This window comes from Ambystoma mexicanum, chromosome 3p (assembly GCF_040938575.1).
Source record: "Ambystoma mexicanum isolate Mex_15411 chromosome 3p, UKY_AmexF1_1, whole genome shotgun sequence".
NCBI classification, from domain to species: domain Eukaryota; kingdom Metazoa; phylum Chordata; class Amphibia; order Caudata; family Ambystomatidae; genus Ambystoma; species Ambystoma mexicanum.
In genome coordinates this window covers 198963368-199035456 of record NC_090925.1, presented here as the reverse complement: position 1 = coordinate 199035456, position 72089 = coordinate 198963368, and the positions used below count along the sequence as shown (strand labels likewise).

The window sequence follows — 72089 nt, the reverse complement described above, 5'->3', positions numbered from 1 at the left end:
CAAGAATCGCCATTTTGTTTTCTAACCATTGCTCATTGCTTTCTGTTCCTATTGCTTCGCAGTATATTTTCCGCTTACACAGCTCGTCTGTGAAACATTGTTGTCTGTATGTGAAAAGGACAAGGCCGCAGGGCCGTGAGGATAACAAGAGTTCGCTGAAACACAAATGTAGGCAGCGCCAGGAAGAATACCCAGCTCCCTCCCGAATGTAGCCTTGAAGCAGAGCTGCAGGGCATTTAATCATTTCACAGCTGCCAGCCAGTCTCGTTATATGGTAGAATATGTTAGAATAATACCGCTAAAGGCTTGAATTATGCTTTTCTTACGGCCCCCCTTTGCTGAGCCCGCTAGAGCATGTCGGCTCCCAGGACGCGAATAGCACCTGATAGATAGCAAGGTCCGGAACGCAACTCCCCCCGTATGTGGTTCGCTTCCAAGAACAGAAGCGCCGTGTTCTATTCAACAACTGAAAGATGCCTTCGCACTCACAAATTGCAAATTGTTACTAGAATAGATGTTTGAAGGTGTCATAGTGGTCGGAGATGTCCATCATCACACCAAGTTCAAAGAAACCCAAAAAAGGGGGGTGTTAAACATGTCATAGCTGATTGTTTGATATGCATTTTGTATATATGTAACTGATGTACGTAATTGATGGCTCTTGCGTCCCTCGAGGTCCAGAGATACAAGTCGCAGGGCGTGAGACTGAGTTGGCCAACTGAGACTTTTGCTTAGCAATAAAACCCTAGCTTTGGGAATTCAACCTCGTGTCTGGCGTATCTATCGCCTTGTTTCCATAGACATCAGGGTCCCCTAGGGGCCCCTTTCAAGATGGCACCCGAATAGGGACCTTCCCCCACTGGTTCCATCGTGTAACGTTGTAATTGAGGAAGGCAGAGAACGGCGAGGACGGGACGATCGAGCCTGGATCAAGAGGTGTTCGGGGCGCTCTGTAAAAGTGATGAGAGACTCCTTTGCAGATCTGCACACATCTGATCCCTGATCGACGTGCCTGGCTAGAGAACAAGGAGGCGAGGGTCCCAAAACGAGGCGGAAGCCAAGAAATGCAGACACAACGTCCTTTGGTGCGTCAGTATACAGACGACTTGATTTATCAGGTGAGTCATTCCCTGATTCAAAGTATCCTGATATTGGTTGAGAGTTGACTTTGCAAAATCAAACGCCCTAGGCAGGGTTGATTAACCAGGGGGAAGGTTGAAACATGCCTGGGGTATTGTCCACCCTAGCAGGGTTTTTCCGCTGTGGTAGACAATCTTTGGAAGATGGCCAAATTGTACCACCTGGGGGAACGCCGGCGTATGAGATGTATGTGAAGTATGGAGTGGGTGCGATAATATTCTGTGAGACTTGGCATAGGCAAACCAGAAAGCAACAAGACCATCAGTGGCCGATTAATGGTAGTTTTGAGATAGCGAGGATAGATAACCTGGAAAGGGTTTTGATAAGAAAGAAAGCGCGTCCTGCAGCATTTGAGACTATTAAAGACTGGAGAATGGAAGCAATGCTCCGATTTAAAAGCAGAGCTAAGCGTGCGCGCAGGCATAAATCGAAAGGTGAAGTAGCAGAAGAAAAAGAAGAGGAGGAGTGGACTGAGAGTCTAAGAAGGGCACGTAGGCGTGACCAGTTGAATATAGAAAAGATATACCCACAACGAGAATTACACATAGCAGATGAATTGTTAGAAAATATATTGACCAATACAAAAGAAGGCCCAAGATCAGAAGTAAGACCAGACACGTCAGTAGCTATTGCCCAGACCCCGCCCATAGCTCAAGCTCCCCCTCCGGTAGCTCAAGCCCTCCCACAGCCACAGACCGCGCGCGTAACACTTCCTATTAGCCAACCAGGCCTACAACAAACACTCCCTGTTCCCATTGTCCCATCCGCACCTCCCGCCTCAGGCACAGACTCGGTACCATCCGTTCCTCCCGGGGTTGAAGTTGAAACCGCGGGGGCGAGAGGCGGGACTGACCAATGGGGGTGCACGAGGGTAACCCGCAGCGCAATCATCAAAGAAAGGAAGGTGGAATTGCAGCAACAGGCAGAGATGTATATAGACGGGGATGATGGGACGGCAGCAGTGGCTTCGATATATGACTTCCGTAGAAGCAACGAAAGACAGGTAGTGTTGGAATGCATGGGTGAATATTTGGTGGAAAAATGGAAACAGCTAATTGGGAAATTACCACCGCAGCGATTGTTAGATTTGAATGCATTAGAACGCTGTAGGGAGAGGGATGAAGAAGTGAGAGAACATGTATATAGACATTTTGAGCTTAGAGATGAATTACATAATTATTATGTCAAAATGTTTACTGCACCTGTCAAAGTGTTTACTACACCTGCGTACAGGAGTAGGGCTATCGGGAGACCTGGGAAGGGGGAAAAGGGGTCGCATAATGAACGGCAGCAATTACCATCGCCGGGGCAGAAGGAGATGGTGAACGAATTATCGTTGCTAAAACAGGTGGGGGCAGACTTGAAAGAATGTCTAATAAGAACACAGGTACTATTGCAGCAAGTAGTAGGACATAATAGAGGGCGAGGGAACGCACAAGGAAGGAGTAATTTGAATATGCATGGGGGAACAGTGGGACCGAATCAGTGTGCATATTGTAAAGAGGAAGGACATTGGTGAGCGCAATGTCCGCATCTACAGAATAGAAATGGGTCTGGTCAGAGGAGACAGCATAGAGGACACCCAGGAGCAAATGGACCAAATAGGAATAGTATGCAGCAGCATCATAATAACGGAGGTAATCAAAACGAAGGCCAAAACCAAAATGCCCCATACCAGACAGCAAAATCAACAATATGGAAATCAGAGTGGGGGAAATAGAGGGAAGAGTGGAAATGTTTTCGGTACACAGCCAAACACGTATTATAGTAATAGTAATGATTACACATCGGACGATGTGTTATTTCCCCAATAGGACAGCCCAGGACAGGGGTCGGAACCAGTGTCTATTCCCGTGAATCAGAGAGGACCCTACGGAGAAATGAGAGTCAGGAATGAGGAGCACCGTTTTCTTGTAGATACAGGAGCACAGAAGTGTTCAATAGACCATCACTTGGTTCCCAATATACCACTGTCAGGGCGAAAGAATATTTCCGTAGGGTTCGCAGGTACACCAGTCATAAACCCAGTGTCCAAACCAGTCCCAGTTACCATAGGACCATTTACTGAACCTTGTCCTTTCCTTCTAACAGAAAATTGTGGAGAAAATTTGTTGGGATTAAACTTGTTGAAAAAACTAGGTTCTGTTATACATTGCACGGCAGACGGAGTGTTTCTAATGATATGGCCACATGATGCCCCTGTGTCAGAATTCATGTCCGAAGCGTTACCAGGGGAACTAAGTAAAGTACCAACCTGTATATGGGCAATGCATGACAACGATGTAGGATGTTTAAAGATAGAGCCAGTAAAGATTATTTTGAAAGAAGGTGTTACCCTACCGCGAATACCCCAATACAAAATTTCGGTTGAAGGTGAGAAAGGATTGAAGGAGGTAATGAGGTACCATACCGTTTCATAATTGATATACGCGCATTGAATAAGGTAGTAGATCCGCAGTTTCCTCTAGTGCCAGACGTCACTACAATGTTGACATTGATACCTGTTTCAGCAGAATATTTTAGTGTAGTAGATTTGAAAAACGCATTCTTTAGTATTCCAGTGTACAAGGACAGTAGATATTTGTTCGCGTTCACATTAGGAGGACGATCATTTACATTTACGCGGATTCCGCAAGGTTACACGGAAAGTATTTACAGTAGAGCATTAAAAGAACAGCTAGACATGCTGGAATTACCCGTGGGTAGTGTACTCTTGCAATACATAGACTATCTATTGCTATCTGCAGACACAGAGTAGATTTGTAAAGAAAGCACTGTATTACTACTGTCACACCTAGCGGCACATGGCCATAAAGCTAGTTTGAGGAAATTTCAGTATAATCGAAAAGAGGTGGCTTATTTGGGCTACCTACTTTCGAAAGGAGGGAGAAGACTAACGCCAGAACGCATAGAAAGTATGTATTGTATGCCTATTCCAAAGACACAAAAAGGAGTCAGAGCCATAATAGGCATGGCTTCATATTGCCGACAATGGATTGGAAATGTTGAGTTAATTGTGAAACCATTAGTGAATTTAACTAGAAAGGATGCAGTTATGCCTTTGCAGTGGAATGAGGAATGTCAGAAAGCATTTGATGGATTGAAAACTGCATTATGCTCGGCTCCAGTTTTGGGTACGCCAAACTATGAGAACATTTTTAGACTATTTGTGTGTGAAAGTGAAGGATGTGCATTGGTGGTTTTGACACAGGAACAAGGTGGAAGAAATATGCCATGCGGCTATTTTTCTTCTGCGCTGGACCCTGTAGCGCGAGCACTACCACGATGTTTGCGATTTGTCGCGGCGGCTGCTGCGTCAGTGAAACAAACGGAAGGAATGGTATTGGGGCACACTTTAATTCTGATGGTGCCACATGCCATAGACGTTCTATTAAATAGGACACAGACGCAACACCTCACCTCTGCTAGATTGACAAGATATGAGATTATCTTGTTCGCTCCCAATATCCAAATTATGAGGTGTAGCGCTTTGAATCCTGCAGAATTAATGCCACTAACCATAAAAGAAATTGGGAAGAATGAATCACCCCCCCCACGATTGCTTAATGGTCACTGAGGAAGAAACCAAGGGAAGAGTTGATTTAAGTGATATTCCACAGAAAGAGCCGGATGGAGAGTTATTTTGTGACGGCTCATGTTTTAAATTACCAGATGGCACGACAACTGCCGCATACGCTATCACTACCCTAGAGAGTGTTGTAGAAAGTAAAAGAATCCCCTATAATTCAGCACAAGCCGCGGAAATAATAGCATTGACCAGAGCCTGCGATATTTCTGAAAATTTGAATGTGAATATATATACTGATAGTCAGTATGCTTTTGGAGTGGTTCATAATTTTGGTCGACTCTGGGCTGAGAGAGGGTTTCTGACATCACATGGCGCCAGAATTCAACATGGCCCTTTGATTGTACGATTGCTGTCTGCACTCCCGTTTCCAAAGCGCCTAGCAATAGTGAAATGCGAGGCACATAAATACGTAACATGTAAAGTAGGAGAGGGAAACGCGTTTGCAGACAGAATTGCGAAACAAACTGCCACTGATTTGAATACCAAAATGATGACAGTTCAGACAGAGGAAGTACCCTGTATGATAGAAAATGGAGTTGCCACTGTCAAAGAAATGCAGGCCGAGGCTACGGCCGATGAAATACAGGGATGGGCAGAGGGATCTGCTGAGTTGGATCTGGAGGGTTGTTGGGTGGACAAGGGAACTAGAAACTGGATGTTGCCAAATTCGTACATGACTGCAATGGTCACAATGACCCAAAGCCCTAGGCACATCTGTGCGAAAAAAATAATACAGCACCTTTCTACAGTTTGGCAGAATGTAAACATAAAAAAGAATGCAGAAAGGTTGGTGCAGAACTGTATCACGTGTTTGCAACACAATGTAGGAAAGGGAACAGTGACTCCAACAGGCAGTTTTGGCCCTCCCTCCATGCCATTTGAGGTAATTAATTTTGAGTTAATAGAGATGGAGAGGTGCCAAAACTTGAAATACGTCTTGGTGGTGATCTGTGCATTCAGTAAGTGGGTGGAGGCATATCCTTTGAAAGATTGCACAGCAATGAGTACGGCAAAAGTAATGTTGAAGGAGTACTTTTCCAGATTTGGCTTGCCCCGAGTCCTATGGTCTGATAATGGACCGCATTTTGTGGGTGCAGTGGTATTACAGATATGTGCTGGTCTCCAGATTGATAAGAGATTCCATAGTTCAAGGCATCCGAGTTCTGCCAGTCTTGTGGAGAGGCACAACAGGATTCTTAAATCAAAGATTAGCAAGATTTGTGCGGGAAGCAAGTTGAGTTGGGTGGATTCATTACCAATAGCACTATTATGCATGCGTATGTCTGTACAGGCTAAAACTGGGCTCTCCCCATACAAGATCGTAATGGGGAGGCTGGCAAATGTTTGGTGCGCACCTCAGCCAAAGCAACTAAGTGAGATAAAACATTCTGTGCTTAGTACTTATTGTGGCCTTTTAATGCACAAATTGCGTTTGATTCATCAGCAGGAGCAGGAGGCATTACCAGTGAGGTACACCGGTCCGGGGCACGCGCTGGAGCCAGGAGACTGGGTGCTGCTAAAGAACTTTGAAAGAAAGTCATCATTAGCACCCAGGTGGCGCGGGCCCCATCAAGTACTTTTGGCAATGCAGACGGCAATACGGGTGGATGGAAGGAAGTTGTGGATCCATGCCACCCATGCCAAGAAGATTCCAACTGCACTGAAAGACTTGCCTGACACTGATGACTGGAAAGAGACAGCGGTCCCAGAAACGAAAGAAACTTTTGCCAGTAAGCAGCCACCTAATCTGCCAAAATGAGAAGCGAAACTCGAAACAAAGCCTGAGACGATTGCCAAAGAGGGGGAAAGGCAAAGAGTGCCCCAACGTTGCCCAGCAGAATCGACATCACTGCTGACCGACGCAAAATCTGCCTTGCAGATACCAGCAAAACTAAATCGTGCACCCCTTTGGCGCCCACCAGCACTTGCCAAAACACCAAAAAATGGATCTGCATCATTGGCGCGGCACACACCAGCACCTGCAGTAGCCCACAGGCTGACTTCAAGCCTGAATCTGAAAGTGCACCGGCACTGTTAACGGATCATACGATACCAGGAGCAAGGCGATACAACCTGCGGCCTCGGAAGGCAAAGTGATCCGCAGTTCTTTTTGGTGTTTATGTCAACCTCTGGTTCAGCTCATGGACGGAGAAGGAACCGGAGGTGTAGAGGAGAGAAGCGTGAGAATTGTGCAAGTCGGACAATTCAAGACTCGCGGCTCCTCAGTGCGATCATTAAAAGTACATGTGTCCTAAACCAGAACGGACAAGCTGGGCGCACATGGTACTATGGCAAGTGAGATAACTGATTAACAGTACATGTGTCCTGAACCAGAGCGGACAAGCTGGGCGCACACGATACTAAGGCGATAAGATAACTGATCAAAGGTCCTCTGAGCAGTATAAGAAGGGACAAGTGATCTCGCCTAAAAACAAATAATCGAATCCAGGCTAAAAAGGACAGGCAGAACTGAACTGTGACAATTCCATTGAACTTATTAACATCAGAGCAAGTGCGACGAAGAGAGATATCCACAACGAACTGTGATAAAAAAGAAGAAGGACGACGAGAAACATGCCGGGACCGGTTCCAGCCTCCTCCTGCACCACCACCGCTGAGAATGAGTCAATTATAAAGACTATAAGCTTAAGAAAAACGCATGGTAAAACAAATTCTATGCTGGTACTAACGATAATAATGTGCTTTATGAGCATGGTAGCACCAATATCGACAGCCCTAATATTATGGTGGGTAGAAACAATACACCCATTAGAAATGTTTTTACCAATAATTAATATATCCACTACTGAAAGCCCGGTTCAGGTGATCACTTATACCCTACCCCCAATGGAAGAAAAACACCGGGAAGGTTTTGGAAATAACACCTTACTGCTGATAATGAACATGACACATGCAATCCTGAAGAAAACAAACTGCTGGGTATGTGCCCATTTACCACAGCATGCCGGGAAAGGAATAGGGTGGTATGTGCAGCCATTACCATTAAGTTCTGCATGTAGTGCATCTTTAGGTGCAATGTTCTATGGGAAATGGAATGAGAGTAATACGGGTCAATTAGACAGAACCAACATGAATGAGTTTGAGGAGATAATAATGAAGCCTGTGGGTTGTTCCATTTTTCATAAAGCACAAGTAATAGCCCCAGAGCCTACGAGGAAAAGTAGACGAAAGATAACACAACAAAATAGACGAGATAGATTATCTGTAATGACATTTCGTGTAAGAACAGAAGGGAACAAAGATGCAATTCCCCATCTTACACGGTGAATTATAGCCCAAGAACTGTCCCTTTGTGTCTAAAATAAAAGGCTCTTTTTTAGAGCGGAACATATGCTGGTTGTATGAAAACAGTAATACTAAAATGCAAAATAGAACCAGTATACGTAGGTGATCCAGTTTATTTTATATGTGGAGAGAAAGCATACCCTTGGTTGCCCAGAAACTGGGGAGGTACATGTTATTTAGGGCTACTGTTCCCAGGAGTATTCCTCTTAGAAACAGCAGCCATGGCCAGATTATCCAGAACTAGAGTCAAAAGGACTGACAAAGGTGTTTTAATAGCAACTGATGTAGCAAAATCATTAATTCCATTCTTAGGGCAGATAGTGAACTCCTCTAATATAAGGCAACTGTCCAGAATCCTAAAGAATACAATAAACACAACAACAGATATATTATTTAACATGACGTTGGAAGAAAGAGGAATCAGGTTAATGACGCTGCAAAATAGAATGGCTCTCGATGTGATCCTGGTTGATCGTGGGGGAATTTGCAAAATAGTGGGATCAGCATGTTGCGTTTATGTCGATGACTATTCCCCCACATCTTTGAAGCAATAAAGAAAATGCACGTTCTAAGCTCTGAACTCCCTACTGAAGAAGGGAGCTGGGGAATAGGATCTTGGTTTTAGGGAATACTACGATCTTGGGGATGGAAGTTGATCTCAATATTAGTAGTGGTGTTCGGAATATTCCTAACGTGCTGTTGTTGTATACATTGTTTACCCATAGTTTGCGCTGAGGGATGTACGGAAGGATGCATGCATATGATAACAAAGAAAAAACAACCTCATGATCGAACTAGCCCAGGCCCAAATGAGATGAGAGCAGCAAAAGAGTTGATGGCAATAGATATTTATGAAGACAATGATGTCCATGATAGCATGCAAGACTCAGACATAAGTACTTCAGATTCATCATCACTAGAGTAGGTTTCAATAAATAGATGAGACGTTTGGCATAGGGCCAAAGGAGGGTTTGTCAGTCTAGAAATACAAATACCTCTACTTTGAAACCGCAACCGCATTTTGGTGGCCGTGGGCCAACCGTCTCATGCACGATATGACAAAATATAGGTTTTCGAGTTTGCTAATGAACGGCCATTTTGATGTAACAAGAATCGCCATTTTGTTTTCTAACCATTGCTCATTGCTTTCTGTCCCTATTGCTTCACAGTATATTTTCCGCTTACACTGCTCGACTGTGAAACATTGTTGGCTGTATGTGAAAAGGGCAACGTCATAGCTGATTGTTTGATATGCATTTTGTATATATGTAACTGATGTACGTAATTGATGGCTCTTGCGTCCCTCGAGGTCTAGAGATACACGTTGCGGGGCGTGAGACCGAGTTGGCCAACTGAGACTTTTGCTTTGCAATAAAACCCTAGCTTTGGGAATACAACCTCGTGTCTGGCGTATCTATTGTGTGTGGTGACTCGCCTTGTTTCCATAGACGTCAGGGTCCCCTAGGGGCCCCTTTCAAGAGAAGGTCAAAAACAGGGGCACAGAGGTTAGTGGAACAGCCAGTGTTTTTTTTAGGGCTTTGCGGAATGCAATGTCAGAGGGTTCCTTTCTGAGGGTAAGTAGCAGGGAATTCCATTGTCTGGCAGCAATGAAAGGGAAGCTAGCACCACCTGCTTTGGCACGTTTGACTCTGGGGATAATGAGTCGGTGGGAATATGGTGTTCTAGTGGGTCTGGGAGAGCCCGCTCTAACTACTTTTGAGGAAAGGTAGAGGGGGCTGTGTGAGTGATACACTTGTGTGTGATGGCGAGAGTTTTAAATCCGATGCATTCTTTGATGGGCAGCCAGTGGGCTTTGCGTCTGGCTCCAGAGATGTGTTCTCTTTTGGGAATATTGAGAGCAGGATTATTTGGAGTTTCATTAGGTTTTTTGAGCAGGTGCCAGCAAAGAGGTTGTTGCAGTAGTCCAATCATTAGCCTATTATTGCTCTGGCAATCGAGAGGCAGTTCTCAGTGGATAAAAATGGTTTGGCTGCGTTAATCAGCTTGGTGTAGTAGGCCGCTGAGGAAGCGATGGCGCTGACTTGGCGTGACATGGAGGGGGTGGCATCAAGGTAGACTCCTGAGGTCTTGACCGAGGAGGAGACAGGGAGCTGAATGTTGTCAATCGTGAAAGTGGTGTATTGGCTGGTAATGTTTTTTAGGGTTTCTGGGGGACCTTCTAGGAGGAGTTTCATCTTTTTGCCATTGAGGCAGAGACAGTTGGCTGCCATCCAGGCCTGAATAGTGGAGTAGGCTGTGTTGAGGGCCTTGGTATCCGCTTCGTAGTTGCCGGACAGTGGGAGAAGGACTTGAGTGTCATCGGCATAGTTGGTGTATGCTAAGCCCATGGAGTCTAAGATGGCAACTAGAGGCTTAGTTAAAATGTAGAGAATAGGAGAGATTCAGTGACGTCCTTGATGGAGAAGAGGGGAAGTCCCAGGCGGAGGGGTTGCTGGTGAGTGTAGCTGCAGGGGTGATCAGTGGGTTCTTATCGGTTAGGATTCTGCTATGCAGCAGGTCAAGTTTATTAAGCATGGCAGTTTGGATGTTAGAGCACCATGATTCGTCTTTGGAGATGACCTGCATGGTAGAAGCTGGTGATTCTAGTTCCCTGAACGTGGCGAACATCTCTTTAGATCCAGATTTTGCATTGGCAATCCTAGTGTTAAAGGAGGCGGTTTTGGCTAGGATGTTTGCCTTTTTGTATTGGGCAGCTATCTTGTTAAATTCCAGTTTTGTGGATTCAAGTGGGTTGGTTTGCCAAGTGGAGAGGGAGGTGCGTTTCATGGAACTGAGTTTCAGTAGCTGAGGGGTGAACCAGGAGTTTGCATGCCTAACTGTTTTTGCTTTCCTGGCTGACAGTAGGGCTATGGCATTGACTGCATTCTTTAGTGCAGAATTGTATAGTTCAGCTAGAGCTGTAGCATCATTGGAGAAGGGAGGACTGAAGGCAGGAGTTTCTAGATAAGACAGTAGCCTCTCTTCGGTTAGTTTACGTGAGCTCTGAGCTGTAGCTGGTGGAAGGGGAGTGGTGAGGGTTTTTTGTTTTGATGGGATAGAAATGGAGAAGCGGATGATGTGGTGGTCAGTCCAGGGGCGGGGCGCGTTGGAGCTGATGGATGGGGAGCAGTTGTGGTCGGCTATACAATCCAGGATGCAGCCTTTAGAGTGGGTGGGGTTTGTGATAGATTGTCTGAACTACCAGAGTGTCTAGGGCTTTGGCGCAAGATTTGGCTTGAGAATCCTCTGGATCGTTAAATCCAAGGTTCAGGTCTCCCAGTGGGATGGATTTCGATTAGATTTTTAGATTGTCGGATAGTAGTTGGAGGAGGTTCTCGTGGAAGTCAACCATGGGGCCGGAGGGGTGGTACACGATGTGTATAGTGATGGTGCAGTTAGGGGAAGTGGTAAGCCTGAGGGACAAGACGTCACTGTTACCTTAGAAAGAGTTGGGGAACTGTCTTAGCGGAAGGGATTCCTTGGCTATGAAGGCAACTCCACCCCTTTTAGAGTGTGGGTGGTCCTGACGGTAGAGGTTGTAGTCTTGTGTTAGGGTTAAGGAGATGGCAGGGCCAGAGGCTTCGTGCAGCCAGGTTTCTGAGATGTCTAATAGGTCCAGATTGTTAGCAGCCAGCAGGTTGCAGATTTCCAGGGCGTGTGCTCAGAGGGAGCGGGCATTAATAAGGGCACATTGAAATGAGGCCAGCGGTTTGAGGGAGTTCCTGGGGAGGTGGCTGCTAGTAGTATCAAGAGTGGTAGTGGATGGGAGGCAGGATGTGTGAGCTATACTTAGCTTGGATCCAGAGTGGGTGGATGTAGTGGTGCCTGGGATTAGCCTAGCAGGTGTAGGGTTCGTAACAGCATTTGAGTGCAGGGAATTTACAAGCTTGACCTTCATGAAAGTTGGGGCAGCATTTCGATTCGTCATGTAGGGCATCAGGTAAGAGGCAGTGTGATTGTGATCAGCGGAATTCTGAGTAGTTATATCAGGATTGACGTGTACAGTTCCATTAGTGCATGGATGGCAAGCGAGAGAGGCAATCGGATACAATAGTGCTACATCCTGCGTTGGTGCTCCAGTGTTGTGGTCGGAGGAGGTGGTAGTTTGATGGATGGATTTGATGAGGCTCATGACTTTTTTAGGTGGTCTGGGGGAGGTAGCTTTAGCAGGTGCAACACAAGATAGTTAGTTGGAGATGCCAGCCAATGAGAATATGGGGGTACCTGGGTTCATATGTGTGGTGAGCCTGTGGTCTTTCCTTAATTTAGGCATGGAGACATTTCTTCATAGGTGAGTGAGGACGGAGGTGGTTGGGGCAGGGCAGCAACTAGGGTGGGAGGGAGTAGGAGGGGGTGGGTTCTCTGTGTACTGATGTCATGATGGGAGGTAGAGGCACAATGCATTGTTGGTGTGCAGTTAGAAGGGTTTCAGTTTTAACCTCAGGCACATGGAGATCCCAAGGGATGTGCCTTAGGGCTTGGCAGTCTAGAGGGTGAATGATGGATGGAGCTGTGGTGTGTTTGGGTGATGCCGGAATGTGAGAACTCATGGCATCTGTGTTTGGTCGGCATGTGGTCGGCATGGTGAAGCTGGTGTGGCTGTGTTTGATCGTTGAAACCTGGGTGCGCAAGCCAAGTAGGAGATTTCTGGAGGACGTGACTCTTGGCCAAGAAGGGCATTGAGTAGGTAATGTACAGGCACGCAGCATTGTTAGTCTCTGGTTGTGCAGGCAATACACATGTAGCACGTTTCATTTCACAAGTGCGAAAGACATGTAAAATCAATTTAAAGCACATCTAATGTCAAAATGCAAGACATATGTCAAATCAATTTAAAGCACATCTAATGTCGCTTTGAAGGCACACAAAGGCAAGATGCCAGACACATGTAAAATCTATTTAAAGCACATCTAATGTCAAAATGCAAGACACGTGTAAAATCAATTTAAAGCACATCTAATGTCGCTTTGAAGGCACACAAAGGCAAGATGCCAGACCCATGTAAAATCTATTTAAAGCACATCTAATGTCAAAATGCAAGACACGTGTAAAATCAATTTAATGCACTTCTAATGTTGCTTTGAAGGCACGGTAAAGCCTAGTTGCAAAGCATATTTAAAGGCAAAATGAAAGGCGCATTAGTAATCAGTTTGCATTGCAGGGCGCATCAATCTTAAATTGTAAACATAGAGAATAGCATTTGTGGTGTGCAGCAGGAATGACTTGTGAGGGCACATGGGGGTCGAAGTTGTGTGCATTACACGCAGCATAAGTGGGCAGGAGCTTTAAGCAGTCTGAGGATGTGGGTCGAGATCGTCAAGTTGTGGTGGGATGAAAGACAAAGGCTTACCCGTGTAGGAGGAATCAGCCTTTGCAAACGGTACACGTTAGAAATGGTCTGGTAGCAACGATGCTCAGTGATCGTCCACGCTCGGACAGACTCAGACAGGATCCTTGGGAATAGGGCTTTTGGAAGTGGGCCAGCTTAGCCTGCCGGCTATGCTATTGGCCAAATTATATGGAGTTAGGTCAATCAGATGCCTTTTTCATTCAGAGCACAAAGCACTCCAGGAGTGCTTGTGTTGCAGCCATTTGGAAACATATAGGGTTCACACACAGTACACGGAGAGTTGCTGTGGAAGCGAACACCCGTAGTGGGCCAGAGACGTAGTGATAGCAGAGTTCAAAAGAAGAAAAAAAAACGTGATGGTTTTTCACATGGCGAGATGATGCTCGATTTGTCATAGAGGATAATACACTTTTGGGCGAGGCTCGATAAGCGCATAAAAGAATTGTAGGTTGACGATGTGGGCGATGTGAGGAGCACTCTCTTTTTGATGGTGGTGAGCCGGAGAGCCTGTTGCAGGTTTTGTGGCGATTTGTTGTGTATTTGAGAGAGCTGATTGAACATTGATGGCAATTGAGAACATTTATAAACTGATAATGTGTTAACCTGTGTCAAAAATAAATATATCGATTTAATGTTCAGTAAGTATCGGCAAACCGAAAGGGATGTGTTGCAATGGGGGAAACACCCCTTAAGCACTTGTGCAAGTTTCTTCTGCAGTATCAAGATCAAATACTCAATTATAGAGCGGAATGGACTTGCGATACAGAGGGCAAAATGGCAAAGCCATGGCTCAGAGAGGGCAGTATCTCCAAATGTGTGCTGCAGCATATGTCCATGTATTTATATGCTGCATATAAAGGGAAGTAAATTGAGTAAACGGTTGGCCATACTAGAACTCTGGAAAATGTTTGAGGACAAGGAAGAGGACCCGCCCAAGAAAGAGTGGATGCTAAGCCAGCAGGATGCAGGGGGCAAAGAACCCACGGCTCCTCCTTCTCCTCAAATCACAGACGCTATAACTGAATGGGAAGGATTTTACCCCTTGAAGGAATTAAAAGAAGTGGCAAGGTATACTAATCCCGTTTACGCACCACCCGCGTATAGCAGCGAGGACACTCATAGTGGCACGAAACAAGCGAACAAGAAGATAGGCGTTATAGGTGATGAATGCAAGGAGCGCAGTGAATTACAAGCGAGTTTGAAAAAAATGACAAAGGGGCACCAGAACGCAGTAGGGATGATAAAGTGACCGTGTCATTGAATGAATGGATAGGGGGGCAAATATTGCTCAAACTAGACGAAAAGAATGTAGATGATCAAATCAGCGCAGAAGAGGAATTTCAGAGACACAAGAAGAAAAAAGAAGAAAGTAGGGATTGGGCAGAGATAATGGATGAAGTAGAAAGAAGAGAAAGGCAGACGACCATAGAGGGAGAGATGAGGAGAAGAGTGGAAGAAGAAAGAGAGAGGCAGTCACAGGTCAGTTAGAAGGCGAGAGGCTCATTAAGGAGCGTCGACGTAGAGAAGAAGAATAAAGGGACAGAAGACAGGAAAGGGAAAAGAGCAGAGAAAGATGCCTCAAAGATGTAGCAGATATTATTATAGGACCGACATGGTTAATTAACAAAGAGGAAGTGGGAATACGGAGGAGAATAGGGACACTGTATAGAAGCAGGAGAGATGGCGTCTCAGCTCTAAAACCAAGTAGGAGTGTGGTAGAGTCTCCATTGAGGGGGGAGAGCAATTAATTGGACAGAATGATGGGGAAGTGACACAAGACACACCTATTAAGGAGACTTAATTTCGAAGATGAGGGAAAAAACTATGATGATAGTGGGGGAAAACAATGGGTTCGGACGAAGAAGCTAAGGAAAGTGACCATGACATAGGGAGAAGGCCACGCCGCCGAGCCAGGGAAGTAAGCCCTGAGCGGGAGACATCATGGGGCGGAGAGGAAAACATTAGAATGAAAACACTCGGATCTGATGAGCACCTTGATTGGGCATTTGTGAGGTGTTAGCTGCTGACGTATGGAAACGGGCAGGGAATCCCGGGGAGACAGCACACAATACGGTGCACAATGGTGCACCGTTTAACAACTGCAGAGCAGCCATATGGCAGGCTCTGAGAATACAGTACCCAGACACATCTGACATAAGCGCGATGCAAAATGCATGAGAACGAAGACCCACTTCAGTATATTCAGGAGATAAGAGCATTGGCGTCTTGAGGCGAGAGCAATGTGGGATAAAACGGTGGGATTATTCTATCAAATATTAAGCCAGGGTCAAGCAGAACATGTGCAGAAACACTTGAAGAAATTGGTGGGAATGGAAGCAAAACCATGGTCAGAAATGAATTTGACTATAGTGCATTATTGTTGCTTAATGCAAGAAAACGCGTGAAAGAAACACGAGGAAAGGAAAAACAAAGAGGCAAAATGATTACACAATGTTGGACGTGCGGTAGAATGGGTCACACATCACGAATGTGCAGAAGCAGCGGGGGAGCACAACAGAATGGAGGGATGACGCACTAGCCAGCATATCAGGCAGAATGACCATACTATTATGCCCAAGATCACACACAGACACAGGCGTATGCACCGCAATTGGCACCAGTGCAACAGACATTAGGACAGTCACACCAGCCTATGGGACATATAGCACAGGTACAGGGATGCACACAGCCACCGCAGACAACCCCATAGGCACCAGTGCAGCAGAATGCCATAGCCACAAGACACACAGACTCTACAATACAGACGCCCATAAGGAAATTAGGGGGAGTGACAGTAGGAGGGAGCACTCCCTTCAGAGGGACAGGAATGACCATGTACCCACAATAGAACAGCCCACAGACAGGACTGATGTGTTCAATCCTATCTGTTACACCCGACCCAAACGGGGAACCACGTGTAGGGGTGACCCTAGGTGACAAAACATTTTCTTTTCTTGTGGATACGGGGGCGACTCAATCCTGTATTAGAGAGGCAAGATACACGATATCAGGCATTGCCATGAATGCGCAGGGATTTTCTGGAGCTACAGATTTGTTTCCCTTTACAGACGAGCGTACAATCTCTATAGGAGAACACAACCTTCGTATGCCATTATTGTATTCCTGCCAGACACCAGTCAACATAATGAGTAGGGACATGATAAGCCGACTCAACATGACAATCTGATTCACTGAACAAGGGATAGTATGCTCAACCCAAGGAATTTACTACATGAACGTGCAAGAATTTATTCAGGCATTTTGCATTCCAACTGTACAGAGGGGGGTGCCAGTGAATTGAGTTATTTCAATATGGGGTGGAAGTACTATTAGCATGGCTTCCAGGGATCCAAGATAAATTACTTTGCATAACTAATGGTTTCTATTCAGACCAGAGGTCTCCTTTCATGAAAAGGCGGGACAAGTGTTCCCACTAGAACTAGAAACGGTGATAGTGAGAGACGAGAGAGTAGTGCTACACAGGATCGATGACTCAGGACAGGCATGGAGAAGTGTAATCGCGGTCGGAGAAGGGCACAAACTGACTGACTTGACAGATGAAGAATTGTTCAGAGATGATTATTCAGACCTCCAGATGGTGTTCCATATGAGCATCAATTACTGGGTGAGTGTCCACTATAGGGAGGGACCTAAGAGAATGGTGCTGTTGAAGAAGGCGCCACCACCATTTCTTGAAGAAGATTTAAGGCGAGTGCCAAGCTTTTTATGGACCAACAACCCATATTATGTGGGCTTATTGAAGGGAGTGGAAGCTGTTAAGATCAGACTCAAGCAAGGGGCTGTTTTACCAAGGGCAAAACAATATCCCTTGTCCCGAGAGGCAGACAAAGGCATTTTTGAGACAATGGGTGTCATTCCGAGTTGGGCGGTGAGGGTTTACGTGCACCGGTAAGGAGGCCGGTGCCGGTAAACCCTTACCGCCCCATTCCGAGGTCCCTTAGCGGGTCCCAGCAGGAACAGGTGGTCTGACCACAGGTTCCCTGCGGTTCCTGTGAAGGGACCTTGGAGATAATAACGGTACCGCAATTTGCGGTACCGTTATTAGTGCCTTCCCCATTCCCATTGAGCCCTATGGCGGCTCAAATGGGAATGGGGAATGGTTTACTGAATGGGGACTTACCGGGTCCTCCAGGGTCGAAATGACCCGGAAAGTCCCCATTCAGCCAGACCGGACCCAGACCCAGTATTGGAGGCAGCCATGGTGCTGCCTCCAATCTCGGAATGACCCCCGATATCTGCGTTAGTACACCAAGGAATTTAGGTACCATCTGAATCACTCAGATTTACTCCACCATACAAGCATGGATGCCGACGAATAGTCTATGCCTCAATGGGGACAAGACTGAAATCCTCATTCTTGGGCAAAGGTCCACATTAGCCAATCTCGACTCGTCATACCTAAACGTCCGTATCGACGATAGTGTCATCCCTGTACTAACCTCTGTCAAAACTCTCGGTGTAGACTTTGATGCTACGCTATCCATGGATAAACAGGTCAGCGCTATTGCCTCAGCTTCCGCCCTGAGCACAAAGCTGACCGATGTGATAAAAGCATTCCTAACAATGAACAACCGCCTCTCCATTGCCAGAGCCACCATAGGAGCCAAGCTGGATTACTGCAATGCTCTCTTAGCCGGCACCTCCAAAAAAAACATAGCAAGACTCCAAACCACCCAAAACAACGCACTCAGTATACCTAAAAGAGACCACATCTCACAAGCAAGAAAGGATGCCCATTGGCTCCCAGTCAAAGACTGCATCACATTCAAAATCCTCACTACCACACACAAATGCATCAACCATTCAGCACCCACATACTTATCAGACATACTTACCATAGCTCAATCCACCAGGCCTACTAGACTACACTACTCTCACCAACTCACTGTACCACACATCAATATGGCCAAGGTTGGAGGTATTGGATTTCCCTACCTCGCCCCCAAACTCTGGAACGCACTCCCTACAGCCCTCAGAGCCAAAACATCTCACCATGCCTTTTGCAAAAATCTCAAAACGGCTCTCTTCAACTAACTCTCCTTCTCACTCATACTAACCTATCTCTACATGCCTATATTATAAGCAGTTATGCCCCTGTATAACTACTATGATGTCATTCGTCCGTTGTATGCCTCTTTGTATGTAACTAAGCTGTAAACCACCAATGTAACAAGCGCCACGATGCCCACGGGCTGTTTGAATGAATGAATAAATAAATAAATAAATAAATAAATAAACACAGTGCAACACAGCGGTGTACCCAGTGAAGAAGGCAACAGTGGGATCATGGCATTTTATTCAGGGTCTGCATCCTATGAATCATATTGTTGAGGCAGAATTTCTGCTGGTTCCCAACCCGGGGGCGACAATACAATGTGGCATTCTTCTGGAAGCTACCCATTTCACAGTGATAGATTTGAAGAATGCCTTCTTTTCTATTCCACCTCATGACGAGTCACAGGACTTGGCATCTTTTCTATATAAAAACACCAAGTGGAAACACACAAGACTCCCTCAAGGGTACTGCGAGTCACCCTACATCTTTAACAGGGTGCTCCAAATGGACCTAGGGAACATACATTTGGACAGCACGATTATTCAGTATGTACATGACACCTTGATTTGTAGCAAGCCCGAAGAGCAGTGCAGGGAGAATTCTATACACTTACTGACTGTGTTAGCAGAAAAGGGATACAAGGTGGATATGGCATAGCTACAATATTGCCAGAGGGAGGTTCTATACATCGGACTGTTGATATAGCACAAAGGTAGAAAGGTAACCCCAGAGAGAGAAGAGGAGATTTTCAGGACACAACCGCCGCAGACCGTAAGAGAGATGCAACAATTTTTGGGCCTCTGTAATTAATGCAGAGGATATACATGACCTTTTCTAAGCAGGCCCAGAAAGCTCAGAGAGGAGACAAAAACACAAGCAATGACTAAAACATTTGAGGAACTAAAAAGGGCAAAATGTACAGCCCTAGTGTTAGGGATTTCCGATTATCCCAACAAGTTCTATTTGTTCTCACACTCCAATGGAGCTGTGATAACTGTAGTGCCTCACACAAAAAATGACTTTAGGACACAAACCAATTGCATACTACAGTGGGCGATTAGACCCAGTAATGAGAGTCCACTACCCGTGCGAACAAGCATTGGCTGCCGCTTCATTTGCAATAGATAGTCACAATGGGCTGTAGCACCACTCTTGCGTGGAGCATGCCCTTTTTGCCATTCTCGAGAAACCCAAAAGCACATTGGCTACACAGAGAGCATCAGGGTACAAAGTAATTCTTTTTTAACCCAGAAATAAATGTAGTAGGGTGCAGATTGTAAATCTAGCGACATTTATAGCAGAAGCAGTAGAGGAGGGAGACTATGTACACGACTGTGCTACATATCCGGTACCCTATGACAACATCCCTATGGAAGGAGAAAAAAGGCCCAACGGAGAAGAGGTACTCTTTATTGACGGGTTGTCAACCATAGACCTGATGACAGCAGAAAGGCATTCTGGGGTGGCAGTGGTCAAAATAAAACCAAGTGGAACAGTAGACGTAGTGGCAAGCACAAGACTGCATTCACATTTTTCAGCGCAATCAGAAGAACTTGGAAGCGAACAAGGAGGAGGAGATTATTGTGCACTCTGACTCCGCCTATGTGACATCAACAGTACACTCAGGACTGTCATGTTGGAAAAGGAGCGAATATCAATGTGCTAACAGCACACCAGTGCAGCACACGCCCCTATTGGCCAGACTAATAAATGCACTACAACTCCCATCAGCCATAGCGGTTGTGAAGTGCCAGGCACACACGAGGGGGGAGGACACAATTTCCCTTGGCAACAAAGCCGCAGACACAGAAGCAAAGTGAGCAAAGTACTTTACAGAGATAGCATAATTTGACACTCCATCAAACACACTAATGCGCATGCGTAACCTAATACTGAAAGAAGGATATAGCTCATTGCCAGTTTTCCAAATAATAGAGTTCCAAGGGTGAGCAGGAATAGAAGACAATGAATTTTGGGTGAAGACCTGATGCTCAATATCCCCTACAGATACGCTGTGCAGACAGGAAAGCACAGGGAAACCAGTTCTTCCTGTGGCATTGTTGCAGATTGCGCTAACGCAGCTGCACTATCCCACTCACCTTAGCAAGGATGTCCTTGCTGCACACATTAGAGAAGACTGGTTCTGTCCCAACTTGGCAGGATTTGTCACCACATTTATGGATTCTTGCATTCTATGTCAGAAGTATACATTTTATTTATTTATTGCATTTATTATACGCTCAAACCTGGCGGTATCATCGCGTAGTTACAGACATCTTGCTTATATAGGGACAATAAAATTCATAGTACATTTCACAGAATTACATCATGATACAGGTTGCAGAACAATAGTTTGCTGGTGTTCGATTCTTTCAGGAAGGGTGCAGGGGTGTGTGCTGTTCATGGGGAAGCCTGGTGCTTCCTGTGGGCCACACTTTGCGTGTAGTTTGAGGACCAATACTACACCCTATTGGGTCTTTCCAACATCTTCACGTAGATTATGTGGATATGATCAAAGTTTGCCAAGGGTACCCCTACATGATTGCGGTTGCATGCCCTTTTTCTCACTGGATTGAAGCCGGTCCATGGTTACACCCGAGGCCCTGAGTATGTTAAAATTCCTCGTCAGTGAGGTGTTCCCACGACGGGGGGTGTGCAAAGTCTTGCATTCAGACAATGGACCTCACTTTGTAAATGCAATTTTTGTGCACCATACAACCCTGTGGGGGATGACACATAGGTTTTCCTGCGCTTATCATCCGCAATGTTCGCATTGTGCAATCAACCCGGATCCGACCACCATTGGACAACGCATGCAACTTCCAATTGCTCCTCCCACTAGAGCTCTGACAGATGCCATGGGTACATCTACTGTCCTAGGTGATGAAATGTGCGACTATGTTGTTTCAGTGATGGCGAGTGCTTCTTTTATCTCTCAACAGCTCCAGTCATCCCGGTGGGGGAGGTCAAAGTAGACTGAGGAAGATAATGCCCAAGTAACAGCTTCTTAAGTGCTTAAGCAACTATTACTCTATCTGTTACACTCACCTGGTTCCCACAGGGGCGTCGATTGGACCCGGACAGCTGCGGTTTCCACCAACATGATGCGTAGTGCCGAGATGACTGTCTGGACTGGCCCGCCAATCTCGTCTGCTTGATCCATAGAAGTATTCTCCTGCAAGTGGAGAAAGGGATTTAGCCACCCGTGGATTTTAGTGATGGCCCCTTGCCACTGTTCTCGTTCTCCCCACTTGTCACCTCCGATATCCCCTTTTAGTAACCTCACCTTATGTTTTTAAATGATGAGCTCTCCATCCTACATGGCACGCAGGGGCGCGTAGATACCAGTTACTTCACTGGTTTGAAGGTACTGGAGGAGTTCCAGAGGAATATTGACTTCGGGGTTTATAAAGTTCAAAGAGTTCAATATGTCCGATGTTCACTCTTGTTGCATTCCCTTGTTGAATTGCAGCTGGTTCCAAAGAATGTTGCCTGGAGGCAGCTGATGGCGTTCAGGTAAGAGTCTGTATTACCCAACACTGTCCGGTAAAAGTTGCATGAGTTTAACTTGTTGTTTTTCTCTCCCTTTATAGGTGCGGCATATGAAGATGAGGCGTATTAAAGGGTAATGCCTCCGGTGGTAAATCAGGAAAGCCTATGGTGGTAAGAGATTGTATTTGTCGGCTCTCTTGGCTCACCTTGTTGTTTCTTTTGTTTTCCCCCCACGTGCTGGAGTTCGACGAAGAAAAATGATGGAGGCAGCGCCGAGTCGAAAGATACTGTGGACTAGTGAGTATAACACGGCGCTGCTGCTGGCGATGCGACCCGTGCTGGAATAATGTCCTTTCCAGGCTCGGAGATGTGCTGGATCCGGAATCAGGTAAGGAATTAAAATAATTTCCGTGATCTAACCTTTTCTTCCTTTTTCCCCTTTTTCTAGGAGCTTCGTATTCGAGGCGGGCGTGGCAGAAGACTGGATGCTGACTTGCAGGCACGGTGAGCGTTACGCTGCAGGATGCAGAATAACGTGAAGCGTGTGTTGCTGGTCGGGCGTGGTTTAAATAGCCTCAAAAGTAGTCCCAAGTAAAAGGTCCCTAGAACCACACCCGAGTAAAAAATAGTCCCTGTAGTAAAATAGTCCCCTCCAGGCTTCATGATGGCCAGGATTCATTTGCAGCATGGTCTGCCTGAGGTAAGTAATGACTATGAGCCTGGCACCTGAGGCGCCAGGACTGATTTCTATTATGAGACTGGCGCCTAAGGCGCCAGGACTGGACCCAGATAGCCCCTAGCCGGGGCTGCTGAGGTTTTAATAAATGTCTGGATGCCTGCTTCCGGGGCTGATGGGCTTGGCCAGATGCCCGGGGGTAGGCATCATGACAGCACTCCCCCTCAAGGCCCCTCCTAAGATTGTTCTTCCCCTGGGCCCTGGTTTGTCTGGGAAGTTCCGATGGAATCTCTTCACCAACCGAGGTGCATGAACGTGGTCACTGGGCTCCCATGACCTTTCTTGTGGTCCGTAACCCTTCCAATCGATTAAATAAAAAAGTTTTGATTTAACCATCTTAGAGTCTAGGATATTTTTTACCTCAAATGCAGGTTCTCCATCTATAAGAATGGGGTCAGGTGGTTTGGTTAATCTTGTTCCGGATTGAACTGGTTTTAGAAATGAAACATGAAAGACAGGATGGATTCGCATATTAGAGGGTAATTCTAATTTGATGGCCACCGGGTTGATAATGGCTTTAATGGTGTAAGGTCCCAAATATCTAGGATTAAATGTTTGAGTTCCTTTTAGAGGTATGTGCTTTGTAGCCAGCCAAACTTGATCTCCAATCTGGTATTGGGGAGTGTCACTTCTATGTTGATCAGCATTTTTCTTGTATTTCTCTTTTGCTTGTTTCAAATGTTCAGTTGCCTCCTTAAAGGCTTGTGTAATAGTAAAGTGCAGATGGGTCACTGCCGGCATTTCTAAGTGCTGGGGCGAGTCGAGTTCTGAGGTTCGAGGATGATGTCCATATATGATATAAAAGGGGCTTTGTCCGGTTCCTGAATGTACTGAGTTATTGTAAGCGTATTCAGCAATCCATAAAATATCCTTCCAATTGCTTTCGGTCTGGTGTAGCATGCAACATAGGTATTGTTCAAGAGTCTGGTTGGTCCTCTCCGTTTGACCATTGGTCTGGGGATGGTGACTGGTAGATAACCTCACGTCGATTTGCGCCAATTGACAACATTTCTTCCAAAATTGCGAAATGAATTGACTACCTCGGTCAGAGACCAATACGGAAGGAAATCCATGTATTCGAACAATGTTTTCGAGAAATTCCTTGGCCAAAATTGAAGCGGAAGGTAATCCCTTTAAAGGAATAAAGTGGGACATCTTGGAGAAAAGATCAACAATAACTAGAATGGTGTTAAACCCATTACACAGAGGTAGATCTGTAATAAAGTCTAAAGACAAAGTGTGCCAGGGTGTGGGTGGAATATCCAAAGGTTGTAAAAGACCGGCTGGTTTTTTCTTCTGACTTTTGTTTTGGGCGCAGATACCACAAGACAGCACAAATGACTTTATGTCTTTTCGCCAGGTGGGCCACCAAAATTGTCTTTTAATTTTAGCTTCAGTCTTTGCAATACCTGGGTGTTCTTCCATCAGAGCATCATGGTAATTGGAGATGACTAGTTCTTGTAGTTCCTTGTGTGGTAGAAATAGACGCCCTTGATAGTAAGGTAAGTCATTGATGACTGAATAATCTTGGCCCTTTTTCACCCAGTCCTGCAGGGCTGCTGAATCGAAAAGTTGTTGGATTTTGAAATGAATATCTTCTAAAGTCTGTAGAGTAGTTATGCCAAGGATTCTTTGTTCTGGAATTATAGGCACCGGTTCTGGGTTTGAATATGCTTCTCCCGTCCCTATTTTGGATAAGGCATCTGCCTTACGATTCTTGCAACCTGGTCGATAAGTGATCACGAAATCGAATTCGGCGAGGAATAATGCCCATCGAAGTTGACGCGTTGTTTGGGCCTTGGCTGTTCTTAAATACTGCAGGTTCCTGTGATCAGTGATTACAGTAATGGTGTGCTTGGCACCAAGAAGATAATGCCGCCAAGCCTTGAAGGCGGATTTGATGGCTAACAACTCTTTATCGGTAACCGCATAGTTTAACTCGGGGGCCGAGAACTTTCTGGACCAAAATGCTACTGGATGAAGTTGACCGGTTTCACGATCCTTCTGGGACAGGACAGCTCCCATGGCTAAACTGGATGCATCGGTTTCGACTACGTATGGGAGCTCGGGGCGTGGATGCTTTAAGACAGGTGCCGACGTGAATTTCAATTTCAGCTCTTGGAAGGCATTTTCAGCTTCTTCGGTCCACAAGAAGCGTTTATTTTTTTGCAAAAGTGCTGTGATGGGGTGTACAACATGTGAGAATAAATCTATGGTAGAAAATAGCAAATCCAAGCATGCTTTGTACCCCTTTAACTGAATTGGGTGATGGCCATTTGAGAATTGCATCCACCTTTCGAGAGTCCATTCGGACTCCTTTTGGAGTCAGGATAAATCCAAGGAATTGAACTTCCGTCGCATGAAAAACACATTTCTCCAATTTTGCATATAACTTGTGCTGATGTAGTTTCTCGAGGACTGCACGAACGTGCTTAACATGGTCTGATTCTGAGGAGGAGTACACTAGAATATCGTCGATGTATACAACAACACAGATGTCAATGAGTTCACGAAGGACATTGTTCATAAAATACTGGAAGGCTGCTGGTGAATTGCACAACCCCAAGGGCATCACCTGATATTCGAATAATCCGTACTTGGTGCGAAAGGCAGTCTGCCATTCGTCGCCTTTCTTTACACGTACCAGATGATATGCCCCTCGAAGATCTAATTTAGTGTAGATGCAAGCGTCCTTTACTTGGTCTAGTAATTCGGGGATCAGAGGCAATGGGTATCGGTTCTTCACCGTGATCTGATTTAATGCACAGTAGTCTATGAACGTTCTGAGGTCACCTTCCTTTTTAGGCACGAAGAACAAAGCTGAGGATGCAGGGGACTTGGATGGACAAATGAAGCCATTAGCAAGGTATTGGTCCAAGTATTGTCGGAGGTGAAGGTTTTTGGGTTCCGTAAGGGCGTAGATCCTACTATATGGAGGTTGTGCACCGGGTATGAGGTCGATTTGACAATCGTATGATCTGTGAGGTGGTAAGGTGTTTGCCTGTTCTTTTTGGAAAACATCCTGGAATTCTTGATATTCTCGAGGTAACAGCACGACTGGATTAGCGACTGTGGCCAGGCCTTTGTTCAAGGTTTTTTCCAGGTAACAGGTGTGTGCACAATCCGGGAAGGTTATTCTCTTCTCTCGCCAATCAATACAAGGATTATGTGTTTCCAACCAAGGTATCCCCAGTATCATTTGGAACTGCGGGGCTTTGATTAAATCAAACACAATAGTCTCTCGATGCCCATCCTGACCCAACAGTGTCATCTCTGTGGTGGAATGAGTTACAGACCCAGAGGCAATTTCAGTTCCATCGACTGTGGTGATGACATCCAAAGTGGTCTTTTTGCAGAGAGGTAGATTCATCCTAGAAGCCAATTCGTGGTCCATATAGTTTCCTACGGCCCCGCTATCAATGTAGGCCCTTACTGCGTGCATACGTGATGGCTGCCTTGGATCAATAAGGACCATTGGTATGATTAGGTGCAAGGTCTGAGTATCCTTCTTCAAGCTCGGCAAGCGGACCTCTACGCTTGTCGGGAGTGTTCGTTTCCCAAATCAGACTCTGTTTGATTTCTATCAGCAACTCCGACTACTTTCTTGGATGGTTTTATAGGGCAATCCCGTAGAAAATGTCCTAAGGCCCCACAGTACAGACACAATTGCATCTGCCGTCTCCTTTCTCTCTCCTTTTGAGTTAAGGGTCCCTTAACCCCCCAATCTGCAGCGGTTCTGATGCATCTGTTCCTTTGGGGGTAACATTGGGTTTAACCAATACCCGATTCTCGAACTTAGCTCGATCAGCCTTTCTATTCTGAAGTCGGTGGTCTAACTGGACCACTAAGTCTATATATTCTGCGCAATCCTGAGGTGGGTTCACAACTTGGGCCAAAACATCTTTGAGTTCCCCGAAGTACACGATGAAATAATGTAATTCGTTTTACCTCTGGCCATCCGGTTTCCACCACCAACCTATTGAAGGTTGCGATATAGGTTAGTAGATCCTGGTTACCTTGTCGTAAGGATAAAAGTTTGTTATCCAGGGCCTGTCCCTGTGAATGTCTGGCGAATAGTCTTTCCATGCTCAATTGAAAACCCTGAAAATCCCGAAGAAGAGGGTCATCCTGGTTGACTAGTGGAATTGACCAATCCACTGCGCTGCCACTAAGGTATGATAGTACAAAGGTTACTTTGGCTTGATCATTTGGAAAAGCTCCAGGACTGCATAAAAAGTGCAAGCGGCATTGGTTCATGAACACGGCAAACTTTTTCGTGTCCCCAGCAAAACGTTTGGGTGAAGCTAAAGGAATGCTCCCTGGTAGAACCACTTGCACAGGATTGCTCAATGAAACGGGAGTTGGATTCTCCCCGAGTCCAGGTAGTGGTGTTTGCCCAGCTTGGTTTTGCAGCAATTGTCTAGCAAGATCATCAGTGCGCTCCTTTGACACAATCAGTTCTCTCCTGAGGGCATTAGTTTCTTGGCGAGCGGAGTGCACTTCTGCCCTAAGTTCCCCTAACAATAGGGCTAGTTGGTCGGTTTCTGAGGTTTCCATTACGCCCGGGTGGGGATTTGTAGATAGGCTTCGCGTTCTGTTACGGTCACTTGGTTCCCACAGGGGTGTCGATCGGACCCGGACAGCTGCGGTTTCCACCAACGTGATGCGTATTGCCGAGATGACTGTCTGGACTGGCCCGCCTAATCTCGTCTGCTTGATCCGTAGAAGTATTCTCCTGCAAGTGGAGAAAGGGATGTAGCTACCCGTGGATTTTAGTGATGGCCCCCTCCCACTGTTCTCGTTCTCCCCACTTGTCACCTCCGATATCCCCTTTTAGTAACCTCACCTTATGTTTTTAAACGATGAGCTCTCCATCCTGCATGGCACGCAGGGGCGCATAGATACCAGTTACTTCACTGGTTTGAAGGTACTGGAGGAGTTCCGGAGGAATATTGACTCTGGGGTTTATAAAGTTCAAAGAGTTCAATATGTCCGATGTTCACTCTTGTTCCATTCCCTTGTTGAATTGCAGCTGGTTCGAAAGAATGTTGCCTGGAGGCAGCTGATGGCGTTCAGGTAAGAGTCTTTATTACCCAACACTGTCCGGTAAAAGTTGCATGAGTTTAACTTGTTGTTTTTCTCTCCCTTTATAGGTGCGGCATATGGAGATGAGGCGTATTAAAGGGTAATGCCTCCGGTGGTAAATCAGGAAAGCCTATGGTGGTAAGAGATTACATTTGTCGGCTCTCTTGGCTCACCTTGTTCTTTCTTTTGTTTTCCTCCCAGGTGCTGGAGTTCGACGAAGAAAAATGATGGCGGCAGCGGCGAGTCGAACGATACTGTGAACTGGTGAATATAATGTGGCGCTGCTGCTGGCGATGCGACGCGTGCTGGAATAATGTCCTTTCCAGGCTCGGAGATGTGCTGGATCCGGAATCAGGTAAGGAATTAAAATAATGTCTGTGATCTTACCTTTTCTTCCTTTTTCCCCTTTTTCTAGGAGCTCCGTATTCGAGGCGGGCGTGGCAGAAGACTGGATGCTGACTTGCAGGCATGGTGAGCGTTACGCTGCAGGATGCAGAATAACGCGAAGCGTGTGTTGCTGGTCGGGCGTGGTTTAAATAGCCTCAAAAGTAGTCCCAGGTAAGAAGTCCCTAGAACCACACCCGAGTAAAAAATAGTCCCTGTAGTAAAATGGTCCCCTCCAGGCTTCATGTTGGCCAGGATTAATTTGCAGCATGGTCTGCCTGAGGTAAGTAATGACTATGAGCCTGGCGCCTAAGGCGCCAGGACTGATTTCCATTATGAGCCTGGTGCCTAAGGTGCCAGGACTGAACTCAGATAGCCCCTAGCCGGGGCTGCTGAGGTTTTAATAAATGTCTGGATGCCTGCTTCCGGGGCTGATGGGCTTGGTCCAGATGCCCGGGGGTAGGCATCATGACACTATCCTGGAGACCAGGTCCTTCTAAGAAACGTAGTCCGCTCCTGGATTAAGCCCAGATTTGAAATACCCTATGTACTAGAGCAAGCAACGGACAAGGTGGTGAAGCTTGCTGGTAAAAAGGACTGGAACTATATTGAAGACATCCAGCCCAACTCATATATGATCAAAGACAAGAAGGACAACGAGAGGAAGAGACCCCACATTGCATGCAAACTAGAGTTAGACAAGAGCAAAGTGAAGAGCTAGACTAGGTATACTGTCATTTCCTTACACTAGGTTTTCATTGTGAAATTTTAACTGATCTGTGGTGAATACTCCTATACCTGCACACCTCTGGAGGTGCACTTTTCCTAAATTCATCACAAACTCTGAGACAATGGTACCGTCTAAAGTGTTCTTTTATGCTTTTCTTCTTTACGTTGCGCACATTTACCCAGCATCAACTCGAGTCAACCCACCAGTTATTACACTACTCAATAACCTGAAAATTAGGCCCTTTTGAGAATGATTGTTTCTTACAGCACTTGCACAACATTACCACTGTAGAGCTTGACAAACATAATACAGCAATGATAATGTATGCCAAGGAATGTTTTAAATGGTTTTACGGACTCTATGGGCAATACAAAAGAATTGCAGTAGTACAAAACACGGATGCTACTGTGAGGGTCATTGTGTTATTATTTGTTTTTCTTCTGCTGTCTCTACCTCTTAACCCTCACTGGTGTTGTCTGATGCATATGCTTTGTTACCCGCTAACATAAGCCCTATACCTTCTATTATGGAAACCATCTCTGGTCAAAGGAATAGTGCTGCCAGAGAACATGTTAACGTTTACATTGCAGACTCAGCCCATGTATCTAACAATGGGCCTCATTACAACCCTGGCGTTAAGGGGTTAACAGCGCCGTAAAAGGCTGTGGCGCCGTTAAACCCTTAACGCCAGATTCACACTTTAACGCCTGCTTTTTGCAGGCGTTAAAGTCCATCCCGCTAAGGGACCTTGGTGCTAATACGGCACCGTAATTTACGGTGCCGTAATTAGCGCCTTCCCCATTCCCATTAAGCCCTATGGGGCAAAAATGGGAATGGGGACGGGGTCATGGTGAATGGGGATTAACCGTCCCGCCAACCTCGGAATGGGGCGGTAAATCCGCCATCCACCATGGCGGAATCGGGCATGGACAATGGTGCTAATCGGGCATGGACCATGGTGCTAATAGCACCATGGTCCAACGCCAGGGTTGTAATGAGGCCCAATGTCTGGTATCAACACCATGACCAAGGTGGGGAGAGAGAGACAATGAAGGAGAGCTGCTATGTCTGCTCTCTCATCCCCTATGCTATGAGTGCCTGAAGAACATTCATAGCCACAGAAATTCCAGCAGTTAGTGCACAATGCCTTATGCACTCAGCTCTCTGCCGCACAAAGGGTCAATTTCAAGTGAGATGGGCCACATTAAGATCGTTGTCGCAGAAGACGTTCCAGTATGAAGATAGTTACATCAAGACTCAATAAATGATAGACAACTACTGGAGCACTGGCAAAACAATATAATACATTACCGACGGACGAAACAAGGGGGAACCTAGACTAGTGACACAAAAGGAATTACAATGCACAAGAACAGTACAGAATGAGATAGGAGGGATGCCAGGATACTGGGAGAGACCTCAACTGTTAGTGTATGGACAGATATTCACAGGAGAAGGATGGAAACAGGGAATGGAAGGGAGTAAAACACATGCACTGCTGACAGTTCCAGTTGAAGTGCTTCAGAAGGAAAATGACGATTGTCTGAAGGAATGGGCAGCAAGCGCAAAATTACTCACCTGGGTGGAGAATGAACAGGCCCTATGCCAATCATACCACTCGAGAGTGCTTCCTTATGTTTCCAGAATGAGGGTCCAGTAAAGGTCGGAGAAAACAAAGCATGCAAGCACATATCAAACGCACCGGGCATGAAGGTTGGAACTGCAGTACTGATGAACCACTATTGGGCCTGTGGATCCAAAGCATACATGAAATTACAACCTAACGGGAGAGGGGTATGCTCAATAGTACAATTGAACACACCAACATTGGTAGTGCCTCGGAAAGTCATGCAAGTAGATGTATTCCCCAAAATGAATACACCAGAGAAAGAAGAGGTCTGCAGATCTAGTGAGAGCAAAAAGAGGGAACTATATGTCACCAAAGATGGAAGACACACTGGACACCATGCCATTGGAGCACAGAGTGTTCAGCAGAACTGAAATGTTCTTTGCATCAGTAGTTTCAGGAGTTGAGGCCAATGTCAATGCCAAATGGCTCCAGATAACACGTACTCTGTTCTAAGGAAGGCTGCCAGCGGTTCCAGTGCAAGGATGTATAGCATCAGTGACAGCGGGCACTGCTGTTTGGTGTCCGCCCGCACCTCCCACGCCTCTGACATCTGCTTCCCGGTTCTCACTCTTGACCTGGGCGCCGTGCACATCAGCCTCACCCAATTCATGAAGGCCTTGCCTATCCCAAACCGCTCCAGGATCCCTGGAGCCAGTTCCACCTGACCGACTCAAAAGCCTTGACCGTGTCTAGGGAGGCTACGACACAGTCCCCGTTTAGGTGATTCGTGCTCTCTATTATGTGGTGTTGTTTGCGTAGATTCCAAGAGGTGCAGCGCCCCGGTACGTACCCAGTCTGGTATGTGTGAATCATGTTTCCTATCACTCTCCTGAGCCTGTACGCCAGTACCGCCGCTAGGAGTTTGCTGTCTTGGTTCATCATTGAGAGTGGCCTGTACCATCTGCAGTGTTGTGGGGACTTCCCGGGTTTAAGTATGGGTACAATTACTGAGTTTCTGGGACTGCTGGGCAGTATTCCAGCCACATGTGCTTCTGTGAAGACCCCCAGGAGCTTTGAAGCCAGGGTGTGCTTGTATGCCTCATAAAGTTCCCCGGGGAGCACATCCAGTCCAGGCATTTTGGAAATCAGTAGTTCAGTTATCACAGCACTTATTTCTTCAAGTGTGAGGGGTGCGTCCAAGGCAGCCAACTGTTCCCCCTCCAGCCATGGAAGGTCTATCTGATCCAGGGTCTCTTTAATGTCCCTGTCACATCCCTTGGTGTCCCTTGTGTATAGGGATTCATAGAATCTAGAGAATCTGTCATTGATCTCCCCTTGCATCCTGACAACTTTCCCATCATCGTCCATAATGCTGGTGATTATTTCCCTTGGCTCCTCCTGTCAACATAGCCAGGCTAGCAGTCTCCCTGGCTTGTCCCCGTCCGCATGCAACCTTTGGATATACTTCGCATAATCTAGTTTCACCAGCCGTTCCCATTCCGATATGCACTTTTGGTGCAGTTCTAGCAATCCTGCCTCACTCATGCTCCTGCCGCTGTTATGCTTTCTTCCGGCGCTATGTCATTTTCCAGGCCCTCCAGGGATCTCTGTATGTCCACCCTCAGTCCACCCATTTTGCCAATCGCTGTCCATCCTTATCACAACCTTGAAGGCTTCCCGCAGTGTTCCTACCTTCGCTACGCTACCTGTGTTGGTTTCGAAGCACTCTACTATTTTATCTGCCAGGTGGGCCCTAAAGGCATCATCATGTAGGGCTTCAGCTCTCAGTCTGCATTTGGTACCGTAGCCTTGTATTCTGTGCCTGCAAACTCTCCCAGGGTTTCCTCTTCCGTAAAGATATAGTTTATTCAGGTGTACATTCTGTGGAGGGCTGACTTGTGTGAATACCCCTACATCAGCCCATGCTCCTTCCTCCAAACATCTACTAGCTAGGTCTTTCCGTAGGGCTTCCAGTATTTTAGCCGGTGGTGCAGGCTTGTCGTGATTCTCGTCAGATCTGTCTAGTTTAGGGTTTAATTTGCAATTAAAATCACCTCCCCAACCCACGTCGACCCTCTGTAGGTTGCCAGCTTCAGGTAGAGCGATCTAAAGAATGCTGTCGTGTCATGATTTGGGGCGTAAGTGTTTATGAAACACACCTCCCTGTGTTCCAGCAGGCCACGCACCACCACCATCCTATCGTCCTCATCCTTTATGAATTCTGGCAGCTGGAAGGGAACCAAGGGAGCTATCCACACCAGGACCCCACCAGCATACACAGATAATGTTGAGCCATACAGATTCCCTCTCCATTTCCTAGCTATCACAACTTGCTTGTCCTCCGTGAGGTGCGTCTCTTGCTCTAATGCTATTTCTATTCCCATTCTTGGCAAATATGTATGTAGCCGTAGCCTCTTTATGTAGTTGTTCAGTCCCCTGATGTTCCAAGTGAGTATTCCCAGGCAGTTAATGCCCATCATGGGTGGTCTTCCAGGGCCATTCCGTCCCACTGCCCTGTCTTCTTGCTTACTTGTTCCCTTCCCCTTTGGCCTTTCGTTTGGTGGTGGGTGTACAGCCCGTCCCCAAGTGTGTCTATTGCCCACTAGGGTTTTTGTGGTCACTCCTCCCTCTTTGCATTCAGGCATTACCACCCCGCTCATGCATCCGTCACATCTTTTTACTTCACACGTGTCACAGTTTAGTCCCTTACCAGACCCCCCAACCCCTTCCGGCCAACCATTTGTCATGGTCAGCCGCCCACCCCCAACTCCAAAAAATGACAACCTCTAAGAACTTTTTGCTAACATTGGAGAACTGCTTAGCCGCATACTGCTTGCTCAGACTCAGCCGCTTCCCGTTCTCCTTCCTTGGGTGGCGCGCAGCAGCTCAATGCCTTCCAACAGGCATCTGGTTCCTGGGTAGGGGAGTGCGGTAGCCACCTATGGAAGCAGCTGTCTGAAGTTGGTGCACATCTCTACCGTGGGGCTCCCACCTTCAATATATCAGTTTTGCGTCATTTGTGTCTTTTCATTTGTCTCGTGGTTAGCCCCTGGTTTTCGTTTCACTATTCTGCATCAATCATATTTCAAGGTCCGTCGTTGTTCCTGCCTGGCAGCTGTGCTCATCCATCCATGAATGTGCTTCCTGCGTGTTTTCGAAGAAATATGATCTGACGTTGTGCAGGACTTTTAACTTTGCTGGGTATATCAACATATATCTCAAGTTGGCCCTCCGCAGCCTCTCCTTAGTTCTTCCAAACAGTGCCCTTTGCTTTTGCACCTGTGCCGTGTAGTCTGGATATATTGCCAATTTGGAGGAGTTTTGTGTGATTGTACCCCTTTCCCTTGAGAAAGTCAGGATCGGTTCTCTATCCTTGAAGTTCATTATTCTCGCTATCACAGGCCTCGGGGGCGCTCCGGACAGTGGTCTCTTGGCCAGGGATCTATGTGCCCTTTCAAATGTGAATTCTTGAGTCAGCGTGCCGGGTCCTATCTCTTGCAACAAGAGGTTCTTCACGTAGCTTGTCGGATCTCTGCCTTCCTTCACTTCCGGAAGGCCCAGTTATTCTAATGTTTCTTCGGGCTCTCCCTTCAGCGACCTCCACGCGACGTTTCAGTGTCTGCACTCTTTCCAATACATCCGTCATCTGGGTTTGTGTGCTGGCTATATTTGTGCTGTTCTCCTACACTCTCCGCTCTGCGGTGCCCAACCGGTCAGTCAGCTCGCTGACATCCTGGCACAACAGTCCCACATCCACGATTACTGCGTCTATCTTGTGTTCAAGTGTTGTTTTCAGCAGCGCTGTCGCCACCAGAATCGGGCCTTCCTCTTGCGGATTGTCATCTTTCCAGGTGTATGCATCCATCATCGTCTGCCTGCACTTACTCTTGCGTGCTCTATCCACCATTAGGGTCGTCAGCCTGGAGTCCTGCATGGGTGTCGTGTGTGTTCTGTATGTTACACTCACTTTGGTGGTGCTCTCTGTTTGTGGGGGTTAGCCACGTGCGTGAGGGTGCTGCACTGCCTGCGTTCAGTGTCCTGCAAAGTTATTTCTCCTGCAAGGCCTCCAATGGGTTGGTTGATTTCAGTCCTCCTGGCTTGGTGGCTGCCTTTTGTCCGGCACTGCAGGCCAGGCCAGGCAATCTCCCATCTTAGTCGTGTGCTCCTGCGTGGATGACGTGTGGTACTCACCCTTTGTGGGGATCAAGCGCGTGTTTTAGGTTGTTGCCCTTTCGGGCTCAGTGTTATGTGTGTGATGCTTTATGCAGGACCCTTTCCGAATTGGTATTGTAGGTCAGGCCTAGCCCCAATCGTGAGCACCTGTGTCCACTTCCCCAGCCAGGTCACAAGTCCTCCTTGTGGTGTTTCCCAGTTGGTTCCTCAAGGTACATCATGCAGGGTATGTGTTGCATGAGCGTATTCGTTTGGGTTGATATACACGCGCGTTGCTCGTTCCTATCCTGCGCGTTAGTTGAGCATTAGTAGAGTGTTTTTATGCAGGTGCTGGCGGTTCCTTGTCTCCAGCAATTTCTGGCCTCCCTGCTGCCCCTCTGCTTGGGCCCTTCCCCTCCTGCTTGGTGCACGCTGGCCTCCCAGGCCGCGCAGGCCGCTGTCAAGAGTGTTGTCAGACTGTTCTGTCTCTGCACTGTGATCCACCCAGTTGCCATCTCAGGTGGGATTCACTGTGCAGTATTGCCGCTGCCTCCACCTTCGCCCATGTGCCTTCTGTGTCCGCTCCACCGTGCTGTGATCTTGCTTCGGTCCGCTGGTGACTGACTTCCCTCCCTCTCCTGTGCAGCGTTGCTTTTGCAGTCCGTTCCAAGATCACTGAAGCGCTCCCCTCCGCTCCTCTTGCTGGTCCTGGTCTCAGGCAGCTCGGGTGGCACTGGTCACCATCTTGGGCTAGCTACGCTCCTAATTTCAGGAGCCTATAGCCCGTTCAGCTGCAAACCGCTTCTAGCTGCATTTACACCCTAATATGTCATTGGTTTACTGAATCAGACGCTCTGAAGTATTAGATTCCAGGATCTAGCGGGAGCTCGCTTCCCTGCTGCCTCACTCCATGGCAGCTAGCCACACCAACGCACAAGAATACATATGAACAACTTGCTGATGGTCAACGTAGTTAACAGGGACAGCCATACAAATTAAAATGGAAGCCACAGGTACATTGGAATGAATGGGAGAAGCTTTGAGAGTTTGAGACACAGAGAAAGCCGACAGGCTGATTCAGTTGAGGCTGGCAGGACAGGCTTCCAGTGCAATAGCCATCCACAGACAGCCAAGGACACAGAGGTGAGGAAAGTTTCCAGATAAGCAGAGGGATGGATCACCTGCAAGAATCCCAAGCTAACACCATCATAATAACAGACTGCAAGGCTCCATTTCTACACACGTGACTTGCACCTGCCAGACATTGCCTATTCATTCGGGTTAGATAGGGCTGCGTGTTCCCATAGAGCTGAAGGCAGCAGGATACAAATGTAAGACCAGATCAAAGGCACATGTTCTGTCTCACGGCTTAGGAGATCGGAGAAGGTAACTTAATGGGAACATGTAGCACCTTCAATCACCTTCAGAGTTGTTCAAACTACCTTGAGTTGTTGCACTCAACCTGGTGTCTGCCCAAGGCTCCAAGGCTGAGAAGACCCTCTTTGTCCAGTCCCTCTTCACAAATCACGATAAGCTTGCACTATGCTGCATTGGGCAACCACCTTTCACTGACTTGTAAATCTGCTTTTGATACTTTAGAAGGTGGTCTCAGGAGAAGCCACCATGTATGGTTTATCCAATAAGCATTATAATCCAGTATAGACCCTATATGAAGTTCGCCTCATTAACCAATCTCTTCCCCCGTTAGATTTCTGGGATGTAGCCGCATTTTGTGATATTATTCGTGAACAAAACCAGCTGTTAACCGCATAGACACAGAGAGTGTGTGGCGAATGTTACGTTGTTCATGTTGCGATCCCTGTCATTTGAATGCGCAATAAAGACAGTAGGCTATTCTCTGTTATGGCTGGGCTTCCGTTCTTGATGCAGTGTGTTTCCAGGGCCCAGTTCCTCTTGCATGTACATCAGGTGGCTGTGAATAGTCCCCGGACCGGTCCCCTGACCGATATTACAGGTAGTAGCAGAGGACGGTTTGCTAAATCCCCTCCGCAATAAGACCACCTTGACCCGGCACGTGCCTGAAGAGCTGCGTCATGACCCAGGGCCCAGTTCCTCTTGCATGTAAATCGGGAAGCTGTTAATAGTCCCCTGACCACCTTTACACAATGTATTATATTAGGTGCATTTTATATAGCCAATGAGTAGAATTTAGCCGTGCTTTGAATTCAACCCATTCTAAATTCAGCTGCATCTACACAACCAAGAAACCAGTCACAGGACACACAGGTACGTATCTCACGCCATGCTTATGGAAACTAGCCGAAGGCACAGCTACCCACCCGCATGCATCTGCTAGCCTACACTACTCAAAGAGGCTTTGCACAACACCTCTGCCATTAGCAGTGGAGTAACTTTGCTGAAAATGTTGGGGGGGACATGACATCTGAAGAAAAGGTGCGCCAGCCAAATGAATGGGGCGAAAATGGTGTGCCATGAAAGTTGGGGGGGACAAACACCCCTGCTCCCCCCTAAAATTACTCTTATGGCCATTAGAATGCAGCTTTCTTCCACAACAAAAATTGGGTCTAGCTGCACACATAATGAATTTCCTGCTCTCGCATACTGTCCAGACTACACCACTGCACCCGGCATGGGTGGCTGGCAGGGACCTGGCCACGACTTCTTTCCTTCGTGCGGGCTAAAATGCACACACGCATTCTAAACTCCTCTGATGAATTTCCCATACTTGGACTTCAGTCCCCAGAGGGCGTTCAAGCTACAGCAGAGTGAAAGGCGCTATACAAATGACAATTACATCACATGACATTTATTTTGGGATACAAGCCAGAACATCTCACATAAATAAATAAATAAATAAATACATGATTTTATTTTTTGTATTAGCCATCCTGTAAACATTGCAATTTAATTTGACCATTAATGTATTTACAATATGTATATATAAATGTTGGTTCCAATGTCATTGGATAACTCAGTGGGTTGAGCATCCCCAAGGAGATATGTGCATGAGCACAGGTTGCAATGTCACTGCAACAGGTCTGTGGACGCAGTGCCCCCTGAAGAGATACCAGGGTCCCATCCCAAATCCTGTAAGATTGCAGAGACCTGTAGGAAAACTGCAGTTATGTGTCCAAATCATGGCAGTGCCAAGTTCACCTTTTATCCTTCAGCGGCGCCATGTAGTTGTGCAGCAGTAAGAGCTATTTCAATATTTAATGAGTCACCCTTTCAGGTCTGTCGTCAAACCCTATGAACCTGTAGCCACTTTCTTTTGGCAATTTTGCAGTTCAGTGCACCGACTTTTTTGTCGTCATGTTCTTGAGGGCGAACCCCTTCCCTCGCTGTCCTGGTGTTTTGTTGATGCAATGCGTGATGCCTCAGCAAGGTAAGCGCCGAGGACCCCTTCCCCTTCTCATTTCCTGGGTTTCATCATCTTTCAGTGACCTTTTAGGAAAGTTGCCTGCGTGGAATAGGCGCATTTCTTTCCCGGGCGGGTCGTGACCTGTCTGTACTGGGACATGGGCCTCGGGCGTGGCTCTCCCTGGCACCTGGCCACTCCCTTTAGTGAACACTGATCCATACCATCCAGCAGGGTGGTAAGTAGGCGCCTCTGGCAAAACAGCCGCACCCGGGGCCCCAGCAGCTCCCACCTGATCACACCCATTAGCGCAAGGGAGTGGCCTGCACTGCCCACACCATAGCGAGCACCCAGTCCCTGGGGGAGCCTTACATTACTGTCAGACAAGTTTTACAGGCAGGTAAACAAAGGTCTTTGGCTGCCATAGACAGTGACAAAGGACCCAGCCCAGAGTCCCTGAGGTGTCTGTGGTAGCCATTTAAAATTCAGAAAACCTTCTCTCTGACAAAACGGCACATATCCGTACCTCCCCTTTCAGCAAAGGGAATATTTTTTCTTTTTTTTTTGGGTACGACTACACGCTATCAGAACCCCAAACGCCAGGCCGGTGTGCTAATATGTTTGTGGACAAGCTTCGGTATACAGCTCACAGCCCTCTCAAGACCCTTGTTTCACCAGCGCCTACATTGGTTCGGGCTGGCAGACCATTAATGCCCAAGCCTGCATGCTAATGTATAGCGGGGCTTACCCCCACTATGCCCCCCCCCCTCCACGGTCCAAGACATAGATGCAATGGATACATTATTCATAATAATCACACAGACGATTTGTATAGAATTTGGAAACACAAGATCACATTTATTGGAGTCATACACTATTTGGTGGCGTTCCCAGCCACTAAGTGAAGATATCACCTTAGACTTCTAAGGTATCCCTTTAAGTTTTTACCCGGGCTTGCAATAGTTTTATTGTTCCAGGTGATACTTTCCACTTCCGGTTTTTCAGAGTAGCAGATGTCCGCCTCGGTTCTCAACTGCCAAGCAGTAATTTTTCCCGGGATCACTGAATTGCTTTGACAAGGAGTCTCGACTGTCCATAAGAGACTCAGTGCCCGTCGTCCGAATTTGGCTCGAAAGCAGGCACCAGGAACCGTCCATGGCTGAAATCTCAGCGTCAACCTCCTCGCCGACTAGGACCGCCCCGTAACTCCGCCTGTGGAAAAGTTAGCAAACATTACACACCTTTTTGAACAAAACATGCTTGTTATCCTACACCCTTTTAAATCCACTGAATTGAAAAATGTATTATCAACTTCTTAAATGTTTACAAATGACAGAATCCCTTCAACCTACTCGATGAATACCAGCACTTTGCTCATCCTATCTTAAAAGGAGATGTAGGTTGGGACATCAGACGGGGGACTGTGACAAAGTGAAAGAGCCCAGCAGCCCCCGCCTTATGATTGCTCCCCAAAGCCCAAGCCGGATGTGGCTGTGCCTGGGACGCCCCTTCTGCCTCCTCCGTAGGAGGGGGGGTGCTAGAAAACCCCGGGGGGTGGGGCGGTGGCCAGGAGAGAGGCAGCCCGCTATGCAGGCTGTCCCTCTAGCGCTGTCTCTGGGGGCTGGCCTGCCCCTTAGCGGGGCCATCCCCTGTTATGGCCCCCTCTCGTCTCTGTCATAAGAAAATAATCGAAATAAGCCACCTTCCATCTTCCATTGTCAGCCAATGCAGGTCTTTCCTATCTTTGGTTATGTGGTCTCTTCTAGCTTTTTTCTTTAAGATTCTCAAGGCGCTGTTTTGCAGGAAATGGCACCTGGCTATGCAGCCTTTGCTTGCGCCAATCATGAGTGCGTTACCATACTCAAGCCTGGATAGAATTGTGGCTCTGGCTATGGTAGCACTATTGTACTCACTCAAGAATGGCCTGATAGTCTTTTACTCAAGACGGCTGCTGCGAGTGGTAATGACGGTGCAGCGACTAGACTGGGCCATGAAACTCTACACGTATTGACAAAAAACCCACCGAAGCGGCGACCGGCCCGACCCACAAAATTATACCCATATTCAATTTAAATAAAACATGCTAGTGTGGCGACCGGATTGGGCCACAAAATTCTGTATAGGCGCATTATAAATTCCCAATAAACAAGTTTATTAACAAAACTAATTAATCATTGCGTACGCTCTGCGATCTTCAAAGTTATCCACATAAAATCGCCGTCTCCCAGTTTTTCTGGGCTGCCGTTAGCCTAGTTGAGGATGCTTTCCCTTACCTGGGGCACAAGAAGGAAACTCGTTATCCAAACGATGTGAGGCAATTTGTATCCAAGCCATTCTAATGAAACATGTTTGTGTTGTGTTAGGAAAGTTTTCCATTTATTGGTAACATTTCCCTCCAGTTGTGTACCCCCCAACTTTTTGCTGGTGTTTAAACACCATAGTCTGCCTTTGCCAGTGAAGTACAGCCTTCAGCTGCACTCCACTGGGCTTTCGTTCACTTTATTATGGGGAAGCTGGCATGCCCTTAAAGACAGTCAGTACTGGGAGACTTTGTTTCCCTTAGTCCTTTCCAATGTTGCAACTTTTCTGCAATATGTTACAAGTGCACAATGTACCTTAAAGTACGGTGCACTTGGGTCTTCCATTTGTTTCCAAAGGGCGTAGACTCCCTCAAAGGATTTTTTAGGAGAAGAGCAGATGTGCCTTGGACAGGGCTGGTGGCAGCGTTTCTTTTCGCTTTATTTTAACCCTTTCTTGCCATGCAAACCGTGTTTACCGCAGTTGGCACAGAAAGGTGGCCTGGCTCCAAAATGCCCATGCCACGAGGTTCATTGTCCTGTCCTTTGGCCATCTTGCCCCTTTACCTTCCCCAAGTCGAGCTGATCCAGGGCAGTCTTTATTTGGGTATGCATTCTCCCACGAAACACCAAGCTTTTGCAGGCTTCTGCATGCCTTGTGTGGTGTGTGTGCCTCCAGGATGTGGGTTGGACTGTCTAGTTCCAATACACATCCTGGGTGCCAGAGAGTCTAGTGTGCTGGGAATGACTGGGACCACGGTGGTCCGTGATTGGTCCACGTCTGGTGTGCCTGTATGTGAGCAGATCTCCCATTGGGTCCTCTTCGTTTTGGCTTGGAGATTCCGGATAAGAGAAGGCTCCAAACACCCATGCCAGGTAGATCTCTTGCATTCTCACTGAAACTAGGATAGGATCCAAGCATCCTGAAACTAAGAAGAAGAGTCGAGGAACCGCTGGTGACCTGGAAGGTTTGGCACCTTGAGCTCGCTGTTGTCCCACTGGACCCCTCTGCATCTGATCAAACCAGTAGGTCTGTAAAGGCGCTTCTACCCATTGGAATAGTGGGACCAACTATTCTCAGCACCTTCATCTAAACTTGCAAGTGTTCCTCTTCGGAAGGGTCCCTAGGCTAATCAGTGGGCTGACCACCTTACGCAGGACCTTTGCTCTGAAACCGCAGCTGTTTCGAGGAGACCCTTGAAACTTGGTAAATTGCAAGCTCTGTGTTCACAGCACTCTTACACCGAATTTCGTATACTTGGCATTCCCAGGTCTGAAGTAAAGAGAGAGCGCCCGAACCTGAGTTCACACGGTTACTGTGTCGCCTCGCCGTTGTGACAGACTTCATAGTTGCCTTGCTGCGGTGTCCCTCTGTGCCCTGAAGCCTGCTACAGTGAAACCGGCTTGATCCGTCCACCAGGAGTGGAGAAATCACCACTGTCCAGCCAGGGAATCATCGCTGTAACTACACAGCTGAAAGCCGCAGAGCCGCACAATCGCTGCATTTAAACCTGCAACTGAAGTGGACTTGACTGCCGAAGCTAGGTCCAGAGTGCTCCAGGGGTCGGTGAGTACTTGCAAACCTTACCGGTGGCCCCTAGCACATCCATCCATTTTAACGCACAAGTGTCCCCTGAGGGCCACTCACCTTTCCACAGGTAGCCTGAGCTACTGTCCCATTCCCAACTCCTGGAACCTGTTATGCCCTCTTGGGGAGACCCTCCATGAATAGTGGAAACCTGTTCTGCATTGCCTCACCCACCTTCCTGAGCTGCTACAGACCCACCAGGAGACCCGTTTTCGCCCTTCTTCAGTATCGCATGCACCAGCATTTGATAGTACATTTGAGCACTAGGCTCCAATTGTCGTAGGGCATGGACTGACTCTCAGTTAGGGATTGATTGATGTGGAACTGCTTAACATTTATTCTCACTGCTTGCTCCCTTTGCTTTTAGGTTGTGGACTCATTCTGTGCTTTAACCCTGTAGGCCACTTGGTATTGTATATATATGTCATAGTAGTGTTGTATTGTTTTAAAGGCATTACTGGTGATAATTGCTCTATTTTGAACTTCAAAGGCCTTGAATAAATGTACATGTATTTGTAATATATATATATATATATATATATATATATATATATATATATATATACACCTGACTGGGAGTTATTTGTAGTGTCCTTCACTCTATGTGGTCATTGAGGTCTTTCAGTTACCCTCACTACTCCTGAGACCTAGTCTTAACCGCCACCAATGCTACCTTGAATTGAATTGAATTGATGTGTTATTTATATCACGCTCGTACACAAGTGCTTCAGGGCGAGACAAGGCAAGGGAGGGGAACATGGGGGAACAAAAACAACAATCTTACTATGCCCAGTGACATTGAGAACGCGCAAGTGCATGGAAAATGAAAAGGGGAAAAGTGCATGGAAGGGGGCAGAAGTGGAAAGTGCAGAGGAGAAAACAGATAAGTAATAATAAATAAAATAAATAAATAGAGGCAATAAGCAGTAGTAGTGCAGCCAGAAAGTGGCAAGTGCTGGGTTTACCAGACAAAGTATGTCAGATAAGTGCAGAAGAAAGGGGGGTGGGGGACTGTGTGGGTACAGATACAGACCCCAGTGCAAGGGGTGGCCGAAGGCAGTGCAGGAGTGTGGCAGGGTGAGCAGGTACCCGGGCCCGGAGGAGCGAGGGTGGCCAGGTGCACTGTGCTGAGAGAGAAACAGATCAGCAGGGGAGAAGGGGGGCAAAGGCAGAAGCAAAGTGGAAGATCTTGAGGGGCTTCCAGAACTGGAGATGGTTCTCCTCAGGTTTCAGGGTGGCAGGGAGGCTGTTCCAAAGGGAGGCCCCAGCCGAAGACAGAGATCTACGCACAGCTTGTTTCTTTGAAATACAACTGACCCTGAGGGAGTTAGAGGTAGAGGAGCGAAGAGCTCGAGAGGGGAGGTATTTACAGAGTGATAGTTGAAGGTATTTTGGACCCAGGCCCCAGAGAGCCTTGTGGAAAATGCAGAGGGTTTTAATTGTAATCCTTGCATCCACTGGGAGCCAATGAAGGGATTTCAGAGCTGAAGAGATACGATCCCAGGGCTTGAGGCCAAGGACAAGACTGTTCTGGATTAGTTGTAAAGGGTGGAGGGTGAAGGGTGGAGACAGGTAGATTTAGAAATAGGCTGTTACAGTAGTCCAACCTAGAGAGAACCAGACTTGGGGAATTAGAGGAAAGGCAGAGTACCTCTGAGGAGGTGTAGTAGGAAGTTTTACTTTTTAGAGACATCAGAGATGGGGGCAGAAAAGGAAGGTGTGGAGTCAAAGATGACTCTGAGGTTCTTTGCCTTGCAGGTAGGGTTAGGAGAAGGGCCAAAGGAGGCCAGCCAGAGAGTGAGGGGAAAGGATGGCGATGGTGTATCGATGAGGAGGATCTCAGTCTTGTTGGCATTTAGACAAAGATCGTTGGCGGCACACCAACCTTGAATGGCAGTTAGGCAATCAGAGATGAGAAAGGGGAGGAGGTGGCAGAGGGCAGCCTGAAAATGAGTTGAGTGTTGCCAGCATAGCACTGGAAACTTGAGCAGAAAATGGCAAGGCAGTGGGCGAGAGTGGTTGAAAAGTCAGGGCGAGAGGTTAGACCCCTGGGGAACACCACAGGTAGATAGAGAGATAGATGATAGGAAGGATCTAAGTTGAACCTGGGAGGGTCGATCAGAGAGGAGAGAGGTTAGCCAGGTCAGAGCCTTATCGTTGATACCCAGGTTATCACGGAGACGGTTCAGCAGGGTGATATGTTTGACCGTGTCGAAGGCAGAGGAGAGATCGAGTAGGATGAGCACAGAGGGAATGTTAGAGTCAAGGTTGAAGAGCAGATCTTCACGGATGTTCAGGAGAGCAGTTTCCGTGCTTCTGGCAGCTCTGAATCCAGACTGGTGGTCACAGAGAGAACCAACAGAATCGGAATGAAGGTTAAGCTGAGCGATGGCCAGCTTTTCCAGGAGTTTACCCAAAAAGGGAGTAATGGAAATAGGGCGATAGTTGGCCGGACAAGAAGGGTCAGCTGTGGGTTTCTTGAGAAGAGGATGCACAAGGGAGTGCTTAAGAGGGCAGGGGAAGGATCCTGAGGCAAAGGAGACGTTGCAGAAATTGACAAAGGCTGGAGCGAGGGTATCAATGTGGTTCTTGATGGTTTTAGAGGAACAGGGATGAACCTGTTTTGACGAGGCTTTCATAGATCGTATTTGTCTAGCGACATCTTCAGGGGAGAAAAGAGGAAAGGGTGAGACGGAAGGTGGGGGGGTGACTGAAGGAGGGTCAGAAAGTGCAGGCAGAGACGGGGAAGAGGAGGAGGGGATGAGTGGGTGCACAGGATGTCCTGGAATTTAGAGAGAGACAAGGGCATTGCAAAGACCCTGGGAGGCAAGAGGAGGGGTAGAGACTGCAGCAGGGTTGGCCAGCTCCTTGCAGATTTTAAAGATTTTGGCTGAGTTGTTAGATGCCACAGAGACACAGGCTTGAATGTGGACTCTCTTCTTGGTGAGGACAGAGAGTCAGTATTGCCTTTGGAGCAGGCGACAGGCCAGTTTGTCAGAGGATGTACAAGAAGCCCTCCATTTCCTATCAGCCGCCCTACACTTGTGTTTAAGTGTAGCTAGTTTGGAGTCATACCAGGAATTGCACCTGGCTTTAGACTTCCAACGGATCCACTTGACAGGGGCAAGAGCATCAAGAGTAGTAGAAATAGAAGAGTAGAGCAGGAACAGGGCTGTGTCAGGGTGTGTGTCAGCCTGGGGTGGAGGGTGGAGAATAGGTGGCAGTGAAAGCCTCAACTGACACGCGCTTTATGGGCCGAATGTCTGAGTAGCTATGTGGCAATTTTGGGGTAGGCTTGGCTTGGGGGAAGAGAGGGAGAGATGAGAGGAGAGGAGGCAGTGATCGCTCCAGGAGAGAGGAGTAGTCAGAGGAATAGAGAGGGGGAGGCCAGATGAGATCAATACATCCAGTGTGTGTCCTGCAGAGTGAGTTGGGCCAGAGGGGAGGATAGAGAGGGAGAGGGAATCGCAGAGGCCGCGAAAGAGCACAGATGAGGAACAGGGAGAATCGAGATGGATGTTGAGGTCACCAAGGAGTAGGAGTTCAGTGGTTGAGGCCAGGAGGGAAGAAGAGAGGTCTGCCCACTCAGGGAGAAATTAGGTGATTTGACCAGGGGGCCGGTAGAGAGTAGCAACAGTAAGAGAGGGGCTAGGAGAGAGCGAGAGTCTGCAGACAAAGCATTCGAAAGAGGAGTAGGTCTGCGTGGGAAAGATAGAGGCAGGAATCCACTCAGGAAAGATCAGGGCTACACCCCCTCCAGACCGGGTGAATCTGGATGCAGCGAGGATCTTGTAGCCATCAAGGAGGTGAGTGTCAAAGATTGTGACAAGACTGGCCGTGAACCATGTCTCGATAAAACCGAGGACATCAAGGTCAAGTTCTTCCAGGAGGTGGCAGATGTCAGAGGAGTGTTTGACAGAAGACCGGGAGTTTAGAGTGGCAAGATGAAGAAGGTTGCCAGCCTTAAAGACCTTCCGGGGAGGGGTACAAATCAGAGGTACACCCTGCGGAGGGGGGGAAGCTCGAGGTAGGGCAGAGGAGGAGAGAAGAGAGGACAAGGTAGCCAAGGGAGGCGAGGAGGGAACAGCCAGAGATTAAAGGAAATTGATGAGGGCGAGGGAAGCGCCTATTGAAGAGGAGGAGATTGGCCGGAGGGCCTTGGACCATGCCAGTGACATTTAGGTAGACATTAATGATGACTCTGGAGGAGTCGAAGGAATCCATGAGGACTTCCCAGCGGATGCCACCATTAATGGGAGAGGAGGAGACAGGACAGAGCACAGAGATCATATGCGGGGTCCATAGATCCGGCGAAGGAACGACAAAGAGGATGTCAGTGAGGGTCTGTCTGGAAGGGGTGCTGGAATAGATATCAGCGATGGGGAGACCTGGGTTTGAGGCCAAGATATCCTTTTTAAACTTCTTCTTTCCAGACTTAGTGAGAAGGGAAGGATAGTTGATAGAGAAGCAGTTGGAATAGATAGGAGAAACGGATGGGGCCATGAGTGAGTAGAAAGAGGGGGCAGTGGGAGAAGTATGCAAGTACAGCGGTATGGAGCAGCCACTTGTCTAGCAGGTTACAATTAATGGCCAAAGTTAAATGAAAAACACACCCAAATTTGACTTTCTAAAGTTAAATGAAAAACACACCCAAATTTGACTTTCAAAGTGTTATATAGTTCCTCTCTGTGTGTGCTGTAGCTTGTGATGTCATGTGGAATGTTGATGTGTGAATGTGAGAATGTTTATGGTGAAGGTTCCCTATTGAGGCAGTTAGATCTTCCCTGCCTGGGGGATGGGAGCCGGTGTTGTATGTCCTTATGTCCTATGTAACTGTATTTTGAGAACTGGTAATAAACCTCTTAGAAGTAACATAAGTGAGTCTGGAACCTGCTTCATTACATTGGCAACGAGGATGGGATAAAGGAAGAAGAACCCAAGTGCAAGTAAAAGAAGGAGACTGAAGAAACCTGCTGCAGGGGATGCAGGAAAGAGCTGGACGGAAGAAGGACAACACCGCCCCCAAGACAAGTAAGACCCATCACCCAGGGCACCGAGGGGGAGGAGGAAGAAAGTCCCAATCAAGAGGGATCAGTTGCCCATAAGGTGGTGGGAGAGCTGGTCCAGGGGCTGAAGAAAAAAGCAGGGCCATGAAGGGAAGATCATGAAGGGAGCTAGGCCCTTAAGGTGAAGAAGTCTGCTTGAAGAGAGAAGTGAAACGTGTTAAAGCGAAAAGGGAAGTAGATGCCCTTTTTAATCGGAAGAAGAAGTGATGATTTCCCATAGCTGTAGAAGGGAGAAGCGTTCTCATAAAGAGATAAGGGACAAAAAAGGGACTTGGAAGTGGCAAGGCAAGCCAAGGGAAGGCTCCTCATGGTGAAGGAAATGAGCAAAAATGAAGTTTTGGTGTCCCATGAGGTGAAGAAAGGGACAAGGCAGGCCAGGGGAAGGCCCCATGGTGAAGGACATGAGCGTAAATATAGCTTTGCATGCAATCCCCAGTGTTGAGATACTACGAAGCAACGGTTTCTCATCGCGTGCGAGCGGCGGTTGAAATCACAAAGCTCTATGTGCTGCTGTGGTCTGAGACCAAATGATGACGTCGCTCAGAATGCAAGGGGTGCTGGCGACGGTCACATTGTAGTGAGAGAGTCACTATGTAGAAGAGTTTGGCGACCCCCCTGGACGTGAAGCAACGGAAAAAAAGGGACCCCTTCTACGTGTGCTAACATTGTGACGTAGCGCCTGTTTGGACTAAGGTCCTCTTTTCAGTTTGGTATGCGCTAAATTGAAAGCTCGATGCAGAGGGAGTAGAAATGGCCCGAAGAAGTTTGATAGGTTTCTTAACATGGGAAGTGATGTGTCCATAAATGATCCTATGACGTCCTTCAACGTGTGTAGGAAATGTTTGTAGAATTTCCGATGAGGAAGGCGAGAAGCGTTAGCAGGACGGAGGGGCCCTTGTAAGGGACAGCAGTATGTGCACGTGCGATTCAAGATGTCCATGAAGGTGATGAGCATTGGACTATGGACTTCACTACGCGATCATAGTGTGAGGGCCGCGGAATGCACAATCAGAGACAGAGGTCTGTGCAACGTGGCGGTCACTGCCGGGTTACTGCGTTAAAGTACTATGCTAGGAGAAGAAGCGAAACATGAATATGAGATACAGAAGAATATATCCTTTTTTATAATTAAGCGTGTTTCAAAAGAACTGACAGAGGGTATCATTTTGGGATATAGCAGTATCTTGAGTGGTGCAGATTGCTGCAGTGTGTAAGTTGAGTATGAGAGTGCCTCAAATGTATTAAAAGGTGATGTAGATGTAACCACCTTTGAGGAGTTACAGGAAAAGCCTAGGACTGGCTATGGACTCTTAAGGTGAATGTATAGGTCACTGTGTGAGAGTATATTGGTTATGCTTGAAGTTAGATGTAACTAATTTGAGGAATTGCAGCGTCGATCCTATAATTGGCTATGGACTGGTAGGATGAAACTGTAGTACGCTGTATTAGATTGCCCAAATGGCAACATGTACTTATAGGACACTCGTAGGGCGTTATTATACCTGTGTAATTGATTACTAATTGTACAGTTATGAGTATCCATTTAGGATTTTGGAATGCAGAGTACATTTTTATCTGGCTCTTAGGTATATGGTGCGATGGGTGCACATGGATAACCATGATGTTTGATGTGAGTCAGTGAAGATGTGAGATGCGTAGCGCCCAAAAGTGAGTATAGTGTGTGGGTTAGTGCCACAATAGTGTTAGAGAGAGGTAGCGCCTCCGGTGTTAGTGTGAAGTTTGGCAGGCATTGTAAGTGGGTGAGTGTCACTATGGTTATAGAGAGGTAGCGCCTCCGCCTGCAGGGTGAACTCTGATAGGAGATAGTGTCTCCTCCAGTCTGAAGGTTAACAGGAGGTAGCGCCTCGTGTAGAAGTTTGATAGCGCCTTCTGCAATGGTTGTAGGAGGTAGCGCTATCTGCAACAGGTTATTGGGAGGTAGCGCCTCCGAAAGAGGTAAGAAATGACAGTGGGCAAGTGCCACTATGGTTACTGGGAGGTAGCGCCTCCAGTGCATGGGTTCAGGGAGGTACAGCCTCCAGTGGTAGTATTAAGTATTCAAGGAGGTATCGCCTTCAGAGTATGTATGAAGTATGGGTGAGCTTGAATAGCCACAAGGTCTTTTTGTGAGGTAGCGCCTCCATTGTATGAGTTCAGGGAGGTAGAGCCTCCAGCAGTAGTAAGAGGTATTCGGGGAGGTAGCGCCTCCGGAATTGTCAAGTAGAGGGTATAATATGTAGAGGACTCACCACTAAGGGACAGGATGTCATGTTTTGAAACTTAGTTGGGGGTGACTGTCAGGGGACGCCCGCTAAGTAAGCCATGAGGCAAAGATGTAGGATGGAGTTCTAAGGTGATGAGTGTCTTTTCTGTAACTTTGTTTTTGTAATTTTGCATCTGGCTCCTGTCCTTTGCATGAAGGTACAGGGTCTAACATATTGACTCTTGTTAAGCTGTCATCGGGGTTGTAGGTGGTCAACCAGATGTGATGTCGATGGATTCAAGGATGACTGGCCAGCGTCTTTGAATTGTTTGGAGTATTTGACTACCTTGGTTTGGTTGCATGTGCCCGATTGGCTGAGTCGAATTGAGTGGTTGTAGGTGAGTGGTGGCGTTGTACTTCCTTTGTGTTGATTTCTGCCACTATGGTGATGTATTTGTCCTCTTTGAGGTCGGGTAGTGCTTCAGGGTGGCAACCTGGAGGCCCGCCGGTGGCAGGGGCGGGCAGAAGGTGAATCATTATAATTGTGGTGGTTTAGGAATGTAGCTCTGAGTGCCTTGGATCTGGGCAGGTAGGATTCTAGGGTGAGATCCTAGAGTCTGTTTGTGACAGGAACAGACAGAAGGAGATTTGCATACTTTGTGAGGGGTATCCATAAGTGTGTAAGGGTAGCTTCCGGTTGCTATGCTTGTAGGGAGTCTCCATTGGAAGTGGCATGCTAGTGTGGGTGGTATGCCATAGTGTTTGTGTATTTATTAAGGAGGGAGATGTGTTATGATGTGCTTGTCTGTGTTGTGTCAGTGTATGAGTGTATCAGTAGCGGAGGGAGATGTGTTATATAGTGCCTGTCTGTGTGTGCTGTAGCTCGTGATGTCATGTGAAATGTTGATGTGTGAATGCGAGAATGTTTGTGGTGAAGGTTCCCTATTGAGGCAGTTAGATCTTCCCTGACTGGGTGATGGGAGCTAGTGTTGTATGTCCTTATGTCCTATGTAACTGTATCTTGAGAACCGGTAATAAACCTCTTAGAAGTAACCTAAGTGAGCCTGGAACCTGCCTCATTACACACAGTTAAATGGAAAACATACCCAAATTTGACTTTCCAAAGTTAAATGAAAAACACACCCAAATTTCACTTTCCAAAGTTGAATGATATATGATTAGTTATTTATAACGCGCTTAATACCCAGCGGTTTCTAAGCGTGGACCAGGTGATCGAACCTGTGTTGCTCCTTGTCGTCTTGCTTCCAAGACGAGCATGTTGCCGCTGAGCTATCTTCCCGAGAATGCTAAGACACTGTAAGTAGAGAAGTGGGCTATGAATCAGAAGTTAGAGCTGAGTGCAGAAATGTATACATTAGAGAGCATAACAGCGAGAACTGTTAGGACAAGCAGAGAGGAGAGTGAAGGTGCCAAGAAGGGATCGAAAGGGAAAACAGAAGGAGGGAGGGGAACTAACCCATTGAGAGTGAGGTAAGAGAGTCTTGGTAGTGCAGTCTCCAATCAGAGTGAGGTTGCAAACTCAGGGAGGGTCAGGTCATTGAGTGGCTTCATGTAGTATCCTGGCAGCAGACAGGGAGCAGACAGGGTCCTTAGAAGTGGGCCTTTGCAGAGGGGGCTGCCTAAAGCCTGCCGGTCCCTCGTTGGTCCAAAAAAGCTACTCCCCAGCCAATCTCTAGGCAAGTTGGAGAAAGGCAGAAAGGAAACACTGTGTCAGATGTTGAAAGGGCCTGGGGGGGCCATGTTGAAAGCACCGTATGGTGCCAGTTCTTGCAGGCATAAGAACACAGACACAGATTTACTCCGTGCCAGAAAGCAGGAACTCAAAACAAATCTGTCCAGATGCGCAATGAAGAGGCACTGTTAATTTAGGCTTAAATGCACCGAATAAATTAAAGAAAACTTTTTTTTTGTGCAGATTTTTCCAGATAAATGCCCAATATTCTTTGGAGAAGCAGGGGTGGATCAAACAATTGCTCCTACCTCAACCAGGGGGATGAAAGCAGTACTGCACCATAATGGAATCCAGGGAAACAGGCAGGCAGGTGATGTGTTGCAGGACCTCGCGCTCCGACGCATTAAGAAGAAAGAAACCTTGTTTGGTCTGGCTTATCCAGACAGTTACCCTGTTCCAAGAAACTAGGCTGGCCTTCTGGACCTCTGCCAACCAGGTCAGAGTTTCGAAATCCATATGAACAAATTGGTGTACAGAGGTGTGATTGGACTAAAGGTATCCAGTAATGCACACTAGTGAAGGCATTTCAGATCACCCCTACCCAGGACACATAGTGACCTTAGTAGTAAGTAACTGTAAAGGCCATAGAAATATCTATAATAATGGAAACAATGACCAATATAACTTTGAATGCTTCAAAATATGAAACATTGAGAATGGTGTGTACTGAGAGAGGCTTGCCTGCTCATGGTACAACAGGTGAAATGATTAAAAGAATCATAGATTGTCAAGAGTTGCAACTCACTGCCAATACCACAGATGAAAGTGCAGAAGGAGGTGGGGCTGCTCTCACTGACAGATCTGACAGATCTGTCGCTGCACTTATCCATGGTACCCAGGAAGACAGAGATGATGTAATGTCCCAGGTTTCCTCTGCAAGCTCTGATGCTGATGCCATGTTGGAATTCAAGAACCAAGAGTGGCTTTTTGAGCAGAAGGAGCTTGAATTCCACATGGCTAAACAGAAGGCGGAGCAGGCAGAAAAACAAAATGACAGGGATCACCAGTTGGAACTGGCTAAGCTTCAAGAATCCAATAGATCCAAGGGATCTGGACAAGGGTCTGGGCCCTCCTCTCATCCAAGGTTTCCTGAAGATCTACTCAGTGTGTATGATGAGAAGAATGACATTTTGGACTGGTTGACTGCATTTGAGTAGGCATGTGAGGTCCAAGAGGTTGTAAATGCTTATAAGATTGCATGGTTGCTCAGCAGACTACCCCACTCTGGCTGCAGTGCTATTATGGAGATGTCAAAAGCTGAAAGAGTAGGTTTTGCAAAATTGCAGACTCTTATCTTGAAGTTTGGGAAGACTACTGCCCAATACTAGAGTACAAAAAGAAAGAAGGTAGTACTTGGGTGTCTTATGTAACTGATTCCTTAAAGAATTTGACTCGTTGATTTCAAAGCTCTAAGGTCTCCACCTTTGGGGGTATGATATGCCTTGTTATGCTTGAACATATTTTTGCATCTTGTTCCCCTGAGCTTAATCAGCATTTGGCAGATTCAACGGAGTTAGATCCTTGTGATAGTAAAGCTCTCCAGTTGTGTACACCCCAACTTTTTGCTGCTGTTTAAACACCATAGTCTGACTTTGCCAGTGAAGCACAGCCTTCAGCTGCACTCCACTGGGATTTCGCTCACTTTATTATGGGGAAACTGGCATGCCCTTAAAAACAGTCAGTACTGGGAGACTTTGTTTCTCTTAGTCCTTTCCAATGTTGCAACTTTTCTGCAACATGTTACAAGCGCACAATGTACCTTATGCTGGTGACAGCTTATCAGTTTGCTTTATGTTAACCCTTTCTTGCCATGCAAACCGCATTTACCGCGGTTGGCACAGAAAGGTGGCCTGGCTCCAAAATGACCATGTCACGAGGTTCTTTGTCCTGTCCTTTGGCCATTTTGCCCCTTTACCTTCCCCAGGTCGCGCCGACCCGGGTTAGTCCTTATTTGGGCATGCATTCTCCCACGAAACGCCAAGCTTTCGCAGGCTTCTGCATGACTTGTGTGTGTACCTCCAGGATGTGGGCTGGACTGTCTAGCTCCAATATACATCCTGGGTGGTAGAGAGTCTGGTGTGATGGGAATGACTGCGACCACTGTGGTCCGTGATTGGTCCCTGTCTGGCGTGCCTGTATGTGAGCAGATCTCCCATTGGGTCCTCTTCATTTTGCCGTGAAGGAATTCTGGATAAGAGAAGGCTCCAAACACCGATGCCAGGTCGATCTCTTGAGTTCTCACTGAACCTAGGATAGGATCCAAGCATCCTGAAACTAAGAAGCCGAGCCCAGGAACCGGTGGTGACCCGCTGGAAGGTTGGCACCCTGAGCCCGCTGTTGTCCCGCTGGACCCCTCTGCATCTGATCAAACCAGAAGTCTGCAAAGGCGCTTTGACCCATTGGAACAGTGGAACCAACTATTCTCTGCACCTTCATCTAAACCTGCAAGTAAGCCTCTTCGGACGCGTCCCTGGACCAAACAGTGGGCTGACCACCTTGTGCAGGACCTTTGCTCTGAAACCGCCACCGTTTTGAGGAGACTTTTGAAACTTGGTACATCACAAGCTCTGTGTTCATGGCACTCTCACACCAAAATTCATATACTTGCAATTCCCAGGTCTGAAGTAAAGACAGAAAGCCTGAATCGGAGTGCATGCGGTTACTGTGTGTCACCCAGCCATGGTGACGAACTTTGCACGTGCCTTGCTGCGGTGCCCCTCTGTGCCCTGAAGCCTGCTACAGTGAAACTGGCCTGATCCATCCACCAGGAGCAGAGAAATCACCACTGTCCCGCCAAGGAATCATCGCTGTAACTTCACTGCTGAAAGCCACAGAGCCGCACAATCGCTGCATTTGAACCTGCAACCGAAGTGGACTTGACTGCCGAAGTTAGGTCCGGAGTGCGCCGGGGGTCGGTGAGTACTTGCAACCCTTACCGGTGGCCCCTAGTGCATCCATCCACTTTAACGCACAAGTGTCCCCTGAGGGCCACTCACCTTTACACAGGTAGCCTAAGCTACTGTCCCATTCCCAACTCCTGGAACCTGTTCTGCCCTCTTGGGGAAACCCTCCACGAATAGTGGGAACCTGTTCTGCATCACCTCACCCACCTTCCTGAGTTGCTACAGAACCTACAAGAGACCCCAGTTTCGCCCTCCTGCACTATCGCGTGCACCAGCATTTGAAAGTACATTTGAGCACTAGGCTCCACTCCTCCTAGGGACTGGACTGCCTCCCAGTTAGGGATTGATTGATGTGGGATTGGCTAAAGTTTATTCGCACTGCTTGCTCCCTTTCCTTTTAGGTTGTGGACTCATTCTGTGCTTTAACCCTTTAGGCCACTTGGTATTGTATATATGTGTTATAGGAGTGTTGTATTGGTTTAAAGATATTACTGGTCATAATTGCTCTGTGTTGGACTTCAAAGGCCTTGAATAAATGTACATGTATTTTTAATATATATACACCTGACTGGGATTGATTTGTAGTGTCCTTTACTCTGTGTGCTCATTGAGGTCTTTCAGTCACCCTCACCCCTCCTGAGACCTAGTCTTGACTGCCGCCAATGCTACCCTGATTGGTCTGGCTTGTCCCGAAGGTTACCCTGTTCCAAGAAACTAGGCTGGCCTTCTGAACCTCTGCCCACCAGGTCAGAGTTCAGAAATCCATGTTAACATGTTGCGTAATAATTCTGTTTCAACAAACCAAAACACTTTCTCGCTTGCCAGTGTAGCTGTGATGCACAAGTACACCCACGCCAGAATCCAACCCATTGGAAACTCGATGCCCATAACTTCTGCTGTGCAGGCTGTGGAGTAGCGAGGAGTACCGTAAAACCCACGACAGAACTCAATCATTGAAAGCAAAGGAAGGCACCATTTGAAGCAAGCATTGTGAAAATGTGACCCCACTTTTTTCAGAGCGCACCTTGATATTCTAATTTCTGGTCGCGCCACATTCAATTGGTATGTTAATGAGTCCCCCCACTTGACCACTGCATATATGCCTAATAATAGCATTCTTCTTCAAATTCTCCCCAACAAACATATTTTTCCTTTAAACAGAGATTACTATTCTCGCTGCAACATCGAACAAATGGATTTGTTTTCAAATGCATTATCCACTGGAGCGTGATAAGAAGGCCACAGCTCTCGTCATTTCAAACCTACGATTCCGGTCCCTTGGCAAAATGTTGATCAGCAGGACTTCCTTCCCTTTCAAATGCTTAGAGGCTGGCCATCCCCTGCAGGGGGCGCAAGGGGGTCAGCCCCACCCGGAGGCGGAAGGGGCGTCCATGGGTCCGACACATCCGGTCTTGGGCCCGGAAGCGCTCATAAGGCGGGGGCTGCGCTTGCTCTTTCACTTTTTCACAGCTCCCACGCCACTTGACGTCATCTCGCTGAACCGGGACCAGGACGGAGTTTTGTCGAGGAAACCGGGTTTTCGCCGCTGAGGTAAATATGTGGTCATGGCGAGCTGCCCTGCCTTTGGGAACATGGGCTTGTTATTGGAGTGCAAGTCTTCCATGGTTCCCTGGCCCAGGGTGGTTGTCTGTGGTTTGCCGTCAGAAGGGTGGCTAAGCCAATTTGGGTTGCCCCTTTCGTGTTTTATGTCCCCTACGTGGCTGCCGCGCCGTGGGTTGTTTAATTTATTTTGAGTTGATGGACAGGGTTCACTTGTTCTGTGTCCCCCTCTTGGCGTCCGTGCAACAGGGAGTTTATTATTGTGTTTTGCATTGGTGTGTGGGTCCCAATTTGGGGTTCACTTGCTTGGTGCCTCAATGCGGCCATGGTGCCGCTGGGGTTTTATTACAATGTTTTGCCTTTTCTCTATTGAAATGCACGGCCTCTGCGCTGTAGGTTTAGACAGTATTAGTGGGCTTAATTCGAATTGGGGCTTGTTGAACGTGTGATTGTTCAATTACAACATAGAGGTTAGTTTTCAGTAGCTCTCTGGCGTTTCGTTGTTTTACTACATATGATCGTGGGTCCCGACTTGGGGTTCACTTGTTTCGTGTCCCTATGCGGCCGCATTTTTTAAAAAACGTTTTCACTATTCCTTGCAAGGCATGGCCGCCGTGCCACAACGTTTTAAACTCCATTTTAGTTCACAGTATTGGCGGGCTTAATTTGCTAGTGGGCCTCGCTGTAAGTGCTATGTTGATTCACAACATGTGGTTTAGTTTTCAGTAGTCCACTCGAGCGTTTCATTGTTAATTTTGTGTGGTCACATTGCAGTGGCCAGGGGTTCATTTTCCAAACGTACTACTAATGTGCCACATTTACTTTGACCGCGTTACTGCACGCTTCCCTGCAGAACTGGCTCCCCGCATATGGTTACACGTGGTATGTAGTTTTGAGGTGCAGAGTTTCTAACTTGTGTGGCCCGAAGCCACTGCATAATTACCATGTGCATGTTTGGGGATGTTGGTTGGGTTGCGTTGTTGCAGCCCTCTCGTGCGTTCAGGCTGGGGGCACTCGTTGTTAAGGGCTGCTTGGGCGATGAACTAATGTGGGCGGCTGCTGCGCTTTGAAACATGGGGCTGTGTGGGGTTGTTACAGAATTGGCAAAGGCTATTTACAATCGTCCCTCACAGGCATTTTTTGCACTGAATGCTTGTGTACATAGCCCACACCACAAGCGGCCCATCACCCTTGACCATAGCCCACACCACAAGGGACCCATGACCATACCCTGCAGGCAGCCCACATCGCAAGGGACACCGCCTCAGCTTTGACCATACCCCGCAGGCAGCCCACACCGCAAGGGACACCCCTTCACCTGTGACCATAGCCCACACCACAAGGGACCCGTGACCATACCCCGCAGGCACCCCACAAGGGACACCCCAGGCATCCCACACCACAAGGGGACCCCCATCACCCGTGACCATACCCTGCAGGCAGCCCACACCACAGGGGAAGCCCATCACCTGTGACCATACCCTGCATGCACCATGCAGTACATGTCTTATTTTGCCATTTCACACACACAGCCATGCCTTCTTTCTGGCTCCCCTTCCATCTCATTGACACTGCATGCTCAAGTTTGTGTCATGTGACATGGCTGGTTCATGTGTTGGCTGTCAACATTGTGATACCTATGTGTGTGTTCATGTCTTTTGATTATCTGCAGGTGATGAGGCCCTGGATGCAGTGGAGGAGGTGACTTATTCTGATCCCCAACCAGGCACCAGTGGAGCCCGTGGTGTGGTGGGCCATGAAAATCCATTGGTGCTCCAGACCATCCTGGCCAGGGGTGTCTGAGTACACCTCCTAGGAGCCCTCTGCCTCTGGTGCGGAATCGGACATTAAACCCTCATTACTGTGTGGGAGAATTCCATTCATGCCATTGCACAGCAACAGGGGGCATTATATGAGATGATGGCCCAGGGCGTGGAAAGGGTGGCCAATTCCATTCTCCCCCAACCCCTGAAAAGCAGATGGAGCTCCAGCAGCATGCAGTGCGGTCCACATGCCGCTCGCACAGGCTGGACATGTTGGCCGCCAACAGACTGAAATGGGGGCTCTGCGCGCAGCCATAGCTGCAGAGGCCCAGGTGGATGCCCTGAGGGAAGAAAACACCTCCCTCAGGACTACACTTGAGCTGGCCAGCAGTAGACGGGCAGAACAGCGGATGGAGCAGCTGACACACACCATCTCTGCTGAACTCCATGCAACCCGGGAGGAGATCCGTGAGGCCTTGCAGGCGGAACGTTCTAATGTTACACCAGAGGGTGCCGACAGCGGCGAGAGCTCTCCCACTGTAGGCTAGCCATGCAGGCAATGAACCCATGGAGTTTTTTTTTTTTTATTCTCAACATCCACGCATTGTATTTTGTCTATTGTGCAATTTAAGCTTATAATACATTTGTTGCTCTATTGGTGCTACATTGCACTGTGGAATAGTGGACATGGTGGTGGTGGGGGTGGTGGTAAACTGCATCAAGTGACATGCTGCATCTGCCATGTGCATTATTGATTGTCATTTTATGTGCATTGATTACTTCACACTGCTAACATTGGCTGCACATTAAAAGAAAACAAGCACTGACAAGTTCATGCCCTCGGATATTATTCAATGACTGGCAAAAAAAATACTGTCATGTTTGAACACATACTTCAGAATAAAACGCATGGGCGGAATTGGTGCAATTTAAGCTTATGTTAATACATTTGTTGCTCTATTGGTGTTACATTGCACTGTGGACATGGTGGTGGTGGTGGTAAACTGCACCAAGTAACATGTTGCATCTGCCTTGTGCATTATTGATTAATGTGTGGTAATTCTTTGTGCATTGATTACTTAACCTGCTAACATTGGCTGTGCATTAAAAGAAAAGAAGTGCTGACAAAGCCAGCAGTTTTGCTTTTGTGACATAGCGCTGCTGTTTCATAGCCAGAACAAGTGACTATCTGTTCATTTCCTAAGTGTGTCAAGCTGAAACGGTGTCTGTGTGAGTGTCTTGCACACGGTCACTGTTTTAGCCTGCAACACTTAGGAAATGACCCTACAGCCCTGCTGTGTCCAAATACGGCTCCCGTAATGGAAATTTAGCCCAGGGTCGAAACGGAGGCATGCAGCTATCATGCTGAATGTCTCAGCTTCACCCTGGGCTCACTTCTAGTCATATAAATTACTATTAGAAATGGCAGGACTCTGGCAAGGAAGTCCCGAGGGGGCTTGCTTGCGGGAGCCCTGCCATGTAAAAGTAGATTGCATGATTGCTAATGAGCCCAGGGCGAAGCGGAGACATCATAGCTAACTGACCCGTTTCACCCTGCACTCCTTTGTGCTGAGCTGCCCACCCCTCCTCTGACCGCACAAACAGATGCACACACATAAGAGGAGGGGCTGCAGTTAGGCGCACAGAAAACAAACAAAAAAATTACAATTCACCTCCCCCCGACCCACCTGACCTCACCTCAAACTCTGCTTCAGGCAGCCACCGTTAGCCTCATCTACACTTCCAGGGCAGCTCCAACGTGTAAAAAGAAAAATGTGCGCCACAGTGCTATTAAAAGAGAAAGGCCGGGCTTGCCAACACAGCACAATAGGAAGCCACTGTGGCCAATGGGAGCACAGCTTACAGCAGCAAGGACCTTGCTCTGGCCACAGAACACATTCTATATGCTTTACAGATTTGCAGGCCTGTGATTGGTCAGAGCACTTTCTTGCATCTTTTTCTTTTTTGAAAGTTGAACGCAAGCTACTTCAAGGACGCACAGGCGAGCTACCAGTAGCTCGCGATCGACCGCTTGGAGACCCCTGGTATAGGTACTTGCAGAAGTTGCCCTTGTGATTACATTTATAACGGCGCTTGCTGCTTTTGCTGTGGTTGCGGCACATATGTCTGAGCCTGCGTGTGATCATGAGCATAATACGCCTGTGGTTCTGTATTATATTGCAGAACATAGCCCATACCCCCTCTTGGAGCTTGCCAGTTTTGAAATCCTCCTCTAGGCCCATTCCCTCTTCCCCTCAGCCAATAATTATGCCCACTCTGATCTGGGGGATACATTACCTTGCTGTGCTGGATGCATCTCCTGTGTCACCCCACCTTCATTACTCGTTAATACCGCTCCCACTGGCTATATTTCACTATTTCTTCTGAACCACCTTTGCTTTCTACTCTCAACTTTCTTCTTGTTTTTCTCCTGCATTAATTGGCAGTGATGCACGATCGTCAATTGCATTTCTGGCCATGGTTTTGCTTCCATTCCTACATGTTTCTTCAGCTGCCATTGCACTGGCTCGGAAAGTCCCTGACACAAAATCTGGTAAAATAATGCCACTGTTTTATCTCACAGTTCACGCTTCTCAAGGCACCATTTCTCTTGAATATAAGCAAGTGTCTTCATCCTCCCCATCTTCCTAGTCATAATCACACCCATATCTGATGTATCAGGATATTGCACTTGAGTGGCCACCACACATCTGCTCTGCAATTATTAAATCGCACTCCATCATTTGTCGTGTTTTGTGCAGTCACAACTGCATATCCTGCTAGCTTCCAAATGCCGTCAGCTCTCTCCCCTATAATGGCTGCTAGCAAGCCTTTTATGTCCCCTATTTCTAACGTGATTCCTGATGTCATTCTTTTTCCTGCCCAAGAAGTTAAACTCAGTAATTTACACCTTAAATTATCTTTTTCCATTTGTGGCTTTGGTATATATTGTGACCTCCCCCCCCCTTTTTCTAATAATGGGAATTGTGAGAATCCCACTTTATAATCATACCTACCTACATTCCTTGTTTTCCAGACCGGGCTAGTCTCGCCCATTCGTCTTCATCCTGGTAGTGCCCTTAACCTAATCACATGAGGCAGAGATACTTCCCCCTGTACTGCGTGATTTTTCTTGTGATTGCTCAGTATATGGTGTTGATGCTGTGTTCTCTCTATCTGGCCATTTTCTGCGCTTCTCTATACTTGATTCATTCGAAAATATGCATGCGGCCTCCCTTTGTGCTCTCTCGCTTTCTTCTATTTCTTCGTCTGACATAATTATGTATGACTTATCCTTTTTACGCATCATCAAGATCTAGTCTACTTAAAGGCAGCGTTCTGTGCTCATCTGTTATGGTGTCATCTGATCTGCCGTTTTCCCTTGAAAGAGACTCTTCTACATTCTCTTGGGTTTTACACTTTCATTATCCCTCATTTACCTATATAAATCCCCAAGTCTTTTCACTACACCTGCTGTGTCCCGTGCATCAGCCCATGTTGGTGGTATTGGTACCCCTAGCAACTCCCTGCAGGGCTGTTGTGACCCTCCCACTTCCTTAAGTCGCTCTTGTGCTTCGATTGGCACTATGCTTTTGTGACAGATATTCTATTTTGTCGTCTTGAGTCCCTTACCTTTTCTTCTTCCCTTTTCCTCATCTCCCATAATTCATCTTCCTCTTGCCTTCTTTGCAACCTTCGTTGTTTCATTCTTTGCACTTCTATCTCCTCTCTTCTCGCCTTTCTTTTTCTTTCTTTGGCTCATATCATCTTTGTTCTTCCCTTCATTTGCATTCTTTCTTTCTCTTCTTTATATCTTCCTCCTTTTCTTTTTCTGTTCTTCTTTCTCAAACCCCATCAATACAATTATTGTCAAGCGTGTTCAATATTAGTCCTCCCATCCACTCAGTACTATCGCTATTCCCTTAGCTTTGTCCTTTATTTCTTTGTTTCCTCACTTCCCCCTTTCCTTCTGTTTCCTCACTTCCCCCTCTATCTCCATTTATCTATCTTGTCTATCCTTCCTCTCCTCATGCTGTTTACTTTAGTTGCGTCTCTGTTTTTACTCTTTTCCACATTGTCCTCCTTGTTACGGGTGGCTGGTATGTTGGCTTAACTTATGTGCTCTACAAAAGACGGGCGGTTTTCCTGGAAACGCCGAGGGCGCCAAAATGTGGCTGGAACATCATAACCTCGATGACGGTCAAGAGGCGAACACGTGAACAATGGATGTCCCAAAAGAAGAACGGGGTGCAGGTGGGACTCGCCATCAACAAATCTGAGGGTGAGCACCGCGGAATAATTATTTTGTATTACCAAACGGCGGGAGCAAGACTGGACTCTCGAACAGGGCGAACAGTCACACCCCACAAACTGACGTACCACAGCCCGCACGCTGAAACCCGGATGGGCCAAGCAGATGCTGGGGCGCTCGACGACTGGAAAGTAGCAGCTGAGCGCAGTTTGTTAGTTTTAGTTTGGTTTGGAAGTTGTGATGGAATCCTACACATAGCGAGGTATGTGTCAAGGAACGTGCAAATGTGGTTTTACACAGGTGGGCGGGGGCCAGGATCACTCAGGAATGGCGAGGCTGGCGAGAGCAACTAGAGACCAAGGGGGAGTGAGGACGGGGGAGGGAACCCACATACTGAAAAGGCCACTGAAATCAGAGTGATAACATGGAATGTCTGAAGTCTGGGAACACACATGCACAGGAATTGGGTGAAATCCTTCATTAATAGGAAAAGGGTGGCCAGCACGCTGTTGCAGGAGACCCACCTGACCAAAGAAACCATGGTCGCAGTAACAAAACACTGGGATGGGCAGTATTATGGTGCGGACTCTCCCCAGAGCTCTATAAAACATACGAAGCAGCCCTCACACCGGTGCTGATGGAAGTTTTCCCGGAGGCATACACCAACGGGGAACTGCTGGAATCCATGAGGGAGACCCTAATTATACCAATACCTAAACCCGGGAAACCAACGGACGAATGTGATTCGTATCACCCACTGGCGATGCTGAATTATGACATCAAAATCTTAACCACCATATTAGCCAACTGCCTGAACAGGATAATGGGGGGCTTGATACACAGTGACCAAAATGGCTTTATACCAAGGCGCAGCACAACGCTGAACCTATGCGGACTACAACACATACTTGAGCAAACAGCGGCATCCCAAGAACACTATGCCATACTCTCCCTTGATGCCACAAAGGCGTTCGATTCGATATTCTGGGAATGGCTGGTGGCGACACTGAGGGAATTCGGATTCAGGGAGGCATTCATCAGATGGGTACAAATATAGTTATCCGCAGCAGTATCGCAATTGGCAAAAATGCATGCTAAAATGGAAGAAGAATCAAAAGGCACGAAGAAGGACGGAAGCTGGTTCTCATAGCTCTGGTCATGGATGCCATCATGGCTCGCTGATGGCCTAAACATACTAGCGGGGGGCCTGATCCTGGGATTGGCTTCTCTACTTGGAATAAAAGTGTGTATGGCAAAATCAAAGACAACTGCAGAAGAAATGATTGGGATGAAGCTACTCCTACCTGCAGAAGCCGAGCAATAAAGGGATATAATACATATGGAACGACAGAGCCTAGCACTGCAGGGATATCGAACTGGGGACAAATGAGGGATGCAGGGGGATAGAGAAGATAGGAGAAATGGGATAAGGCACAGCGGTACTGATGGACCATTATTGGGCATGTGGGACAAAAGCATACAACAAACTACCACCTAACTGGGGAGGGATCTGGCACATGTCAATGTACCCCGCTAGTAGTGCCCCAAAAACATGTCAAGATGGACGACTTCCCGAAAATGGATGAAGACAATAAGCGAAAGAAAAGATCGCTATCACCTACCAAACTACCACCTGGCCATGACCTCACCAAAGAGACCCCATTAAAAAGGGTAAAGCGACAGGGAAATTACTTATGGGGCAAATCAAAAGCCGCACTTGATGAAGTACCACCATCACATCGGCTGTTCAGCAGGACTGCCATGTTTTTCTCTGCAATAATACATCCAGGGTTCCAGAGATACGCAAATGCAAAATGGCTCCAGATAACGCGGTGGGAGCTAATGATGACAATAAACTCAACAGACAACGGATTCAACGCAATCAAAGAAGAGCTCCGAGCTATACAATAAGTGGCCCTACAGAACAGGTACATTCTGGACCTGCTCAGAGCCATGGAAGGAGGAGTATGCGCGAAAATAGGAAGCTCCTGCTGCAAGTTCATACCAGCAAACAATGAAGATAACGGAACATTATCAGAAGCAGTGTCGCAATTGGCAAACATGCACACTAAATTGGAAGAAGAATCAAAAGGCACAAAGAAGGATGGGAGCTGGTTCTCGTATCTCTGGTCATGGATGCCGACTTGGCTAGCTGATGGTCTAAAAATACTAGCAGGAGGCCTGATCCTGGGACTGGCTTCTCTACTTCGGATAAAAGCGTGCATGGCAAAATCAAAGACTACTGCAGAAGAAATGATCGGGATGGAGCTACTTCTACCTGCAGAGGATGACCAACACCTCTGGGTATTTGAGCGCGTTATAAATACGCAACTAAGATTAAAAAAAACAATTGCGCAACTAAAAAAAAATAATTCCTGTAACAGCGCCTCGATGCCCGCGGGCTGTGTGAGCGCTTTAAAAATGCTAAATAAATAAATAAAGAGAAGTAATAAGTCGACCAGAGGAGGGACTGAAGAGGGAAAACCAGAATGTGCCTTCTCTCCTGATGGGGCCCCTAACCGGAAGAAGCACTCCCGACAGAACAGTTATCGACCATCTGAGATTGCAACCGGTCCTGGTTATAAGAGTATTGAGTAGTCTACCACCTATATAGGACACTATAGATGTTATTCTATTGGCCCTCGCATGTCAGGTGGCTGGACTTTTCCATCCCCAAAGTTTACATCTATAACATTGTTTTTAGTGTGGTGGACTTACCATTGGTACTTGCCTGTTGCTAAGCACCCCCTGGGTATTAAACTGTGATTGGTTAGAGGTGACGTCCACAGGCCTGGGACCTGAGAAGGTTCTCAGCCCACTGTGTATCTTTTCAAGGTAATGAGAGCGACTATGTGTCTGTATTGTAACTTGTGTGTACCACCTTTGTCTTATCAGAATACTCTCCAGGCCGGCGCAATATCTGTTCCATACTGTTGCATACTTGTTTCAGTTTGTCTCTAGCTGTTTTAGAGCGGCTCTCCTTTCCCACCGCCAATCACTACCCATTGTCTGCTTCAGCTGCGTCATGTGTTCAGAGACCACGAATTTGAGCTTTTGCAGCTCTGAATTATGAGGGGCCCAAGGTGTGACAAAGTGCTGACGCCAGTTGGAAGTAAAACAGGCCTGCAAGCCGACGAAGAGAGAGATGTGCATGAATATTTTCTGTTCCTGTGCTGATCCCTCTTGGTTTTGTTTGTAATAAACCGCAGTTTGAACTTGCCGTTGACTGAGTCCTCTGTGTATCCTGGGGAGGGTGTTGGGCCCTCCAAGTCCGCGGACTTCCAGTGTCCCTCTGACCCTCTGGCATACCTGAGTGTCCCTCCCAACACTGTGTCTTAGCTCAAGTCCCTCAGCGTCAATTCTCTGTCAATCGACCAGTTTGCCTTCTGTCCACTGGGCACCTGTGGGGATCGGACAGGAAATTCGTCAAGGGCGGTGGCCTATCAACCGTATCTTCTTTCACATGATTTTTGCATGCCGATTGTCACAGGAAACTCGCCAGTCTTCTGGCTAGTGGCGGGAGCAACCAATTGTCCGGAGGCCTGGGTCTGGGCCTAGCTCGATTAGACCTTGAACCATCTGCACTGCTACCAAATTGTGCTCTAGCACCTTGAAGCATCTCTTGTGCTGGATGGAATTACCAATAAGGAGCTCAAATAACCAGACAGAATCAAAGAATATGGCAAAGTACTACTTTATTCTCATTTTAATAAAGCAGGGTACACTGACAAACATCGGACTGAAGTTTGCACACACACACAAACAAACTTGATAACACAGAGGTCTTATACCCCAATATGCATCATTTATGATATCCTACGTGGCAAACTGTAAAACCTACTGGTGCGAAGGATTGGTTAGGGGTACATGTCTACTTATAGAACGTATACAGGTTAGTACTTCATCATTGGCGTTCTCTTATCTGTAAGACACACCTCGTACTACCTCTAAATACTTAGAATACTGATTATAGCAGACAAAATGGCAGTGGATTGGTCTATGCAACATTGGATAGCAGGTTGCCCCTGTTAGGGAGAATTCTCAAAAATGTGTTAATTCCCTCCACCTTAGAGACTGCCAGCAACTTTGCTGGATTTTGAGGACGTCATTTATTTTACCTGGAGAGAGTGAGACCCTTTTCCCCACTCTCCCATGTATTTTAGTGTGATTTTTTACACTGTTTCTTTTTGGTTATGGGTTCTAACCAACTTCATAGGCATCATCTTTTACAATTGTGTCACAAGGCACCTTCAATGCAGTGCCACAGGGAAGTCTTCCAGATTTTCCAAGGTGTAAATACCTTCTCTGGGATCAACTACTGTTTCCCAGAGCAGTGGAGTGAAATTGATTTCACTTAGTCCTGTACAATTCTAGACCCAGCACACCCTATCTTACAATAAAGTGCTGGAGGGTTTACTTAGTATCCCCTGTGTCTAGTTACTCATGTAGCATTTATATGTTACCCTTTCCTCTCAGAATGGCTGGTGGCAGTGGTTTTGCAATGAACTACCATGATTTACCCCGGTAACGTTAAATCATGGGAGCCATGTTTTTCAAAATGACGCTGAGCCTCCTTTGTTAAAATTGTCTCCGGTCTTCTTTTTTCACCATTTCTTTGTGGAAAGGTCCTTCTTGAGTTTTCCTCTGCGCGCCAAACCAGGTTTGGTCTCTTTGTTCATTCGCCTTTGGCAGGCTTCAGGCGTGAAACCCACCTCTGGCTCCAGAGTGTCTGGGGTAGGCAGGAAGTGAGGGAGGTGCCCAAAACCCCCTTTGCTTAGTGTCCTAGGAGACCCGAATGCACTCTGTGGTGATTGGCTGGCTGAATGCCCGGCAAGGACAGCCACCCTGCTGGGTGAGTAACAGCTAGCCTGGAATGAATGGGAGAGAACTGAGTAAAAGGCAGTCTTTTGGCTTGGAAGGCAGAGTCGACCACTGGACGAAGGAACCAAAGAAGAGCTTGAAGGGTACGGCTGCTGCAACTCCTGGACCATTGGTTTGCCCAGTGAAGCCCTGCTGCAGGTCCGAATCGCCAAGTTTGCATCGACAGAGAAGCCCCTGCAAGGACGACTTCTCACTTTGAGTTGGTGGGACCAATCAACTACCAAGTATGCCACCTGGACACCCATCTCGGAGCTGGTTGCATTTCCTCAGAATGCTGCAGGAAACCGTAGAGCCAGGGAGAGGGACACCAGATTGTGTGCGTTGCTTGTAAGCTGGCCTAAAGCTTTTGGAAGATCCTCCGGACTCCCACGAAGCAGGACTGACCAAGCCTGACCCCCATCAGTTGAATGCGGGACCTCAGATGTGAAAGTCCACCTTGACAGCCAGGAACCGCACTTATTGCTATTTGCTGTACCGCAAGGAGCTGAAACACGAAACAGACACTGAAAGTAAGGTTTGCCGGTTGACAGTTTTGACAGTGCCAGTGTAGTGCAGGAGATCCCCCGACGTCCTCCCTCTTGTCCCCACGACTGAGGCCCAGGAATTGTGAGATTTGCAGAGCTGCACAGGAACAGAAGTCTTCAGCTGCATCTTTTCTTCTTTACCAAGGTACTGTAAAACAAGTCTAAGAGAACTTACCTCTTACTGTGGAAGTGCTTGTAACTTCTGCAAATCACAAGTCTTATCAGCTTGTGGCCCTACATTTGATTCTTCTTTTTATCAAAGACTCCTAAGAACATGTGCAAAGACTTTTCCATAAGAATCGAAAAATCGCCAGCTACAATGGATGCCGCTGCAATTTGCCTATTTGCCCTTTGTAACTGCCCCAAGTGCACCCGCTGTGCCCCAGCAGTGTAATTTCACTGTTTAAAGCCGGCACACACCATCTGAGTGCTAGCCTCCATTACTTGCCACGAGGTCTAGCCACTCCAAGATGGCCGTGCCGAAAAGGGTAATGGCTGGCTGGGCCTAACCCTCACCAGGCACATCCCCCTGCGACCCGATTGGCCTGCTCTCGCTACTTCAGAGCCAACCAGATGCCGGCAGGCGAACGCCGGCAACACCCACTAAGGCTCACCCAACAAGGCTCGGCTCCTGTCTTGAGCCTGTCCTGAGCCGTTGGGCCAAGGGCCATGTCCTGCTGCCCATCCCGCCGACAACACTAAGGTACTCCTGCCCTACCTTACGTTGGCTGCAAAGCTACAAACAATCGCTCTTGCATAATTCACGCCCCCATCTTGCACCGCAGTGCACACGTGAGCTATCCATACCACATAACGAGTCTCAGCACCTTGCTGATTGTTGCCTCTTGGCGCTCGTTCGGCTCTGTAACTTTTTGTGCCGTACTTTGTACTCTTCACCTGCTCTTCCCTCTATGCCTGTCATCACTTCCCCCACGAGCCTCTGTGTACACTGCTCTCTCCGCTATTGCTTAACTGTATGCTCATCTGCAGTCACCACAGGTCTATTCACCTAAACTATTATGTCATAGTTGACACTTCAGTGCATTGAGTCGAATTACACATAAGACTTTGCTGACTGTAGCCTCTGTCTGAGCCCAAATGTTCCTGCAGCTCTGTTGACTGTAGTCTAACCGGCATTATCTGCAGCCTATTGTGCATTATTTGAATCTAGATGCCCTAGCATTGATCCCAAATGATTTCCGTAGACTGCTGTTTGTAGCCTAATGTGCATTCTTTTGAACCTAGATGCCCTAGCATTAAGCCCAAATGATTTCTGTAGACTGCTGTTTGTAGCCTAATGTGCATTCTTTTGAACCTAGATGCCCTAGCATAAAGCCCAAATGATTTCCGTAGACTGCTGCTTGTAGCCTAATGTGCATTATTTGAATCTAGTTGCCCTAGCATTGAGCCCAAATGATTTCCGTAGACTGCTGTTTGTAGCCTAATGTGCATTTTGTTGAATCTAGATGCCCTAGCATTAAGCCCAAATGATTTCTATAGACTGCTGTTTGTAGCCTAATGTGCATTTTGTTGAATCTAGTTGCCCTAGCATTGAGCCCAAATGATTTCCGTAGACTGCTGTTTGTAGCCTAATGTGCATTTTGTTGAATCTAGATGCCCTAGCATTAAGCCCAAATGATTTCTGTAGACTGCTGTTTGTAGCCTAATGTGCATTATTTGAATCTAGATGCCCTAGCATTAAGCCCAAATGATTTCTGTAGACTGCTGTTTGTAGCCTAATGTGCATTATTTGAATCTAGTTGCCCTAGCATTGAGCCCAAATGATTTCCGTAGACTGCTGTTTGTAGCCTAATGTGCATTATTTGAATCTAGTTGCCCTAGCATTGAGCCCAAAAGATTTCCGTAGACTGCTGTTTGTAGCCTAATGTGCATTATTTGAATCCAGATGCCCTAGCATTGAGCCCAAATGATATTCGTACTACTGCTAATTGTAGCCTCATTGCATTAGTGCAAACACAGTTACTACCACGTACTGGCACCACACCACAAGTTACTTGTGAACCAACTAATCACGACATGCAGTCAATGCAGTCGATGTCCTATACTAGCCTCTACCTCACCCACATAGTCATCTTAGGATCTTTATCCTTTACTGCTAGCAGCTACCCTACTACTATCTTTAAGACACACCACAACCACCAACATACTCGTCCTTCCACCATGCTCCAATGCTCGGACCATCCTTCGAACCCCTACCTTAACGACCCAGCCATGTGGCTCAAGCATTTTGTAACCAAACCTACACCTAACCTCCCATGCACACCACAACATAGGAATATCAGACTTAGATCCAGACTGCCCAGACCACCCTGTATTCAGCGCAATCACTCCGCTCCTTCACAGCCCAACAAACCTGTAGCACCCAGCCCCACCCCGTCCACCCCACCCACCTCAGCGCTAAAGGGAGCCCTTATTAATGCAAGATCCTTTACGGCCCATGCCCTTGACATCGCTGACCTCATCACTGTCCATAACCTTGACTTCCTAGCCATTACCGAAACCTGGCTACATGATGCCTCTGGCCCACTCCTCGCCTTATCCCTACCCAAGGGTTATACTATTATTAGAAATGACCGTCATTCCAACGCGTCTAAAGGATGAGGAGTCGCCTTCATACATAAAGACAAGATCACTATGAGAGCTGCCAACAACACACAGTTCAGCTCCGCAGAATCACTATCAGTGAAACTTTCTCTCTCTCCTACCAACACAGCAACACTCCATCTTGTGTACAGACCCCCAGGTCCTCTGGGCTCTTTCATTGATGATGTTGCTTCCACCGTGTCGGCTAATACCAAGCCAAATTCCCAAATACTGTTATTAGGTGACTTCAACCTCGGCCTCTCTGATCCCAAGGACCACATGGCCTCTGAAGTTGACACTATCCTTTCCAATCTAGGCTTCCAGCAGCGCATTCGTGAACCCACACATAACAAGGGTAGAACGCTCGACTGGTTAGCTGACCTAAATTGTAATACTAATGTCATCTCCAACGATGCTTGTGCTTGGTCTGACCATCATGTTATTACCTTCCTCCTGCCAGCCTCCAACCCGCAACCTACACCTATTATAGCCCCTGCTGTACCCACCAGAAATAAAAAGGATATTACCAGGGAGAAATTGCTTCCTCTTATCCTCCCTTGCCTGAACACTTTCGCTTCTCAGCATAAGGACAAGGACCCCACTGTTTTAGTAGACGCCTTCAACAGCTTGATGATCAAAGCCATTGAGAGCATAGCCCCACTAAAAATTTGCAAAGCCAAACAACAGTCCCACCTAAACTCCTGGTTCACTCCGGAGCTTAACGTGCTGCGCAAAGAAAAGCGTAAGGCCGAAGACCTCTGGAAAAGTCATCCCAGCCCAGCTAACAAAGCCTCCCTAATGATCACCTCTCTCAACTATAAGGAAGCTATCCTTCAAGCTAAAAAAGAGACCTATAATTCACGCATATCACAAGCAGAATCCAACACAAGAGAATTATTTAAAATCCTCAAAGAATTAGAATCCCCCTCCCCTGTCCTTGACCTGTGTACCAAAGACAGCACTTGGTGCAACAATATACAAAACGCACTTCTCAACAAAATAACCACACTGCAATCCAAAATTAACGCCAAACAAAACTCCCTCCACACTCTTACATTCAGCAACACCCTACCACCTAAAATAACCACCCCTGACTCCCCGGCGCCATTCAGCTTCACACCGCTCTCTGTTATGGAAGTTGAAAAAATGATCTGCAACTTAAAACCTTCCAACTGCCAAGGGGACGCATGTCCAGCCCAGATCATTAAGGAATCAGCTCATGACCTCGCACCGTATATCACCACGTTTATCAATGCCTCCTTTCAATCGGGAGTGGTCCCCAACAACTTGAAGGATGCATGGGTCATCCCCCTCCTAAAAAAACCCACCTTAGATCCGGAGGTCCCAACCAACTACAGGCCCATCACGACGGTCCCATTTCTGCTAAAAATCTTAGATAGAGCAGCGTATCTTCAGATACAAACTACCTGGAAACAAACAATCTACTAGGCACGAGACAATCCGGCTTCAGACCTAAGCACGGTACTGAGACAGCCCTCCTAGATCTCAAAACCCAAATTGAGGACTTTAACGACAAAGGCAAACTAGCCCTGCTATTACTATTAGACTTATCAGCAGCCTTCGATTTGGTTAACCACCAAATCCTCTGTCACCACCTGAAAACAGCCTCCCATTTCTCTGACAAGGCCACTAACTGGATTCAATCCTTCTTGGATAACAGACAGATGAGGGTATTCTTGCCCACCGCCGCCGCCAACCCCGCACCAGTCCCTTGCGGAGTCCCCCAAGGATGACGACAAGACAGAGCTCCTCATCCTAGGCACACAGCAAAGACTTAACAAGCTGAACCCATTGTTCAGCTCCTTCAACATCGATGGAAATCCCATAAAAGTCTCCAAAGATACCAAAACGCTCGGAATCTACCTCGATTCCATGCTCTCCCTCCACAGACAAACGAATGCCGTTGCGGCCGCCGCTGCTTACATCTGCAAGCTGATCACAGCATGCCGCCCTTTTCTGTCCACTCATAACTGCACAATCCTTGCTAGAACTCTGGTCATGTCCAAATTGGACTACTGTAATGCACTGTACCAAGGCACCAGTCAATGCAACTTAGACAAACTCCAGGTCGTACAAAATAACGCCATTAGAGCAGCCCTGAATATCCCTAGATCGGCCCACATCTCGGAAATGAGGAAGAACCTTCGTTGGCTATCAGTCACCCAAAGGATCTCTCTAAAATCGCTTGCCCTAACCTACAAATGCATGAACAACCTGGCCCCCATCTACCTCTCCTCACGGTTCACGCATTATACACCATCTCGATCTCTAAGATCCACCATCAACCAGAACCTAATGATCCCTAAATACAAGCTCCAAACAGCCGGTGGATCCAGCTTCCCAGTTCTTGGAGCCAAATTATGGAACTCTGTCCCCCTTACTATCAGAAACCTTCCTTCTCTGAATCTCTTCAAATACAAAGCCAAACATTGGCTAGTCACATCTGAGGCCCAAGCTGCACTGTGAATCCTTGATCACCTATGTATATATGTTCAAAATATCAATGCTGCTGATTACTATGTCAATTTAAATGTTACTTGATATGTCGTTATACTATGTAACCATTGCTGCTAAGATATGCGCCCGGTAGCCTCCGAGCCTGGTTTGCGCTATACAAATTTAACAAATACAAATACCTATCTGAAGTGATGCATCCTAAACACAGACTTTTGCCTATTGAATTGAATTACTATTCTCTTGCTATCTGAAAGTATTTGCCCTGC

The 72089-nt window shown here is 47.2% G+C and overlaps 2 long non-coding RNA genes across 3 annotated transcripts; one reads left to right on the top strand and one right to left on the bottom strand.

The window, feature by feature from the left end:
- Window positions 1-38777: 38777 nt before the first annotated feature.
- Window positions 38778-55137, bottom strand: LOC138580247 (uncharacterized). 2 transcript variants are annotated; one of them, XR_011304219.1, is made up of 2 exons: window positions 55024-55137; window positions 38778-39163 (listed from the first exon to the last, which is right to left on the bottom strand). It is a non-coding gene; the product is annotated as an uncharacterized lncRNA (long non-coding RNA). The 2 variants fall into 2 exon arrangements; XR_011304218.1 differs by having other exon boundaries at window positions 55028-55119.
- Window positions 55138-55175: 38 nt separating this feature from the next.
- LOC138580245 (uncharacterized) lies at window positions 55176-58134 on the top strand. The gene is made up of 2 exons (XR_011304217.1): window positions 55176-55312; window positions 56994-58134. It is a non-coding gene; the product is annotated as an uncharacterized lncRNA (long non-coding RNA).
- Window positions 58135-72089: the final 13955 nt, after the last annotated feature.